The sequence below is a fragment of the Semicossyphus pulcher genome, unplaced genomic scaffold, assembly GCF_022749685.1.
Source record: "Semicossyphus pulcher isolate SPU_LCO1_2020_fin unplaced genomic scaffold, fSemPul1.0.p SCAF_5, whole genome shotgun sequence".
NCBI classification, from domain to species: domain Eukaryota; kingdom Metazoa; phylum Chordata; class Actinopteri; order Labriformes; family Labridae; genus Semicossyphus; species Semicossyphus pulcher.
The window spans coordinates 32,932,718-33,004,806 of record NW_027211726.1 but is presented as its reverse complement, the minus strand read 5'-3'; the positions used below and the strand labels follow the sequence as shown (position 1 = coordinate 33,004,806).

At 42.4% G+C, this 72,089-nt stretch overlaps 3 protein-coding genes and 1 pseudogene across 3 annotated transcripts in view; 1 reads left to right on the top strand and 3 right to left on the bottom strand.

Annotated features, from left to right (window-relative positions):
- LOC138609483 (protein NLRC3-like) overlaps window positions 1-13,360 on the bottom strand; it is a 14,397-nt gene extending 1,037 nt beyond the window's left edge. The window contains exons 1-4 of the mRNA XM_069682115.1: window positions 13,251-13,360; window positions 12,592-12,702; window positions 11,275-11,354; window positions 8,947-10,649 (exon numbers count right to left, since the gene is read on the bottom strand). Coding sequence (XP_069538216.1) covers window positions 8,947-10,649; window positions 11,275-11,354; window positions 12,592-12,702; window positions 13,251-13,360 — 2,004 coding nt within the window. The remainder of the gene's footprint in view (window positions 1-8,946; window positions 10,650-11,274; window positions 11,355-12,591; window positions 12,703-13,250) is intronic.
- Window positions 13,361-28,427: 15,067 nt separating this feature from the next.
- On the top strand, window positions 28,428-30,260 carry LOC138609482 (piggyBac transposable element-derived protein 4-like). The gene is made up of 2 exons (XM_069682114.1): window positions 28,428-29,693; window positions 29,793-30,260. The coding sequence occupies exons 1-2, from the start codon at window positions 28,428-28,430 to the stop codon at window positions 30,258-30,260; spliced, it is 1,734 nt and encodes a 577-aa protein (XP_069538215.1).
- Window positions 30,261-32,429: 2,169 nt separating this feature from the next.
- Window positions 32,430-32,968, bottom strand: LOC138609481 (scinderin-like; the record flags this gene model as incomplete). Its single annotated transcript, XM_069682113.1, has 3 exons — window positions 32,430-32,507; window positions 32,581-32,658; window positions 32,840-32,968. Coding segments are annotated over 3 exons (285 nt in total), but the record flags the coding sequence as incomplete, so codon positions are not given.
- Window positions 32,969-34,985: 2,017 nt separating this feature from the next.
- Window positions 34,986-52,017, bottom strand: LOC138609479 (NLR family CARD domain-containing protein 3-like; annotated as a pseudogene).
- Window positions 52,018-72,089: the final 20,072 nt, after the last annotated feature.

Here is a 72,089-nt window from a genome sequence, read left to right as displayed (position 1 = left end):
GGATCCTGCTGTTCACTTTGTTCACTTCGTACATCTTTACAGCCACACTGACAAAAACAGAAAGTCAATCCTGATTGAAATTCATCTTCAGTCAAGACAATTACAAAAAGTGGAGCCCAACATGAGCAGCTGTGTTCTCATGAATCAAAGTTCAAACACACTCACACTTCCTCTCATCAGGTTTCAGTCTGTGCCGTCCACCATGGTCCAACCTGGAGGAAGAAACCAGATCAGAATCGACTTCATACAGCTTCACTCACATCCTCCATCAGACAGCAAGGTCACCAGTTAGAGACAGAGAGACAGCTTCTGTCTGTCTGTCTGTGTGTGATTGATTGTGTTATTACTGTCAGACATAAACAACATGTCCGGCCCATAAAAAGGCAGAGAGACAGCAGAAACCAGAAGTCGACACGTAACAGAAATAATATTAAAGAAATAAACCATCCTGACGTTTCTTCCAGGATCTACAAACAAAAATGGCCGACTTATAAACATTAAAGCCAAACAAACGTTCCATCCTGTCGTCGTCAGAGCACCAAAACATTTGAGGATTTTCAGCATACATTTCATTCATCAAGGATGCTCTGATCTCATCATAAAAAGGACAATACAAAAGAAAATGTGATTCATTCTCACAAAGCTCACACAGCCTGTGTTCCTCCTGGATGTGTTTAAATGTGCCCACTTCAAGAGCCAGAGGAAGGATTCCTGTTCTCACCTGTGCACCTAAACACCTCTGACTCCTGGTTCAGTTTGCTGTAACGTAAGCTTCAGCACCATAACTGTGCTTGATTTGGATATATGTTCCTAATTTAGGTTTTAACAAGATATCATTGAACCATTTTTATTCTAATCTAGCAAATCACTTTTTCTACTTGTGTTCAGGCTGCATGATAAATGATTCCTGTATATATACTGTAAGCCAGCTTCCTCACAAACAGCATGAAGCTCTGCAGCCCATGGAGACTTGTACATTTGAGTCCACAGAAAAACCTTCCTATTGATCCGATGTTCTGACATGTTCAGTAAACGAGTCGTATCATTTCACATTTTCTCTGTATAGATCCAGGAAACCAACACGTCGCCCTGAGCAGCCAAAGTAGGAGCACATTTATGAACGCCTCAAAAACAGCGTTCAGCTCTGTTTAGTATAACGTCTGAAGTTTTACTGTCTTTGAATCCCCATATCCCTGAGGCATCATTCAGTGTGGGGGAAACACATGCATCATAGAGCTGAGAGGAAGTGGAACACCCAACATCTTTACATATCTGCAGCTTGGTAACAACAGACCCCAGTGCTCTGCCAGCCCAACCAGCCAATCATTTAACTCCAGCTTCATGAGTCCTAAACTCATCAAGAGAAGATCCCAGATATTTATATTCAGGTGTGTATTCCAATGTAACCGTCCCAAGAGTCAACATTTTCCTCCTGCTTGGAACACCCTTTGTTCTGAAGTGAATTATCTGTGTTTTACTCTGATGAATCAACAACCTCCACCTGTAACAGCAGGTCTTTAACAAATGTTGTCAATCATCTTCTGATTCAGCCAGTAGAGCAACATCGTCTGCAGACAACAAAATACCCACAATTCAATTCTTCAAATGTACACCTACATTAGATTTCTTCATTTAAGATCCAAATCATTTATACAGATGGAAAACAAGCTGAGGGACAAAACATGTCTGTCTGTCTGTCTGTCTGTCTGTCTGTCTGTCTGTACCTTAGTGTCTCCAGTCTGCAGTGTGGATCCTCCAGTCCAGCAGACAGCAGCTTCTCTCCTGGTTCTCCTGGATGATTGTAGCTCAGGTCCAGCTCTCTCAGGTGGGAGGAGCTCAGAGCCGAGGCCAGAGAAGCACAGCCTTCCTGTGTGATCAGACAGCCTGACAGACTACACGCGCACGCACACACGCACGCGCGCGCACACACACACACACACACACACACACACACACACACACACACACACACACACACACAATCAGCTCCTCCTCTTGGCTAGAAGGGGTTACTACTAACTCTATAACTTGTATCTTTGCCTTCACTCCTGTAATCATGCTCATCCCAGTCAGGATCACTAAGCAGCACTCACGCCCTCGTCATAGTCAGCATCACCAAGGTGGGCGAGTGATCCTTTAACCTGCATGCCCCCCCGAAGGCCCCGTTCCTCTATTAAAATGTGTCTGATTAATGCAGATCTGTGGGTAACAAGGCTCACATATTAAATGACTTATTTTAAGGGACAGTCTGTCTCTTCTCTTCTACACTGAAACCTGACAAAAAGAATGTGTTCATTTAAATGAACTGTGCCCCATGGACTGTTCAGTTATTGGGACTCCACGTCGCTCAGGCCGCGGTGGAGGTCTCACTGTGGTGTTCTCATTGATCGACCTCCTGGTCCAGCTGCTCACTTTTTACCTGAGTTCACTTTCTGACTTCTCTCATGAAGCTGGACAGAGCACTTTTAGCTGCTGATTTTAACCTGCACATTGATGATGTCACAAATTGTGTAGCCACTGAATTTCTTAATATCACTGAATCTTTGAACTTCAAGCAACATGTTTAAAGCCCCACTCACAGGAGGGGTCACACCTGGGACCTTCATCTCTGGGACTATATATTAATGATATCTGCTGTGAAGACCAACTGATCAGTGATCATCCATGTATTTCCTTTGATCTCTGTGTAATTGATGACCTTTCCTGTCCTAAAAGAACATTGCATGCCGGCATCATGACAGGAAATACAGCCGACCAGTTCTCAGCACACTCCTGCTGTGATTTTAATATAAATCCTCACAATGTTGAGTTTTTAACGCAGTCTTTTAATGGTCATTGCTCCACGTTACTGGACAAAGAGGCACCTTTAAAGGTTAGGACTCGGGCTACCTGCAACAGTTGTCAGTGGATAACAGAGGCTGTCTGCTGCCTGAGACCACACTGTCACAGGTCTGAACGTCTGTGGAAGTGCATCGCCTACATCTTAAAGATCTCCGGCGTTCTTTTAAAGAAGCAGTACAGGAAGCCTGGACGGCTTATTTTGCTGACCTGATTTCTTCATCAAAAAGAAATCCCAACGTTTCATAACTATTTAAAACATTGTTTCACCAGCGCTCTCCACATTACCATGTTTCACTGTTGATGACTGCAATACCTTCCTTTCCTTCTGTGTTGATAAAGTAATGACTATTAGGTCCAATATGCATCATAACTCTCATCCACTTCATGCTAGCTCCTCTCTTATTCCTACCGTCTTGAGCTCTTTCCATCCAATCAGCTCACAGGATCACAACATTGGGCCCCTTTCCTCTGCTGTTGGCTTTAGCCCACGTCATTTAGGAGTAATAGTTGATAAATCATCATCTTTTGACAGCCATGTTAAGCAGGTAACCAGATCATGTTACGTCCACCTAAGAAATATAAGTAAACTGAGAACTTTAGTTTCAACTGTAGTTTCACCTCGACGACTGCCACACACTCCTCTCGTCACTCAGCAAGTCTGCGCTTAATCGCCTGCAGTCAACACAGAATGCTGCTGCAAGACTCCTCACCAGGTCTCACATTACCCCCATCCTCAGATCTCTTCACTGGCTTCAACTTCAACTTTTACTTTATTGTCCCCGAGGGGAAATTTGTTTTGCATCCAAGTAAGACAAAAACATTTAGAAAACACAAACACATAGACTCGGTTACAAAGAACATTAAAACACATAAGAGTTCATTAAGAATACATCAAGTGAAAATGAAACATGTAAAACTCCAAACCATCACTAACACCACCATTAAAACAAAAATTAGAAGACCATCAATAGTTCCTGGAAGTGAACAGGAAAATACTTCATCTACAGGTTCCACTTTTGAATTTAGTATTTCTTGGCCTGAGTGATAAAAGAATTTCTCATCCTGTTGGACTTTGCCACTGGTAGTCCAAATCTCCTGCTGGAGGGCAGGAACTCAAATTCACCATGGAGAGGATGTCGAGGACACTGTAAGATGTCTCCAGCCTGAGATGTTGCTCTCTTGGAGAAGGTGTAAGACAGATCAGGTAATCTTATGCCAATGATCTTACTGGCAACTCTTATGATCCATTGTAACCTGTTTCTGTCCCCTAATGACAGGTTACCAAACCAGGAGATTATGGCAAAGGTGAGGACAGACTCTACCATGGAGGAGTAGAACAGATTCATCAGTCTGCTGCACACCCCAAACCAGTTAAGTTGACGGAGAAAGTGCAGTCTCTGCTGTGGCTTTTTGCAGACTGCGTCTGTGTTTTCTTTAAATGTTAGCTTGTTGTCGATAACAACACCCAGGGACTTGTAACACTGGACTTGGTCAACCATCTCACCCTTAATTGCTGTTTCAATTGGTGTATTAGGCTGCCTTCTCAAATCAATGCACGTCTTTAGTTTTACGTACATTTAATTTTAAAAAAGAGTTATCACGCCACTCTATAAAATCGTCCACCATTGGGCCACGTGCTATTTCCCTTCCTTGTAACAGGCTCACTATGACTGTATCATCTGCAAACTTCAGAATGTGTCTTCCTGGCTGGGAACTTCTGCAGCTGTCAGTGTAAAAAATGTACCAGATTGGTGAAAGGACACAGCCCTGTGACGAACCAGTGGAGGAGAACAATGTGTCCGACAAAGAGCCATTAATCCTGACACACTGGGATCTGTCCACAAGAAAGTCTAAAATCCATCCAACAATGCCAGGACACAGATTCAAATCATTTAGCAGTTTGTTGGCTAAAATGTGGGGCTGACTTGTGTTAAAAGCAGAAGATAAATCTAAAAATAACAGGTGTGCATGTGTCCCTGGACCTTCAAGGTGTTTAAAAAGTAAATGAAGAAGGGTAAGAACAGCATCATCAACCCCTTTTTTACTCCTATAGGCAAACTGTAGAGGATCCAATGAGTCCTCCACAACTCCAACTAGCTCTCTCTTGATGAGCTTTTCAAATACCTTCATAACTAGCGAAGTCAGGGCCACAGGTCTAAAATCACTAATGCCCTTAGGGGACTTTTTCTTAGCCACTGGTACTATTGTGGACTTCTTCCACAGAGTAGGAACCTTTTGTTGCTCTAAGCAACACTTTAATATGGGGTGAAAAATAGGGGGTAATTGATCTGCGCAGTGTTTGAGAAGATGACCAGATATATTGTCAGGGCCGGGGCTCTTGTTGGTCTTGGTTTTACGGAGTATGTTCCTGACATCTTGTACACCCAATTCAAGCTGTGGAGTGGAGGAGGTTTCTAATTCTATCTGATCAGCTTGTTCTTTAAAATCTTTTGTATCAAACCTGAGATAAAAACGATTAAAATGAGCAGCTAGCCCCTTGTCTGATTTAAAACCATCCATTTTAATATTCATATTACCTTTTTTTGTGCCTGTCATGACTGACATGCCATTCCAGAAACTTTTTAGATCATTACCTTTAAATTTGTCCTCAATTTTATCCATATAACTGAATTGAGCTTTTTGAATCTCTGCCCTAACCAGTCTTTTTACCTCCCTGTTCTCTTCAACACTGCTATTTTTAAAGAGGTTATGTTTCTTCATTGTTGTTTCTTTCAAGGACTTAGTGATCCATGGCTTATTGTTTGGATAAAGTTTCACCTGACGTGTGGGAATACAAGACTCTTCACAGAACCAAATGTAGCTACACACATTCAAAGTAAGTTCACTTATGTCCAGAGTATTTACTGGCTCACGGTGAGGAAACTAAGTCACCCTTACCCGTCAACTCGCTCAGGTCAAAAAATCTTAACCTTTAGTTGCCTTCATTGGACAGGACAGTGGATAGAGTCGGGAATGATGGAAGAGAGACCGGGGAGGACATGCAGCAAAGGGCCGAAGGTCGGAGTCGAACCCAGGGCCTCTGCGTCGAGTAGTGTGCCTCTATACATGGGCCACGTCTTAATGGCGGAGCTACACCGGCGCCACATACGGTTGTCACCTTGTGAAAGATTATTTTCTGACTTTCATTAACAGGATATGAAGACAAAGCATGGGTAGAGAGGGTCCGTCATGATGGCCTCTGCTGTGGATAACGTTCTGCTGACTTAGTTTCTCTGTGACCTCCAGAGAACATTGGGGCAGTTTGCAGAGTATGAAGCTGTGGGATAAAGGGTCAGCACCTTCAAGTCTGTGGGCAAAGTACTCGGGGAGGAGTGAAGGTAAGAAGGAGCCAGAGATCAACACAGATTGCTTTGTCATCAGCAGTGATGCAGCTACTGTACTGGACTGTTCAGTCTGAAGGAAAGGCTCTTTAGAAGTTTATAAATGTTCCAATCATCATCTCTGCTTTATTACAGTCGTCGTTGGGATTCTTCTCTTTGGACCACACATGATGGAGTCCAGATGAACATAACTCAGACTGTCTTAGACCAGCATTTATATGTAGCAGGATGAGATGCATCATCCCTGCTCTGAATGTAACTGTGCTGCCCAGCGCTCTCTTGTTAGCCAATCAGCTCATGAGGCCACTCTATATAGGCAAGCACTGTGCATCTTCTCGCCCTCTTGCTCTTTGGCTCCGAGGTTCCGCCCCCTCCCTGGTTGCCCCACTTCCAGTCTCCACTGCAGCACCGGTGCAGTTTGGCGTTGTCCGCCTCAGCAGCTCGCGGGGAATCCCCGTCCTGACGCTCTGTGCCGGCCGTGGTTTGCCACTGCAGCCAGGCAAGCATGAAGCTCGCCCCTCCTCCTCTCTCCCATGTGTGTGATCTTGTGCGCTGATCGAGATTGACTGGGTCGTGTGACGCGACAGAGAAACACTGCTGCTTTGCCTGGCGCTGTTTTGCTTCTCTTTGCCTGGCGCTGTTTTGCTTCTCTTTGCCTGGCGCTGTTCTGCTTCTCTTTGCCTGGCGCTGTTTTGCTTCTCTTTGCCTGGCGCTGTTTTGCTTCTCTTTGCCGGGCGCTGTTTTGCTTCTCTTTGCCTGGCGCTGTTTTGCTTCTCTTTGCCGGGCGCTGTTTTGCTTCTCTTTGCCTGCCGCTGTTCTGCTTCTCTTTGCCTGCCGCTGTTCTGCTTCTCTTTGCCTGGCGCTGTTTTGCTTCTCTTTGCCTGCCGCTGTTTTGCTTCTCTTTGCCGGGCGCTGTTTTGCTTCTCTTTGCCTGCCGCTGTTTTGCTTCTCTTTGCCGGGCGCTGTTTTGCTTCTCTTTGCCTGCCGCTGTTTTGCTTCTCTTTGCCTGCCGCTGTTTTGCTTCTCTTTGCCTGCCGCTGTTTTGCTTCTCTTTGCCTGCCGCTGTTCTGCTTCTCTTTGCCTGCCGCTGTTCTGCTTCTCTTTGCCTGGCGCTGTTCTGCTTCTCTTTGCCTGCCGCTGTTCTGCTTCTCTTTGCCTGGCGCTGTTCTGCTTCTCTTTGCCTGCCGCTGTTTTGCTTCTCTTTGCCTGCCGCTGTTCTGCTTCTCTTTGCCTGCCGCTGTTCTGCTTCTCTTTGCTGGCTTTATTGTAGCACGCTTCACAGCTGCCTTGCTTCGCCTTGCGTTGCTTTGCTCCTGGCATATGTGTGTCCTGACTGTATCGGGCCTATATTTATTTTAATGAGTGATAGTGGCGGGTTGGCTCACTTAATTTTAGTTATTTTCTGAATTTGGTTTAACCACCGATTTAAATGTCTTGTATGTGTTTGTTTAATTTTGCTTGTTTGTGTGAAACCAACTTTGGAAAGTACTACAGCTGAAGTTCTTTTGTTGTGTCATACATTAGAATTTTGCGTACATTTGCTTTTGGTAGATTGTTTCTTTGAGTTGTTATTTTCAACTGCTTAATTTTGGTAAATTCTCTTTCTTTGTTGTTGTTCTTGGAAGCTTAATTTTGGTAAATTGTTCTTTGAGAAGTTGTGTTTTGATGTACGGTGTCCAGCCTCACTAATTTCCCTTCTCCTTTCAGGACTGGAAGCTTACGGTGGTGGTCCTGGTGTCCTGGTGGTGGTATCCCCCTCCTGTGTGCTGCGTAACCCGTGGTTTTGCTTTTTCACCATTGTGTGTGCGTGTGTGTGCGCGAGTGTCACAAACCCTCGGGTGCTCCTCTCCTGGGATTCCTCTCCCCCTCATGGTCCCACTTCCTCCCACTGGTAAGCTCCAGCCCTGCTAGGGTCCCTTCCCTCACATCCTTGTGTATATGGTGTTATTTTAAAATAAGTCAATTTTACCCCTTTTTGAAAATAAAGTATATTTGTATTTTTTTGTACCTGAACCACGTCTCATGCTCCATTTGTAAAACGAACCTGAGTGCCTTATTAACTTGTGATTTAAATATCTCCCTGGGCGAAATTCCCAGGGTGGCGTTGTCAGGCTTTCCCGTAGTTAAATAAAATTAATAAATTGTAACCAACCTCACCCTTGAGTGAGGGCGTGTCTGCCGCCCGTCACATATATATCAAAGTCAAGTTACTGAGCCGTGAACATGAACACAATACTGGTGATAAGATCCTTTGTCAGCTGACCCCTTCAGTGTGATATTAAAGCCATTTTAATTACAGGGTTATTCAGACTCACAGGACTGAGAGCTGAGAACTGAGCAAATATACAGAACATGTGAGCTCAGAGGGTTATCATTTTCACACAGCTGCACACTAACCTGAGAGTTTCCAGTCTGCAGTGTGGAGTTTTTAGACCGGCAGACAGAAGAGTCACTCCTGAATCCTGCAGGTTGTTGTTACTCAGGTCCAGCTCTCTCAGAGAAGAGGACTGGGAGCTGAGGACTGAGGACAGAGCCTCACAGCTTCTCTCTGACAGGTTACAGCCACTCAGCCTGAAGAGGAATCAACAGTACATAAAAGGAAACAATTACAAGAGATAGTTGTTTTTTCTGAATAAAGTAAAACTACATTTAACATGGAGAATGATGTGTTCACGTACAGAGCTTTGTTGGAGGCTTTGACCACTGGCAGCAGCCTCAGAAGAGCCTCCTCTGAAGCAGAGTACTTCTTCAGGTCAAACACGTCCAGATCTTTTTCTGATGACAGTAAGATGAAGACCAGAGCTGACCACTGAGCAGGAGACAGTTTCTCTGTGGAGAGACGTCCTGATCTCAGGGACTGTTGGATCTGCTCCACTAGAGAACTATCCTTCAGTTCATTCAGACAGTGGAACAGATTGATGCTTTTCTCTGCAGACAGATTCTCACTGATCTTTGTCCCAATGTACTCGACTGTTTTCTTTTTGTTGTGTGAACCACTTCCTGTCTGTGTCAGCAGACCTCTAAGGAGACTCTGATTGGTTTCTAGTGAAAGACCGAGGAGGAAGCGGAGGAACAAGTCCAAGTGTCCGTTTGGACTCTGTAAGGCCTGGTCCACAGCACTCTGATAGAAACGTTTTGTTTCTCTGAACACTTTAGGCCGCCAGGTTGTTTGTTCTCCTGACAGCAGATTGACACCAGAGTTGATGAACTTCAGATGGACATGAAGAGCAGCCAGAAACTCCTGAACGCTCAGATGGATGAAGCAGAACACCGTGTCCTGGTACAGTCCTCTCTCCTCTTTAAAGACCTGTGTGAACACTCCTGAGTACACTGAGGCTGCTCTGATATCGATGCCACACTCTGTCAGGTCTGACTCATAGAAGATCAGGTTTCCTTTCTGCAGCTGCTCAAAAGACAGTTTTCCCAGAGACTCAATCATCTTCCTGCTCTCTGGACTCCAGTGTTGATCTGTCTCAGCTCCTCCATCATACTTGATGTTCTTCAGTTTGGTCTGAACCACCAGGAAGTGGATGTACATCTCAGTCAGGGTCTTGGGCAGCTCTCCTCCCTCTCTGGTCTTCAACACGTCCTCCAGAACTGTAGCAGTGATCCAGCAGAAGACTGGGATGTGGCACATGATGTGGAGGCTTCGGGATGTCTTGATGTGGGCGATGATTCTGCTGGCCTGCTCCTCATCTCTGAATCTCTTCCTGAAGTACTCCTCCTTCCGAGGGTCAGTGAACCCTCTGACCTCTGTCACCATGTCAACACACTCAGGAGGGATCTGATTGGCTGCTGCAGGTCGTGTGGTTATCCAGAGGCGAGCAGAGGGAAGGAGTTTCCCTCTGATGAGGTTTGTCAGCAGCACATCCACTGAGCTGGACTCTGTGACATCAGTCAGGATCTCATTGTTGTGGAAGTCCAGAGGAAGTCGACACTCATCCAGACCGTCAAAGATGAACACAACCTGGAACTCTTCAAACCTGCAGATTCCTGCTTCTTTGGTTTCAGTGAAGAAGTGATGAACAAGTTCCACCAAGCTGAACTTCTTCTCTTTCAGCACATTCAGCTCTCTGAAGGTGAAGGGAAACATGAACTGTATGTCCTGGTTGGCTTTGTCTTCAGCCCAGTCCAGAGTGAACTTCTGTGTTAAGACAGTTTTCCCAATGCCAGCCACTCCCTTTGTCATCACTGTTCTGATTGGTCCATCTCTTCCAGGTGAGGCTTTAAAGATGTCTTCTTGTCTGATGGTTGTTTCTGGTCTGTCTGGTTTCCTGGATGCTGATTCGATCTGTCTGACCTCATGTTCATCATTGACCTCTCCAGTCCCTCCCTCTGTGATGTAGAGCTCTGTGTAGATCTGATTCAGAAGGGTTGGGTTTCCTGCTTTAGCGATCCCCTCAAACACACACTGGAACTTCTCCTTCAGGTTAGACTTCAGTTTCTGTCGGCACTCTGCAGCAGCAGCTCCTGAATAATCAAACAACAAATGATATCAAAGAGTGGATCCTGAAGAAAATCTCAACATTCAAGTGTGGCTTTAGAGTTTTTCCTTCTGCATCAGTTTTATTAAAGCATTTAGTGGATGACAAACAAGCTCTGATCTGATATAGATGTGTGTATCATATTTACTAAGTTTAGAAATGTAAACCTGCATTTCCTCTTTCCATCATGTTAAACCTGATTAAATCCTCTTACTGCTCTGCAGACAGTCAGCCAGCTCCTCCTGATTTATTCTCCTCAGGAAGTGCAGAGTGATCTTCAGAAATGCATCTCTGCTGCTCCTCTGATCTTCATCATCACCATCCAACACCTCCTCCTCCTCCCTCTGACTCTCTAAGCATGCTGGGTAATCTGAACTCAGAACCCTCTGGACTCTCTTCAGCTCGTTCTTCACAAATGTGACGATGTTCTCCTCCAGCAGCTGGAACAGAATCAGACTCTGAACATGAATATAAAGTGGTAGAACACAACATGTGATCCATCAGTCAGTCTGAAGGCCTGCTGCTCAAACAGAACAGCATGGAGACTGAATGATGGTTTGGCATTTAGCCTGTAGTTAATGTAGTTCATTGTAAACAGTGTGTTGTACACACCTTAAATGTGGAGTCCAGGTCTGTCTGATGCTGCTGGGCTGACTGATCACTGTGAACCTCTGAGCTCTGCTGAACTCTGTGGAGAAAACATCAAGTTTAAGGACAATTAATGACACAGCTGACTGATAGAGGGAGTGAGCTGTGGGGTCTGATCATGAGGGCTGGGTCAGTGGGAGGAGGGTGTCCAATGTTGAAAGATGGAAAGATGGCTCAAGAACAAACCACTGATTATGATCACTAATGGTTATATCCCGAAACTGCCAAGACACGTTTTGCCAGTGATGCAGAGGACAGAATGAAGGCAACCAAGAACTGTCAGGGTTGGGAGTACAGAAACCCACCCCTCAAGGGATGGATTTCAGACGTGCTGATAGGCTAGACAAATTAGGTCAGGTGGAGAGGGTGTGGAGTCAAGAGGAGCAAGTGGTCTTGGAGAAATAAAGCTGTGGATCTTAATGAACAGCCTGGAGGATGGACAGAAGGGCAGAACAGGAGCCCTCAATCGGAGCACCTGGGGGCTGGGCAGGGGCTAAGCAAAGGCCTTGAGGTGAATGGATAGGAGGTTAACCCCCAAGCTTAGCCGCTGTAGATTTCGGGAAGGATGATAACAAGGTAGTCAAGGTAGAGCAGTTGCTGAGGTCAACCTGGAGGCCAGAAACAAAGAGGGATACCGTTCTGCAGGCCAGCAATGAGGCTGAATAACTCAAAGTTCTGTACGACGATCAGACTTTCACACTAAAGAGAAGATCTTTCTTAATGTGCAAAAGACAGTTTAAAAACTCGAGGAGGTACAAACTGAGTCATGAGAAGAGCCTCTTGTCTCTCGTGTTGGTCCACTTCCTGCCTTTGTGTGTTCCCCGCTTGTTTGATTATGTGCCCCGCCCTTATTGTTTTCACCTGCCCCTTGATTGTCTCACCTGTGTCTGATCGGCCTCACCTCCTAGTTTATTTAGTCTTTGTGCTCCCCTGTCTCGGTGCTGGTTTATTGTCTTTGTCTTTGTGTACATCTACCATCATAATACCTGCTCCTAGTGTCCTCGTGGCTCCTCTTGTTACTGTTGTATTTTTCCTGTGGATTATCTGTTACCTGGATTTGTTTGAAGTAAGTTTTTGCTCTGCCTAGTGGTTTTCCTTTTTTGTCTTTAGTTGGATTTAAGATTTTGTTTTTGCATTTGCCTCAGTTAATTAAACTCTTTTCTGAGTCTGCATCTGGGTCCTCAACCTTTTTGAGTCATACAACACACTATGAAGCTCTGGACCAGGACATGAGTCTTTTCTCAGCAGAGTCAGAACATTAATTTTTTGATTCTTACCTTCCATCAGCAGGATGTCCAACTTTAAAGGCAATAAGGCGACCGTAAGACCGGTCACTCTTCATGGACACACAGCTGGGTCCAGGAGAGTCTGGTCTCTGCTGCTGCATCCTGATACAAACAAACAACATGATTAGTTACAGTGAGCTGTTGTTCACCTGTTCAGCAGCAGGTGTGACCAAGGTAGGCAGAGCAGTTGTTGAGGTCAACCTGGAGGCAAGAAACAAAGAGGGATACCGTTCTGCAGGCCAGCTATGAGGCTGAATAACTCAAAGTTCTGTACGACAATCACACTTTCACACTTTATGTGCAAAAGACAGTTTAAAAACAGGCTTGCTTTGCCTAACTGGTTACCATATTTGTGACTTTAGGGAAAATTCTGAACTAAAAAAACTCTGGAGCAAGAATTCAGAGGAGTGTGAGCAGGGCGGTGGTGTAGCTCAGGTGCTGGAGTGTGTGCTCCATGTGCAGAGGCTACAGTCCTCACTGCAGCGGCCCAGGGTTCAACTCCACCTCAGCCCTTTGCTGCATGTCATCCCCACTCTCTCTTCACAATATTTCCCGTCTCTCTAAAGCTGTTCTATAAATAATGGCAACATGGTCATAAAATAATCTAAAGAATAATATTTTATATTCATATTGATTTGATAAATTCTTACCTTCCATCAGCAGGATGTCCAACTTTAAAGTCAATAAGGCGATCATTAGAACGGTCACTCTTCATGGACACACAGCTGGGTCCAGGAGAGTCTGGTCTCTGCTGCTGCATCCTGATACAAACAAACAACATGATTAGTTACAGTGAGCTGTTGTTCACCTGTTCAGCAGCAGGTGTGACAGTGAGTGTGAGTGATGATGGTGCAGTGATGTGAGTGCTGAGCTGTGACATGGAGGAGAGTCATGGACAGTTAGAGATCCTCATCTCACCTCAGAGCTTCATGTTCCCCACACAGAGAGCTTTTAGAGGGAGGGGCTCCCTCCTCTGTGTCCTCACACTGATCCATAGCAGAGCGCCCCCTGCTGGCAGAGCTGCACTCTGAGCAGAAGCAGCACATTGATCAATAAAGAATGATTACAGCTTCATATGAAACTGTTCACAATGAGCTTCACAGTAAAACACGTGGTACACCTGAACGCATCACTGAGAATGATGTCATCATATCACATGTTACAGCACACTCACACTGTGTACTTTTACTGCTCATACTTTAAGTCCATGTAGCTGATAATACTTTGAGCTTTTACTGCAGCACAGACTGTGAAGACTTCCTGAACATCACACTGATTCTGTCATGATTTGTATGTTTGACACGTTAATAATAATCGATGACGTTCCCTCAGTTTCACTCACTGCTGTCTCTAACTGTCCTGTTAGCATGGTTAGCATAGCCTGCATGGTAACCTTAGAGTCATTGTGCTGTCTGCACTTCTACAGTAGTCAGAGCAACTAATGCACCTGGTGGCTAACTGTTAGCTTACAGTTTTTTACACTTAAATTAAACTGAGAGTCTTTAAAACAGTGAAAAGTGTCACTAACCAAAGCTTCAACACGGAGAACAGATCTGCGTCACAACGAGAGAAAGTGAAAGTAAAAACTCAGGAAACGCAGGAAATACCAGTCTGTTGATCTGCATAGCAACAAGGATTCAAAAGTCACAGCCTCCATTTGACTGAAGGAAGTTTGGTTTCACAAAATTGTGAATCAAGTTGTGTGAATCAAATGTCAAACTCCAAATCAGAAGCGTTTCAGTCCCAAACTCCCTCTAAGTTTTAACAACGCGGCGATTTTTATCAGTAAGTACACGGAGCCGGTGGGTAGTTCAGGGAGCCTGGGAGAGTGGAGTGTTCCCGGTAATTATACACAATACACTAGCTTGAGATTTTACCAACATACTGATGTGTTTTCTGCCAAAGCCGAAATATGTGGTTAAAGTGTTTCTGTAGTTTTTACTGAATGCTTTATTCTCACATTTAGCCACAAGCTAACCCCAGAGACGACTGTCAGACAGACCGCTGTTATCAGAATACACATCCTGCAAACATTGTTTCACATTATGAACACAAACAGGCCTTAATCTATTTACAAATACAGGTTTTGGTCGTTTCTTTGTGAATATTTAATTATTCTTTTTAGAAATATAAACTGCTGAATGAATCAAAAGATATGAACAAAGGATGACTCTAAAGATGGCTCTAATCTAAATTTTAAATAGACATATTTAAAAACAGAGCAAGTATTTTCTCTTTAATAAACACCATGTTTTTCTGCTAACAAAGAAAAAGTAATTACAGTTATTACGCAGCAAATAACATCCACATGTTTGTGTTGTTCCCATGAAACATTTCACGTGTCAAACAGCGACCCCATGTGGCAGCGAGTGGTAATGACAGTTAAATAATCTGACATCAGTCAAAGGGCTGAGTGTCTGAACATGGACAGATTACAGTTACTGTATCGACAGATTTGATTAAACTTTATGTCCCCACAGTAAGTACAGCAGCTGCGTTTACAAAGTACTTACGTTTCTCAGGAAGTATGAATACAAGTGGGACATACACCTTGAACTTTGACCCTTGTGCTCATTCAATAGTTAGAGTTTGTGGTGCAAGTGTTGCCTTCAAGGTACAACAAGCCACTTCCTGAGCTCAACAGATGATGTCTCCTTCGGCCAAATAAAAAGCCTGCTGGCGTGAGAAAATGAGACGAGATGTAGCAGGAAACCATTTTGCATAAAAGTTACATGATGTGGAGATGTTTTTATGACGTAATAAATACTCCTGTCACCTGTCAATCACAGGGCTGACACACAGAGACAGAAAACCTTTCACGCTCACATTCACACCTACGGACAATTTAGAGTCACCACTGAACCTAACGAGCATGTCTTTGGACTGTGGGCTGTGTTTCAGCAGGATGTCCCTCCTGATTTTCACTTCACATTGTCTATCCAGTCGCTGATTCATCGGGAACCAGTGAAACGATTTGTCAGATTCACTGTTTGTATGTTTTGCAACATAAAATACCTCAGTACAACATTATAACAACACTCGAGCTTCCCACCCTGAGCATGATGTCACAGTAAAATGGCGACTGTGTGAATATGGTCAGTTAAGTGCTCTGAAATGCTAACTAGATATATAAGGGGATGTGTTACCCTAACAGGAACATAGAGCAGTCTTTCACTTGCTTTTAATGAGTTAACATTATGAAATTATATTAAATATTTTCTCCAGAGAGAACCAGCTGTTTGGAAGAATATCTCAGCATCTCAGGAAATATCAATCTTTATTTATTTTGCATGCAAACAACAGAAAAGTAATTTTACAAGAACGATTGCAAAGGAGACAAAATATCTGAGAGAGCAAATCAAAGACCAGTGGTTCTTCAACGTTTCCTTGTGTGCCCCCATTCAGCATCACATCCTGACAGTTTGAGAACCTCTGTGAAAGACGTCAGAGGAAGTGTGAGTGCCACGTAAAGAAAAGCACACGCAGACATTTATCAAAGACACTGAATGGATTAACTGATCATATAAAGAGCTTTATTCCAGCTGTCCTGTGTGATCTGAGTCTACAGACGCATGGCCTGCATGCTCCTGGTGACAGAGTCCCAGTGGGAGGGGTCCCAGCCCAGGAACCAGCCGGTGAAGGTGGGGGGCTCATGGCCTTGTTTCACCACCACCAGAGGGGTCTGCTTGTCCCGCCCGCTCGGGTCAGACTCCACGTACTGTTTGGCTGCAAGCGAAACAAAGGAGTGACAGTTACAACACACTGGTAAGTCTGTGTGGTTTCAAATGTCTGTAGTGACCTCTTGTGGTGAAAAGAGGAAATACATGTGAAATTTAAGGCAGAGAACTTGTTTGCTGATGTTTTGTGATGTTCAAATAAAGCAGGGGTGTCAAACTCATTTTCACCGAGGGCCACATCAGCATAATGGTTGCCCTCAAAGGGCCAGATGTAACTGTAAGACAGTATAAATGTAACCAAATGTAATGTAAAATAAATGTAACTACTCCTCAATTTTAAATAACTCTGAATTTATTACTTATTCAAGTTACAAATATTACATATGCATTTGCATAGATGTAAAAATATATATATTATATATATATATAGTTATTATAACATAAATGCTTTTAATTTGTCAGGTTAAGAAACCCACATTACTCCATCAATCAACGATCAAACTATCCAAGTGAATAAAGAAAAATATCATCAAACACAAGTTATGACATTAACTTTGTTCAAAACTTTTTTGTCACAATTGAGAGGGGCAGAATAACGGTACAACCAACAACTGTGAGCTGCTAAGAACACGTGTGACAGGTGTAGCATGTTACAAAAACAAATGGCTGCACACAGCCTGGCAGGGGGCGTACATCCAACTAATGAGAGATGGTTTGATGACAGTAAACATTTGTCTGCATAAACACATACACCTGTAAACACTGAATACATTGCTACACATATAAAGTAGTATATGTAATGAACTCAAAATAACAAAATAAGGGTTGTCTCAGTTCACAACTATATTGGTCAAGTGTTTAGGTGAAGTTGATGAGGAGATGCTGCCTGTCCTTGAACACACCAAGTGGATCCCCTCTGCAGCATCCTCATCCATTGATCATGTTCTGAAAATAACAAACACAAAACAAAATGCAAGCACAATCATTAAATTGCACACAGTTTAACTATTCTTCTTGGTTGAAATACATTGTATTATATTTTACTTAGGTTTTTAAAAATGCTTACCTATGTGTTTTCTGGCCGGATGTCTGACACCGTTTTTCCGTGGCCAGTTTTAGGTCTTGTGCTGAGGCAATCCGTAGAACAGCGTGGAGGTTGTCATCAGTGATGCGTGATCTGTGCTTGTTTTTGTTTAGATTCATTATTGAAAACATCTGTTCGCACAGATAGGTGCTCCCAAACATAGACAGAACACGGGCAGCAGGAAGTCGAAGCTGTGGCATCAAACCAGGGGGCAGTAGACGGTAAAAGTCCTGGATTGCAGCATCCTGGAACTTTGCTCTCAGGCCACTATCGCTTTGAAGCTCTATTAACTCCATCTGAAGGTGTTGGGGTGCAGTGCAGACGTCGGTGGTGAAAGGATTGACAAAGATGGCAAAGCCTGAGTGCTGTGCTCTAAAGTCAGAGAAGCGCCGATCAAACTCATTCATTAACCGGCTCAGTTTGGTAGCCAACTGAGCACATGAAAAAGTTCCGGGAAATGAGGCTGAGATACTCTGACAAACAGGAAAGTGGGCAAGATTGTCCTGTTTCACTTGGCACATCCATAGGTCAAGTTTACGCTGGAAAGCAGTGATCATGTCGGACATCTAGCTTTCACTGCCGCATTGTTTTTGGTTGTGGCTCCCGTGAACACATTCTGCTGCGATCGCAGTTTGCCTTTTAATTCTTGGACAATTTGTTGTTTTTCTTGAAGGCTAACTTTGGCATACTGGCATACTGTACAGACCAGGACTCATAAAAACCAATGTGACTGTCAGCCGATTGATTGATTGATTAATTGATTCATTTTGTTTGACAATTAAAGGAAAAAATAAAATAAAGGAAATTGTCAGGTGTAACACAAACAGCAGAAAGCATGCTAGTGCAATGGTATTTTGGCTGCAGCAGCCAAAATAACTGGTAGGTTCCCCTTTGCACATATGGACAGCATTGAATGTGCATTCACAGTGTGAAATGAGCATTTAATGGTTATTTACTGAAGCTTCATTCAGTTTTTACACATTTTATTTGACATCTTGGCACAGAAATCCACAGGAAGTGATGTCAGAGGGCGAACAGCTCACTCAGCCAATAGATGGCTTTATTGAAGCATTCGTCCCAGTTGCTCATAGTGGATGTGTGATGTGTGACGCAGGAAAAAAAGGCCTTGAAACACGGCAACTTGCATTGCAACTTTTTGAAAAAGCTACTGTGAAATCAGGCGTGTTAGGTCGCAAAGATCACAGAACATGCTGCAAAATCCTGGAGGGACTGATCAATGAACTTTACCAAATCTGTTCAGGAGGGAACACAACTGCAGTTAGAAGACATTTTTCCCAGTCCAGGGAGTGTGACGTTGTTAGGCTTCACAGTATAGGACTTCATGAGCCGACCCAGAACTACAAAGTACAGGTTCGGGTCCACTTTTTATTCTGGTCTAATTCTTTTACCACACAGGTCCTGGGTCAGTTCCTGGACTTCAGCCAGCCTGTAACTCCCTCTACTGAGCTCTACTGAGAATAAGCTGTTTCTGTGTCTGTAGCTTTATATGATAATGAGCTGTGCCTGTCCACGCCCCTCCCGCTCCGGTACCATGCGCCTTATTCGGTTGCTATTGGCCGGCTCTGCCTTCAGTCAAAGAGGGACAGGCACCTTCCTTCAACACCGACTCTGGTTGGCTATTGTAGGCTGAGAATCAGTAATGGATGCTCCTATTGGTTCAAATGAGACCTCTATAGAAAGCTAAGAAGCTCGCCGCCACTGTGATAGTGGAACGGAGCGGCACTTCAAAGGGAATATGAAGTTATTATATTAAATACACGGGGAAATGTGACATTTCTGACGGCCGATTAGTAACGACGAACGGCGATCCATGGATACTTATTGATGGAATAATGCTTTTGGACTAAATACATTACCTGATTATATCATCTGTGGTGATTGGATCTTTTAATAGTTAATATCAATCGAATCTTGAACTTGATCGTAGCTTTCCAACGATGTGACACATGAGTGGCAACATAAAGTTATCATCGTAGCTGCAGGGCAAATGTTGTAGTAATCGAGGTGACGGCCCGCCGGCGGGCCGTAGAGTGGGAACGGGTTTTAACGTAGTATAAGGAAACTATGTTACCAACAGTAACCTACGTTAGCTGCTATGCTAAAACCACATTCAACAGGCTATCACGCTCGGTAGGCCTATACAGTAAAGCAACATAACCTCAGACGAAGGAGGTAAAAATAGACTCCTGTGCTCGTTGTGCAGCCAACAACAGAGCACCTGCCGTGCTTTGCCCGTACCTTCGCCATGTTTATTTTACCAGAGCAGCGTTTGCGAGAGGAAAGAAATAGCACCCGCGAGGAAGTTTCAGGGGGCAGACCAAACATTTATCTGGGGCGGGGTCACCAACCTGGAGGAGGTGTTATTGCCCTTTATGACGTCATGTAGGGAAAAGCTGCAATCGGGCTGTTTCAGCACACATTTTCTGAAAAGTGGAGCAAGCAAGAGAGGAGAGGATAGACTTTTCTCATTTTGGGGGGGTTTGTAGACAGGCAGGGGGCGCATATTATTGTTAGGAAACCATTCCAAAGTGAATTTTGCATAATATGGGACCTTTAATAGTTTCTGTACATCTTTCAATCTGGGAATTATATTGAAGTCAGTTCTCATGGACGTATTTTTTGTTATTATTAATCCAAGATATTTGACTTCTTCTTTAACTGGGATATTGGCTATACTGCGTACATCACTGCTGTGAGCAGCTAGGAGCTCACATTCTTTAAGGTTTCATGTCAGACCAGATGCTTTTGAGAAAAGATCAATTTCATCAATTGCTTTTGAAACCATATTTTGTCCTTTTAAAAAAAGTGTTTATATATATGTATCATCAGCAAATTGGCTGATTATGAATTGTTTGCCCAGTATTTCAATTCCCTGATATCTTTACAGTTTTTTAGGTGTATTGCCATCGACTCTGCAGTTAGAGTGAATAATAAAGGACTAATCGGGCAGCCCTGGCGTATACGCCGTTTAACTGGGAACCTCCTGGAAGAGCCATGGCTGAGGGACACACTACTGTTTATATCATTATACAGCATTTGAATTACATGACAAAATCTTGGTCCAAAACCAAACATTTCCAGGGCTTTAAACAAAAAGGGTGCTCCAAGGTATCAAAGGCTTTAAAGAAATCGAAGAAAAAGATGAAGCTATCCTGAGAGATCAGAGAGTTATAATCAAGTATATCTAATACTAGCCGAGTATGATTATGAATATGCCTCCCTTTAATAAATGCAGATTGTGTTTCATCAACTATCTTTCCCAAACCTCCCTTTAGTCTGTTAGCATAGACATGAGCCAAAAGCTTCTAGTCACCACAGAGAAGTGTTGTAGGCCTCCAGTTGTTAAGGATAGTTTGTCTTTGTTAGGCTTTGGTCAAAGCGTGATTATACCTTGTTTATAGTTGCTGATGTAACCCAGCTGAAAAAGATAGTTTAAAATAAAAATGAATAAAGTATTAAACTGTTACATTTAGTTTAAGTTAATGATTTTTACAGTTATCAGATACTACAGTTTTGATAACTTTGACAAATATTTTGTTTTATCCATTTTTACCTTAATTAATTTAACTGAAGTTTTGCAGTGCACAAAGTTTTTGCAGTATAGTTTACATGCAGAGGTTTTGCAGTGCAGTCACGTGCAGTCAGACGTGTGTGATACAGAGAGAGACCCGAGTCGCCATGTTGGGCTGAAGTAGTTCTCCGTGTTACAACTTTAAGCTTCACTAAAGTTGAGAAACAGTGAGAACTGAGTTAAAACAGTTATTGAACTGGAGAATTTGTTTGATAAAGTTGATGTTAGTTTCCCAACGGAGCCACGAGACGACCGGAAGTGCCGGTTTCATCGTAATTCGCGCACATTTCAAGCCTCGGTAAGCTAGCTCTCAGTCACGTCTTGCTAATTTCTCAGTGTTAGCAACAAAGTTTAATTCAATTTAAGCCAAATATAACATGTTACTGTGGTTATATGTGAGTAAGTGTTTAAAGGAAAATGTAATTGATGTTTAAAGTGTAATTTTCATAGTAATATTGACCAATTTACTGTCACTGCAGAAACGGGAATTTCTTCCAATGTTAATGTTAAGTAGAGATGTTTCGGTCCTGAACGATTCGTTCAAAAAGAACGAATCTTTTCAGTGAACGGAATGATCCGTTCACTTTCATGCATCAAAGTCGTTCCTTTCGTTCACTTGGCTCCGCTCGCGGCTCCCCACTTCTTGTTTTAGGAAACCAGACTGATTGATGTTAGATGGCTGTTTGTATCACATCTAATGTATCAAATCACCATCATTGGTTAGGAGAACGACTGAACGTATCGCTTGACCGATCGTCTCTCTCTCTCTCTCTCTGTCTCTCCCTCGCTCTCGTTCACTGAACGAAGCGAGCGACCCGATTAGGTGCATCTGTGTATACAGGTCAATTCACAGATGTGTAAACCACTGACAGATGAACACAAACTAAACTTATTTTTCGTGAACGAGTGCAAGTGAGTGAGTTACGGGTAAACCGGAAATGTCACTGAACGACCTGGTGAACGAATGTAATGAACGAATCGTTCAGCTGAACGAGATCCGAAGATCCGGGTCACTCAAGTGAACGAGAGTTGACATCTCTAATGTTAAGGTCTTAATCACTTAGCCTATTTTGCTAACAATGATGAAGTGATTTGCCAAGCAGTATTTTCATAAAAAATAGTGAAATACAAAACGTAGTTTGACTGTTACTGCTAAGAACATTTGGAGAAATGTGTTGTGGTTAATCACTTGGTGAAACAGGTACTGTTTCTACTAAAAATGCACTTTTCTTTCACTGAGGAGGTAAGGTTTGTGATGCTTAATATGTAAAATATATGTGGTTTATTGCTTACTCAAGCATTGGTTAAGCTGACAAACAGTTAATTTCTCATTTCATGTTTGATATTTGTCCTGTTTTAATTTATACTTTGTATATTTTATTAGAACAAAATAATTCTAATATCATTTGATAACTTGAAGCTGAACCAGAGAGTAACTAATCATTTTCAACATGTGAAGTATTTACATTCAGTTAGTGCTTACTTAGATATTGTTCTGATCTGGCATAGTGTTGTACAACACAAGAACTTATGAACATAAGAGAACATAAGGTGAAATATAAAGAGAGCAGAACAAAAACTATAATCCTGTTTGTAACAATGCAGGTCAGGTCTTATAGCGAGAGTGAGAAGATCCAGTGATGATTCAGCGATTCCAGTTGATAGCGAGCCACCCAGCTTGATTTCCGTGATCCAGAATCTGCATTGCCACTGAAACAGCCGGATGAACAATCTGCCTTGTGGTAGGATTGTATCAGTCACCTGGATTGGTACCAACTTGAACACACATTTGACTTAGAGCAGTGATTCTCAAACTGTGGGGCGCGCCCCCACTGTGGGGCGCGGTGGAATGACAGGGGGGGCGCGCCAACGTTTGGAAAATGTAGCAGGCGGAACTATGTTTTGACGTCGGACAACCCGGACTCATTTTCAGTTGGCACAGTACACAAACGCGTTGTCCTCGCATATGTCAATGATTTCTGTGAGAAGCACATCACATGTAGACTTCCACACTCTAATTGTTCTCTTTTCTTCACTGTATTAAGTTTTAATTCACAATCTACTTTAATCTGATCACTTTGCTTTCCTTCATTCCCCCCAACACACCTGTACCTCTGCTCTCTGCACAGCTGCTGGCCCCGCCCCCCTCTATCTTTCTGTCTCTCTGTCTGCTTTGTTGACTACCCTCATCAGCCGTCTGTTTAAGTTACAAAAGTTAAATATTTTCTCTCGCAATTCAAAACAGCACGTGAGCCGCGTGTGCACGAGGGACGTTATTAATGACGTAGCGATCAAAACGAGCGATCGATTGTTACCAAATGACATGTGCACCTTTTTACAAGCTTTATAAACAGCGACAATCAATGCATTTACAGTAGGGACATACGGAGATATACAATAGGATTGTTTAGATTAGATTGCGTAACAGAACTGCATATGATTGTGTGCGGACAGACAGCGTCCGATGTCGGACCCTCTTTTACCCGTTAGAACCAACACTGTGAGGAGTAAACTGGCCCCGCTGTTGTTTATTTGGTTGTCATGAGTTCACGTGTGATTGATGTCCTGTGACTCCTGTCACTGTTTCAGGGCCGCCACAGCAAAATGTATGTAGCGGAAACACTGTTTTTTTTTAAGCACTGGTTGAACTTTATTGTTATTGTTCTGAAAAAGTTATTGCACATTTTATTATATTTCTATTTGGAAAAAGTCTGATGGAGCAATTGAAATAGTTGGGTTTTTTGCACAGCAAATTACTCAGAGAAAAGTGAAAAGAACGGTCACGATCTTGACTTTCTGTCAATAAAAGTTTAACTTCACCCATTTGTGACATTTTTTGGGGGGGGGGTCAAGGGGGGGCCTGGACATTTTTTTTTCTCCAAGGGGGGGCTTGACAGAAAAAGTTTGAGAACCACTGACTTAGAGTGCACTCTGACTAACTTGACGATCACAGATCAATCCTCCATCTGATCTCAACGCCTACAAAGTTGACTTTGACTGAAATGACCTCTGTGGTCACCAGACGTTGACTTTGAAAATACTTGAAACAGAGGAGAAACTAAATATAGACAATTGATACAACTAAAGACATTTGTCTTTTGTTGACAGGGCCCATTTGTTATTTTTCATATAAATGTAATGTTCATGTCATTTGTATTGTTTTGCTACTTAAAGCTGACTAAAAGTTGAATGTAACTGAATCTACTTGTGTCGTGGTAATGGTGATTGCACTCTTTACTTAGCTCCTTTCACACCTAGCGTGAGGTGTACTCACTCAGGAGTGGGTTACACTGACATACTAGAGTTATTGGTACATTCTTTGAAGGCATCATAAATCAGCTCTTTTATTTCAGCCCAGAAGTGTTTGTAAAAGTCTGCGGTGACACCATCTGAGCCTGGTGACTTTCCATTTGGCATTTTTGAGATAGCAGAGTCCAGTTCTTCTCTGGATATTTCAGCTTCAGTGAGAAGTTTAAAGTCCTCATCTCTTTTTGGGATCCAGTCCTTTACAATTCCCAAGAACATTTCTGCATCTTGATCTGAATATTTGGAGCTGTAGAGAGTCTTATCAAATTTAAATGTGTGATTATTAATTGTATCCTGATCTTCACTCAGACAGTTATTAACATATAGTTTATTTCATTTCAACAGAGAGTTTTTTTCACCTTCTTCGATCCATCGAGCCCTTGAGCGGACAAATGCACCTTTTGCCTTTTCTGTGTAAAGGTCATCTAACTTGGACTGCAGTAGATGTAGTTCACCATTATTTTCCTCATTCAAATGAGTTTGGTTGCATGATGTATTAATTTTAGATATCATTTCTAATTGATTTCTCCTTCTTAAATAGGCCTTTTTTTTGCCTTCCTCAACACCAACTTTTCTAACATTGTACTTAAACCACTCCCGTTTATTCACAGGGGATAAATCACTTTCTGTTTTGACCTCACTTATCGTGGAGCGGATCCTTTTGCTTTTCAATAGATTACTATTGGATTTCCAGTAGGAGGCCGTTGATGGCAATGAATTGTTATTGTCTGAAATGGAGAGAGTAACTGCACAGTGATCTGTCAGAGGAGAAGGACAAATATCACAGTCAGAGGACAGATCGACTAGATTGCTCGTTATCAGCCAGAAATCTAATCTAGAACACTGAGTTCGTCTTATATTATTACTCCAGGTGTATTGTTTTTTATCTGGCTTGTTTTTACGCCATATATCAACAAGATCTAGTGACTTGGAAAAATCAGATACCAAAGGGTTAAATGAAGGAGCGTTACATTGGGTAGGAGTTCTGTCCTGCCATTCATCTGGGACCACGTTAAAGTCTCCAGCAACAATGACTTTGTCTGTTGAGTATATATTCTTCCACTCATCAATCATAGATCAATCTTTGATTTCTGGCCCCATTATTAAACCGTAAACATTAACGAGAATATAGTTGAAGTCATTAAGATCAATGATAACCATGAGCCAATGCCCCTCTATGTCACTGTTGTGGTCAGTAACCCTACCATCCACTTTGTTAAACATAATTGCCACACCTGCTGAGTGTGAAGTGCCATGGGATAAAAAAAAGTCGCCTCTACCCCGTTGACATTTCCAAAAACTAACATCAGTTTTAATTGAGTGCGTCTCTTGTAGAACAAAACAATTAACCCTCGGCTGCTCCTCGCAAAAAAGAAATGTGGCCTCGCGCTTTGTGCTGTTTGTTAAACTTCTAACATTTAAAGATAACAAAGAAAACACCATGTAGAATACCTTGTGTGCGTATACGAACTCAACGCAGGATCAGTGCAAATATGAACCTTTTAGAGTCAAAGTGGTGACAGTCAAACATTATTGAGAGGCAAAAGTTGGTCTTAAAGAACATTGTTTTTAACAAGCATACAGCTTTGCTAGAACAGAGTCGTGTATTGAATATTCAAAGTGCAGCACGACTCTTTCTAGTCTTTCCTGTCATGTAGGCTTAGCTGCAGAGCTTAACAGAAATAATATTTTAACTATCAAGGTGTGTGCCTCGAACAGTAGGTGGCGAGGAATAATGACGATGTTATACTTCCTCCGGCCACACGGCGGCCGTCAATGACCGTGTATCCATCCTGCAGGTAGGCTTTGAGTCCCCTTTTCCTCGCCTCTTCCACCTTTGGCCAAGGACGGCCCTGAGCTTCTCGCTCCTCTTTACAGAAGTCTTCCCTGAAGCGTATTTTCATCTCGTTGCAAATCATTTTTTGACATCTTCCAGACTTGATCGCGGACAGTTCTCAAGGAGACCTGTAAGATAATCTGCCGTGGCCGGTCTGCTTTCTTCAACTGTCCCAGTCTGTGTACAGTATCCACCGTGTTTTGCAGTTGCTCCATTGAGAGGGGGACAACTTTGGTTAGGATCTTTATCACATCGTCTCTGATGTTTTCCCCCTCTTTCTCATGCACGCCATTTAGTTGTAGCGCCCATCTCCGCTTGTACCTTGCTTGCTCCAAACACATTTCACAAAGTGTTGCATGTTCCTTCTCTAGGGTAGCCATCTTTTGCTTTGCCTTGTTCACATCTTCTTTTATCTCTTTCAAGGCTGACGTGTTAGCGTCAACTGACTCTTGTATTTTAATAACCGCTGCAGTATTTTCCTTCAGTTGCCATTCAAGAGCTTTAAAGTGTTCGCCTTGATCATCACATTTGCGAGCTAGGCTGTGAATGGCGTTCAAAATGACACTACTGGATAATTCTTCCTCCTCTGCAGTAGCCGTCTTCAACGGGGAATGCTGTCTGACTGGACGTAAGTCGGAAGACATTTCTTCTTCTTCTTGTTCCATCAAAGCGATGTCCTCATCGTCACATGCTTGTTGAAGAGCGGCTAACGAGTAGCCATGATCTTTGCTAGCTCCAGCCATCTGGTTGTCACAGTTCACAGAAAACACACAAAGGGAGAGGACCCAGGTGCAGACTTGATATTTATGGAAACAAAAAAGGCAACAAACAAAAGCTGACTTATAGAGAGTCCCGGTAACATAAATCCAACAAAGAGGTCCAACCAATAATCCAAACTGGGAAAAGGAAAACACAGGAGACTTAACCCTCTGAGGCTCTAAGGACATTATTGTCCATTTTTTGCAAGTTTTTTTTTGTCGTCTGGCCACCATTTTGCCTGTGTTAATGCATATGGCACAATTTTTTTGTAACAACATTTTGGAAGTATGGAATTTTGGAATTCAAATATACATTTTTCTATAGACCAATAGAACACTGTGATATGAATTTACTACCCTATTTAGACGTTATGGACAAAAATGTCCACTTACAAGAACTGCTATAAAAATAGTACAGATTAATATTTTTTTTCCGCTTTTTGGGTTAAATCTTTTGATCAACTTCAGTCCTGATCAAAACTATCAAATACTGAATAATTATCAGGATTTTAACCCTGTAAATGCCAGTTTGAAAACATGAAAATCATATTTCTTGTGAAAAAACACACAAAAAATGAGCTATTTTCCATATAACAAATGTTGGGTGGCTGGGGCATTTTTTTTTATCAGTCTTGGATATGTCAAGGATTAACCAAAATATTGACTTTGATGCATTATTAGTTTTTGTGTAGCATCAGATTTAAAATTTACTACCCTATTTAGACGTTATGGACAAAAATGTCCACTTACAAGAACTGCTGTAAAAATAGTACAGATTAATATTTTTTTTCTGCTTTTTGGGTTAAATCTTTTGATCAACTTCAGTCCTGATCAAAACTATCAAATACTGAATAATTATCAGGATTTTAACCCTTTAAATGCTAGTTTGAAAAATGAAAATCATATTTCTTGTGAAATAACACACAAAAAATGAGCTATTTTCCATATAACAAATGTTGGGTGGCTGGGGCATTTTTGTTTAATCAGTCTTGGATATGTAAAGGATTAACCAAAATATTGACTTTGATGCATTATTAGTTTTTGTGTAGCATCAGATTTAAAATTTACTACCCTATTTAAAAGTTAAGGACAAAAATGTCCCATTAACTCCCATTCAAACCACATTTTTTTATCTCAAAGCCATTACTGATTATAATCATGCATTCTGTAATGTTAGGGTTTCATTTTTGAGAAAAATAGTAAAATCTGTCATTTTTACTGTTCACCTCTAAAATCAGCCATTTACTCATTATAGGCCTATAGAGAACGTGTGTGGTTTGTGTGTGTGTGTGTGTGTGTGTGTGTGTGTGTATGTGTATGTGTGTGTGTGCTGTTGCATGTGTCTTTGAAGTAGACAGATTGACCTTAATTTGACCTTATTGTAGAACTTGTCATACACAGTCATACATGCTCTCTTTCAAGTAAATAAAAACATGGGCCCCCTTCTCTTACACTTCAAAGAGGTCACTGTGGAGAAAACAAAAACAATGGTCCAGTGAATTTCTGCACCTGTTACAAACTGGGTGTAGCTCGCATCTGTGCTCATTTCATTACTGGACAACGAAGGAGCAGGATGAAGAGGCACTTCTCAGTGAGCGAGGCTCTGGATCGAATTATGCGGCCTGTATCTCCAGGCGAGATGCAGGAGAGCGAGTTATCTACATCTGACACGTCAGGACAGTCTGACGTGGATTTTGTGGTGGAGTCAGATGGTGCTTCCTCTTCTTCTTCTCCTGACCTTTCCACTGAGAGTGAAGAGGAGAATTCTGCATCTGAGTGGACCTCGAAAAGTGGTCAAATCTGGCTGCCGACTAATGAGGAGACCACCCACTATGTGCCAGCTGCTGGAGGTTTAATTCCTGGACCGACACGGTACGCAGTCAGCAGGATTTCCAGCCTGGAATCTTCTTTTGAATTATTTTTTACTGCAGAGGTCATCAACACAATTGTCAGCATGACAAACCTCAATGGACAACGCACAGCTCAGAACTGGATTGATGTTGACAGTACAGAGGTGAGGGCCTATATTGGTGTCCTGATTCTGGCTGGGGTGTTCAAGTCTAAGGGGGAATCCACTGCCAGCATGTGGGATTGCCACCATGGTCGTGCAATCTTCCGGGCCACCATGAGCCACAGTAAGTTCAAGCTTATCAACTCAGTGCTCCGGTTTGATGACAAGCTTAACCGACCTGCCCGTCTGAGGGAAGACAAACTTGCCCCCATCCGTGCCATCTGGGAGATGTGGACACATCGCCTCCCCATGCTGTTCAACCCTGGGAGAGATGTGTGTGTCGACGAGCAACTTGTCCCATTCAAAGGCAGATGCAGGTTTAGGCAGTACATGCCAAGCAAGCCGGCAAAATATGGCCTAAAGATTTGGGTGACTGCTGATGTTGCCACTTCATATGCTTGGAAGTGCCAACTATACACAGGGAAAGCTGCTGGTGCCGCTGCGGAGGTCGGCCAGGGTAAAAGAGTTGTCCTGGAGATGACCGAAAATCTCCCCGGGGTCACAGTCACCTGTGACAATTTTTTTACTACATATTCACTGGTGCAGGAACTGTTGAAAAGGAAAGTGGCCCTGGTTGGCACCATCAGGAAGAACAAGCCTGAGCTTCCACCCAAACTACTGCAGCTGAGAGGGAGACCTGTCCTCTCCTCGACATTTGCATTCACCACAACGACGACTGCAGTGAGCTATGTTCCCAAACGGAGGAGAAATGTCCTTCTCCTAAGCAGCAAGCATCGTGACGCAGCTGTCAACGATGACGAGAAGAAAAAACCTGTGATCATCACAGATTATAATCACTGCAAGGGAGCAGTTGACAACCTAGACAAGGTAAGAGCATTTTACACATTTATTACTGCGTGCATCTATTCCAAACTTTTTATTATTTTTTTAATTAATTTTTTTTCTTGTTATTTTGGTCCTTTGTAGGTTGTTGGCACCTATAGCTGCCGAAGAAAGACCAGTCGGTGGCCACAGGTCCTCTTTTTCAATGTGGTTGATGTGTCAGCTTTCAACGCCTTCGTCCTGTTCACGGCCGTGGATCCCTCCTGGGAGAGTAGAAAGAGCCACAAGAGGAGGCTCTTCTTGGAGGCGTTGGGGAAAAGCCTGGTTGCTCCGCAAATGGCGAGGAGAGTTTGCCTCCCCCGCACACTGCCTGCTGCTGCTCTGGTGCAGGAGGCACAGGCCACAGCAGCTGCTCCCAGAGAGGCCCCTGACACCGACAGCACCGTCAGCAGCTCCAGCAGCTCCAGCAGCTCCAGCAGCTCCAAAAAGAGGGGGCTGTGCTCAATTTGCACAGGAAAAAAAAAAAAAGTCTACACCTGTTGCATCAGGTGTGACAACTTTGTGTGCAAAGAGCACACAGTCTCATGCTGCAAGTTCTGCTGGGAGGACTAATCTTGCCTCCACACACACGCGCACACAGACACACACACACGCACACACACACACGCACACACACACACTTTTTGTTCTATAAATTGTTCTAAAAGTTAAAATGTATATAGTTTGTTTACATAATTTGCACATCCATGTTTTTTCTGCACACACGCACACACACAGTTTATTTTCATCATTTGTACATCCATTTTATTTTTTGTAACATATTGTCTGTTTTGAATGTTCAATTTGAATGTTCAAATATGTAAAATAAATAAGAATTGAAAGATCTGATGCTGATTTAAAAATGATTTCATTGGAAACGTGGAAAAAAAGTGGAAATAGTATTACTGCAGTATTTTACATATGATTTATCACCAAGAAATAACAAGAATTGTATGCATAGGCCTATAATGAGTAAATGGCTGATTTTAGAGGTGAACAGTAAAAATGACAGATTTTACTATTTTTCTCAAAAATGAAACCCTAACATTACAGAATGCATGATTATAATCAGTAATGGCTGTGAGATAAAAAAATGTGGTTTGAATGGGAGTTAATGGGACATTTTTGTCCTTAACTTTTAAATAGGGTAGTAAATTTTAAATCTGATGCTACACAAAAACTAATAATGCATCAAAGTCAATATTTTGGTTAATCCTTTACATATCCAAGACTGATTAAACAAAAATGCCCCAGCCACCCAACATTTGTTATATGGAAAATAGCTCATTTTTTGTGTGTTATTTCACAAGAAATATGATTTTCATGTTTTCAAACTGGCATTTACAGGGTTAAAATCCTGATAATTATTCAGTATTTGATAGTTTTGATCAGGACTGAAGTTGATCAAAAGATTTAACCCAAAAAGCAGAAAAAAAATATTAATCTGTACTATTTTTACAGCAGTTCTTGTAAGTGGACATTTTTGTCCATAACGTCTAAATAGGGTAGTAAATTTTAAATCTGATGCTACACAAAAACTAATAATGCATCAAAGTCAATATTTTGGTTAATCCTTGACATATCCAAGACTGATAAAAAAAATGCCCCAGCCACCCAACATTTGTTATATGGAAAATAGCTAATTTGTTTGCTTTTTTTCATAAATAATAACAGTGATATCGAGTAATCAAACAGGCATTTAAAGGGTTAAAAACTTCTCAAAATTATTGAATGTTTAGTTTTGAGAAGGACTGAAGTTGTTTGAGAGATTTATGCAGAAAAAAGTAGAAAAATATATTAATCTGTATTTTTTATGTAGTTTTATGGGAGGTGGACATTTTTGTCCTTAACAACCAATTAGGATGGGAATTAAGACGAAATCGGAGGGTTAAAGAGGGATTCACCACAGGTATCACGTAGAAGCACGGCATATGACAAACGACGCACTGACAAAGAGACGGGAGCACAGAGACTAAATAAGCTTAGGAGGTGAGGCTAATCAGACACAGGTGAGACAATCAAGGGGCAGGTGAAAACAATAATGGCAGGGCACATAATCAAACAGGCGGGAAACACACACAGGCAGGAAGTGGATCAACACGAGAGACAAGGTGACAAAGTAAAACAGGAAATGATCTAACCAATGAAACACAAATGAAAAACAGAACTAAACAAGACTAAATGACACGAACACAGATTCAATGAAATACTAAACTAAAAAACAAGAACTAATGACAACAGGAGACAAAGTGACAGAGCAAAACAGGAAACAACATCTGATCACCGAAACACAAATCTGACACTCAACTCAACTAGAATAACTCATGACACTCGTACTTTGTCCGCGTAAAGCGAGGGAACTTTGGAAGAAAAAAAAAGATCATTTGTGTGTGTTGTAAAGACAACGTTGGAGATAATAACTTTTCTGTTATCGCTTAACTGTCGATTTTTGTTTTAAAGGTCTTTTAAAGTCGGGTATCAGAGCCTGCAAAAAGTTCCACCGCTCACTCCGCCATCTTCCCGGAAGTCTAATTATCAGCATTATTGTTTGGTTCCTGTGGACTTGTTCTGTTCTTGTTAAGTGGGTTAGTTTTTATGATCCATATTCAAAATGTGTTCTATTTATTCGCAGGGTTTCTCTGCCTGGAGCAAATTCTGTATTTCAAATTCACACAACAATCCCTGGCTTCAACAGGGACTAAAACAGCAACACTGCAAACAGAGTACACCTGTGGACATGAGTCAAATAGAGAGCTCACCAGATTGGACAGATTGAGTCCTCTCCACCTCGTTGGCGTCCTTTCCGATCCAGACAAACACCTGAAACAGAGGATTGTGTTTATTAGAGTGACATCAGAGAGATGATCTAACACCTGATGAAGCTGCAGTGTACCTGATCCCAAACATCCAGCAGCATCACGTCGTCTTCAGCCAGGTCGTCCTGAGTGAACTCTCCTGGAACCTCCTCGATCTGCACAACAAGAGAACACGGGTTACTAAAGTGACTGCTGCAACACAAAGCAGTGAATGCACTGAAGAGGACTCATTCAGCCTCATGAGGAAGATAACAGCTTACTGAAGTGTTTGAAGGAATGTGTTGAAAATGATTCTTGTTACTGAGGAGGTTTTAATCATCTGGACCAGATACTTACGATGAACCTGCCCGTCTTGTTGGAGCATCCAAACAGACGAGGAGGGTGAGTCAGGGTCTGACTCTCCAGTCTCTCTGAGGTCTGGTACTCTGTCCTCCCGCCTAACGCTGCCCACAAGTCAGCTGCAACACAAACACACACACACACACACACACACACACACACACACACACACACACACACACATACACACACACACACACACACACACACTCAGGTGGACCTGTGCACAAGAGTTCAGTGGAAACAGAGCTGCACCTTACATTATAATTGTGTTGATTCTGACATTAAATTTTCTGGCAAACAGCAGAAATATAAAAATCTCATGTCAAATCTAAAGAGACACAAAGTTGAGGCAAAAGTTTGCTTGAGTGTCACATAACTGCGACTCTTCTCCTCCAATCCGCTCCCAGGTTGTTCAAAAGGTTTCATTTCATTTGGAAATCCTCTTTTCATCATCATGGATCAGGTAATCCATCTTACTTTTATCCCGGTTGTTCAAAGAAAACTGGTTTGGATCAACCTGATCCAGATACTGACTTGTAAGGATTACCTGTGCTCTAAATGGGACTTCATACTAGGATTCATACCTGATTAAAGGAGCTGAATGCTAAATTGCATGTAGCCCATCATGTGATCCATCATGAGGAACACACTGCAAGCTCTATCTCTATAACTCCCTCTGTGGTAAAGAGCGTTTCAATATGACTGTTAAAAAGTGAAACTATATGATCCTTAAATTAGACCTCTTTATAAAAACTCATCAAAACTAAATTGATGCACAAATAAAATGTCATTTGTTCTAAGTTATATCTACCTTTCCAATATAATATCTGTCTGCTGCTATTTTTGAGCTGTGCTTTAAAAATCTTCTTCATTGTCACTAAAGGCTTTATGATCAGAGGTATCCCCTGAGATTAAAAACAAGTTGTTGTGGGTCAATTTATTCTGGTTTTTGTGCTCAGGGTTTGAAAACTATATTTCTAGAAGGAGCTCAAGTGGGCGCAAAACATTTAGGTGAGCATATTCCCACCTTTGATCTTCTCTGGTGTCAGATATTCTACTTAAGGACTCTTTCTAAACTCTTTAATCCAGTTGTTAGTCACAGTTTAATTCCATATACAGCCTAATCTATTTAGTCCTGACCTAAATGCACTCTGTGGCTTCCTGACTTGTTGAACACTTTTATTTTGAAGTTGTGCTGATGAGTCTTCCGGTCTCATTCTATCCAACATGTATCTTCACGCAGCTCCTCTTCACGGTCTGATTGGCGGTGAACAACGCCTGTTGCTGTCACGAGCAAACATGGACGCGCAGTAACAACAGTTCTCCCTGCGGTCCATACAAAAGAAAACAAGACAAAACATTCAAGATGACACAACAGACGACCTTCGACATGAGAAACAAAGCACCAGAAATAAAACACAAGTAAAACAGAAGAGAAACTCTTTCACATTCATCGTGTCACCACAACAGTAGATGGTTATTTTAGCTTCAGTTGATGTAAATTAGTCTGAGTTTTATCCACGTTCACATACAAAATGTCACATTGAGGCTGAACTGATTTCTTTTAGAATAATTGTGTTTCTTAATCTCTTTTTAAAACTGATCTTATGAGTGTTTATTCAGGTCAACATGGCCCTATACGTGACAGTCCTCTTTGAAGCATTAGATTCAGGCAGAGGTAACGTGAAGCGCCCCATAAAGGCACGTCTGCTGTCATAATCATGTCTGTTATTAGTGTGTGTCAGCTGTGAGTAGAGGTCTGCAGGTTTTCTTGAGCTACTAATGTTTCTTATGAACTGGACCAGGCTACATGCATGTGCAGCAGCACAACATGCTAACAGTATCTGAGCCTCTCACCCTGAACTTAACGTCAGAAGAAAATGGCCGCTGTGTTAATATGGTGAATGTGAGCTTTATGAAAGTGTTCCAACATCTCTGTCCATGTGGTCTCACACAAAGGGTCACCTGTTACAAGACAAACGTCACATGTGTTCAAAGTGATGACAGACGAGATGAAATGATTTCCTTCAGGATCAAAGGTCAAGATTTTATTCAAATAAACGACGACATCGTTCAAAATAGAACAGAAACACAAATGAATCAAAATCATGAGTTCTTTTTTACAAGTAAATATCTTTGAGTTTTTAACCTGATAAAATGATTCAAATCAAAGTGATGAAATCAGACTCATGAAAGAGTTTGAGTCAGTGAACAGAGTCAGTGATGTTCAGTCAGCAGAGTTTCTCTGACCTACAGAGAACACAGAGACAACGAGGAACCTACTGACCACAACCTGAACCCAGGATAAAGAGGTTCAGTGAAGGTGGTGCTGAAGGTGTGGAGGTGGATCAGTGTGTCAGAGGAGACTCTGTAGAAGGACAGAGTGCCAGCAGGACAGTCCACATACACTGCTACTCTACCAGAGGAGGAGGAGGAGGAGGAGGTCTTTGTGCTTCTCTTATTGTGCCAGACAGAGTAACCTTCATCAGAGCAGCTCAGACTCCAGGACTGATCATTTCTTCCAAACAAACATTCTTCACTGCCTCCTCTCCTACTGATTCCTCTGTAACTCACTGATACATGAACACTTCCTCCCCACTCGACCTCCCAGTAACAGCGACCAGTCAGACCAGTCCTACACAGCAGCTGAGGCCAATAATCAAATCTGTCTGGATGATCAGGATATGACTGATCCTCCTCCCTCACACGTGTCACCTTCCTGTTGTTGTCAGACAGTTTGAGTTTTCTGCTCACTGTGTTTGTGTCCACTTCCAGCTCACAGGCGTCTGATGGAGAGAAGGAGACACAACACAGCTGCAGGTTATCATCTGTTCATTCAAAAACAACTTTACTGACAGTTTCTGAAAGTCAGTCAAACTTAGATTTCATGTTTAACTGTGAATATTTGGCAGCACTGAAACTCAACACTGCAGCTGTAATGAAATGAACAGTTAGTGAACATGGCAGTCAGGATGTGTGGAGCCCAGGATAAGAGCACAATCAAGTGTCAGTAATAAAAGTGCAGCACAAAGAAGCTGTGAACCATCTGCTGTCTCAAACTGTTATTAGGTCAGAGGTCACATGAAGCAGAAAGATCAGAGCTGGAAGAAACACAGTGAATCTTCTCTTCACTGATCATCAAATGTATTGATTCTTTTGATTGGATCCTGCTGTTCACTTTGTTCACTTCGTACATCTTTACAGCCACACTGACAAAAACAGAAAGTCAATCCTGATTGAAATTCATCTTCAGTCAAGACAATTACAAAAAGTGGAGCCCAACATGAGCAGCTGTGTTCTCATGAATCAAAGTTCAAACACACTCACACTTCCTCTCATCAGGTTTCAGTCTGTGCCGTCCACCATGGTCCAACCTGGAGGAAGAAACCAGATCAGAATCGACTTCATACAGCTTCACTCACATCCTCCATCAGACAGCAAGGTCACCAGTTAGAGACAGAGAGACAGCTTCTGTCTGTCTGTCTGTGTGTGACTGATTGTGTTATTACTGTCAGACATAAACAACATGTCCGGCCCATAAAAAGGCAGAGAGACAGCAGAAACCAGAAGTCGACACGTAACAGAAATAATATTAAAGAAATAAACCATCCTGACGTTTCTTCCAGGATCTACAAACAAAAATGGCCGACTTATAAACATTAAAGCCAAACAAACGTTCCATCCTGTCGTCGTCAGAGCACCAAAACATTTGAGGATTTTCAGCATACATTTCATTCATCAAGGATGCTCTGATCTCATCATAAAAAGGACAATACAAAAGAAAATGTGATTCATTCTCACAAAGCTCACACAGCCTGTGTTCCTCCTGGATGTGTTTAAATGTGCCCACTTCAAGAGCCAGAGGAAGGATTCCTGTTCTCACCTGTGCACCTAAACACCTCTGACTCCTGGTTCAGTTTGCTGTAACGTAAGCTTCAGCACCATAACTGTGCTTGATTTGGATATATGTTCCTAATTTAGGTTTTAACAAGATATCATTGAACCATTTTTATTCTAATCTAGCAAATCACTTTTTCTACTTGTGTTCAGGCTGCATGATAAATGATTCCTGTATATATACTGTAAGCCAGCTTCCTCACAAACAGCATGAAGCTCTGCAGCCCATGGAGACTTGTACATTTGAGTCCACAGAAAAACCTTCCTATTGATCCGATGTTCTGACATGTTCAGTAAACGATTCCACAGTCGTATCATTTCACATTTTCTCTGTATAGATCCAGGAAACCAACACGTCGCCCTGAGCAGCCAAAGTAGGAGCACATTTATGAACGCCTCAAAAACAGCGTTCAGCTCTGTTTAGTATAACGTCTGAAGTTTTACTGTCTTTGAATCCCCATATCCCTGAGGCATCATTCAGTGTGGGGGAAACACATGCAGCATAGAGCTGAGAGGAAGTGGAACACCCAACATCTTTACATATCTGCAGCTTGGTAACAACAGACCCCAGTGCTCTGCCAGCCCAACCAGCCAATCATTTAACTCCAGCTTCATGAGTCCTAAACTCATCAAGAGAAGATCCCAGATATTTATATTCAGGTGTGTATTCCAATGTAACCGTCCCAAGAGTCAACATTTTCCTCCTGCTTGGAACACCCTTTGTTCTGAAGTGAATTATCTGTGTTTTATTCTGATGAATCAACAACCTCCACCTGTAACAGCAGGTCTTTAACAAATGTTGTCAATCATCTTCTGATTCAGCCAGTAGAGCAACATCGTCTGCAGACAACAAAATACCCACAATTCAATTCTTCAAATGTACACCTACATTAGATTTCTTCTTTAAGATCCAAATCATTTATACAGATGGAAACAAGCTGAGGGACAAAACATGTCTGTCTGTCTGTCTGTCTGTCTGTCTGCCTGTCTGCCTGTACCTCAGTGTCTCCAGTCTGCAGTGTGGATCCTCCAGTCCAGCAGACAGCAGCTTCTCTCCTGGTTCTCCTGGATGATTGTAGCTCAGGTCCAGCTCTCTCAGGTGGGAGGAGCTCAGAGCCAAGGCCAGAGAGGCACAGCCTTCCTGTGTGATCAGACAGCCTGACAGACTACACGCACACACACACACACACACACACACACACGCACACACACACACACACGCACACACCCCATCAGCTCCCCCTCTTGGCTAGGAGGGGTCACTACTAACTCTGTAACTTGTATCTCTGCCTTCACTCCTGTAATCATGCTCATCCCAGTCAGGATCACTAAGCAGCACTCACGCCCTCGTCATAGTCAGCATCACCCTGGTGGGCGAGTGATCCTTTAACCTGCATGCCCCCCCGAAGGCCCCGTTCCTCTATTAAAATGTGTCTGATTAATGCAGATCTGTGGGTAACAAGGCTCACATATTAAATGACTTATTTTAAGGGACAGTCTGTCTCTTCTCTTCTACACTGAAACCTGACAAAAAGAATGTGTTCATTTAAATGAACTGTGCCCCATGGACTGTTCAGTTATTGGGACTCCACGTCGCTCAGGCCGCGGTGGAGGTCTCACTGTGGTGTTCTCATTGATCGACCTCCTGGTCCAGCTGCTCACTTTTTACCTGAGTTCACTTTCTGACTTCTCTCATGAAGCTGGACAGAGCACTTTTAGCTGCTGATTTTAACCTGCACATTGATGATGTCACAAACTGTGGAGCCACTGAATTTCTTAATATCACTGAATCTTTGAACTTCAAGCAACATGTTTAAAGCCCCACTCACAGGAGGGGTCACACCTGGGACCTTCATCTCTGGGACTAGATATTAATGATATCTGCTGTGAAGACCAACTGATCAGTGATCATTCATGTATTTCCTTTGATCTCTGTGTAATTGATGACCTTTCCTGTCCTAAAAGAACATTGCATGCCGGCATCATGACAGGAAATACAGCCGACCAGTTCTCAGCACACTCCTGCTGTGATTTTAATATAAATCCTCACAATGTTGAGTTTTTAACGCAGTCTTTTAATGGTCATTGCTCCATGTTACTGGACAAAGAGGCACCTTTAAAGGTTAGGACTCGGGCTACCTGCAACAGTTGTCAGTGGATAACAGAGGCTGTCTGCTGCCTGAGACCACACTGTCACAGGTCTGAACGTCTGTGGAAGTGCATCGCCTACATCTTAAAGATCTCCGGCGTTCTTTTAAAGAAGCAGTACAGGAAGCCTGGACGGCTTATTTTGCTGACCTGATTTCTTCATCAAAAAGAAATCCCAACGTTTCATAACTATTTAAAACATTGTTTCACCAGCGCTCTCCACATTACCATGTTTCACTGTTGATGACTGCAATACCTTCCTTTCCTTCTGTGTTGATAAAGTAATGACTATTAGGTCCAATATGCATCATAACTCTCATCCACTTCATGCTAGCTCCTCTCTTATTCCTACCGTCTTGAGCTCTTTCCATCCAATCAGCTCACAGGATCACAACATTGGGCCCCTTTCCTCTGCTGTTGGCTTTAGCCCACGTCATTTAGGAGTAATAGTTGATAAATCATCATCTTTTGACAGCCATGTTAAGCAGGTAACCAGATCATGTTATGTCCACCTAAGAAATATAAGTAAACTGAGAACTTTAGTTTCAACTGTAGTTTCACCTCGACGACTGCCACACACTCCTCTCGTCACTCAGCAAGTCTGCGCTTAATCGCCTGCAGTCAACACAGAATGCTGCTGCAAGACTCCTCACCAGGTCTCACATTACCCCCATCCTCAGATCTCTTCACTGGCTCCCCGTTGTGTAAAGGATCAAGTTCAAAATTCTCACCCTCACTTACAGAGCCCGACACGGTGAGGAAACTAAGGTCACCCTTACCTGTCAACTGGCTCAGGTCAAAAAATCTTAACCTTTAGTTGCCTTCATTGGACAGGACAGTGGATAAATTTGGGAATGATAGAAGAGAGACCGGGGAGGACATGAAGCAAAGGGCCGAAGGTCGGAGTCGAACCCAGGGCCTCTGCGTCGAGTAGTGTGCCTCTATACATGGGGCGCGTCTTAATGGCTGAGCTACACCGGCGCCACATACGGTTGTCACCTTGTAAAAGATTATTTTCTGACTTTCATAAACAGGATATGAAGACAAAGCATGGGTAGAGAGGGTCCGTCATGATGGCCTCTGCTGTGGATAACGTTCTGCTGACTTAGTTTCTCTGTGACCTCCAGAGAACATTGGGGCAGTTTGCAGAGTATGAAGCTGTGGGATAGAGGGTCAGCACCTTCAAGTCTGTGGGCAAAGTACTCGGGGAGGAGTGAAGGTAAGAAGGAGCCAGAGATCAACACAGATTGCTTTGTCATCAGCAGTGATGCAGCTACTGTACTGGACTGTTCAGTCTGAAGGAAAGGCTCTTTAGAAGTTTATAAATGTTCCAATCATCATCTCTGCTTTATTACAGTCGTCGTTGGGATTCTTCTCTTTGGACCACACATGATGGAGTCCAGATGAACATAACTCAGACTGTCTTAGACCAGCATTTATATATCCAAGTCAAGTTACTGAGCCGTGAACATGAACACAATACTGGTGACAAGATCCTTTGTCAGCTGACCCCTTCAGTGTGATATTAAAGCCATTTTAATTACAGGGTTATTCAGACTCACAGGACTGAGAGCTGAGAACTGAGCAAATATACAGAACATGTGAGCTCAGAGGGTTATCATTTTCACACAGCTGCACACTAACCTGAGAGTTTCCAGTCTGCAGTGTGGAGTTTTTAGACCGGCAGACAGAAGAGTCACTCCTGGATCCTGCAGGTTGTTGTTACTCAGGTCCAGCTCTCTCAGAGAAGAGGACTGGGAGCTGAGGACTGAGGACAGAGCCTCACAGCTTCTCTCTGACAGGTTACAGCCACTCAGCCTGGAAAGGATCTTCACTCAGTTAATTACAAATCAAATATAGAAAGTCAATGAAATCTTTTTGGATAAACTTGTTAAATCTGTTTAATCCTGACCTGAGAGTTTCCAGTGTACGGTTTGGCCCAGCAGAAAGCAGCTTAACTCCTGAATCCGGCAGGTTGTTGTGACTCAGGTCCAGCTCTCTCAGAGAAGAGGACTGGGAGCTGAGGACTGAGGACAGAGCCCCACAGCTTCTCTTTGACAGTTTACAGCCACTCAGCCTGAAGAGGAATCAACAGCACATAAAAGGAAACAATGACAAGAGATAGTTGTTTTTTCTCAATAAAGCAAAACTACATTTAACATGGAGAATGATGTGTTCACGTACAGAGCTTTGTTGGAGGCTTTGACCACTGGCAGCAGCCTCAGAAGAGCCTCCTCATTACAGGAAATACAGCCGACCAGTTCTCAGCACACTCCTGCTGTGATTTTAATATAAATCCTCACAATGTTGAGTTTTTAACGCAGTCTTTTAATGGTCATTGCTCCACGTTACTGGACAAAGAGGCACCTTTAAAGGTTAGGACTCGGGCTACCTGCAACAGTTGTCAGTGGATAACAGAGGCTGTCTGCTGCCTGAGACCACACTGTCACAGGTCTGAACGTCTGTGGAAGTGCATCGCCTACATCTTAAAGATCTCCGGCGTTCTTTTAAAGAAGCAGTACAGGAAGCCTGGACGGCTTATTTTGCTGACCTGATTTCTTCATCAAAAAGAAATCCCAACGTTTCATAACTATTTAAAACATTGTTTCACCAGCGCTCTCCACATTACCATGTTTCACTGTTGATGACTGCAATACCTTCCTTTCCTTCTGTGTTGATAAAGTAATGACTATTAGGTCCAATATGCATCATAACTCTCATCCACTTCATGCTAGCTCCTCTCTTATTCCTACCGCCTTGAGCTCTTTCCATCCAATCAGCTCACAGGATCACAACATTGGGCCCCTTTCCTCTGCTGTTGGCTTTAGCCCACGTCATTTAGGAGTAATAGTTGATAAATCATCATCTTTTGACAGCCATGTTAAGCAGGTAACCAGATCATGTTATGTCCACCTAAGAAATATAAGTAAACTGAGAACTTTAGTTTCAACTGTAGTTTCACCTCGACGACTGCCACACACTCCTCTCGTCACTCAGCAAGTCTGCGCTTAATCGCCTGCAGTCAACACAGAATGCTGCTGCAAGACTCCTCACCAGGTCTCACATTACCCCCATCCTCAGATCTCTTCACTGGCTTCAACTTCAACTTTTACTGTATTGTCCCCGAGGGGAAATTTGTTTTGCAGCCAAGTAAGACAAAAACATTTAGAAAACACAAACACATAGACTCGGTTACAAAGAACATTAAAATGCATAAGAGTTCATTAAGAATACATCAAGTGAAAATGAAACATGTCAAACTCCAAACCATCACTAACACCACCATTAAAACAAAAATTAGAAGACCATCAATAGTTCCTGGAAGTGAACAGGAAAATACTTCATCTACAGGTTCCACTTTTGAATTTAGTATTTCTTGGCCTGAGTGATAAAAGAATTTCTCATCCTGTTGGACTTTGCCACTGGTAGTCCAAATCTCCTGCTGGAGGGCAGGAACTCAAATTCACCATGGAGAGGATGTCGAGGACACTGTAAGATGTCTCCAGCCTGAGATGTTGCTCTCTTGGAGAAGGTGTAAGACAGATCAGGTAATCTTATGCCAATGATCTTACTGGCAACTCTTATGATCCATTGTAACCTGTTTCTGTCCCCTAATGACAGGTTACCAAACCAGGAGATTATGGCAAAGGTGAGGACAGACTCTACCGTGGAGGAGTAGAACAGATTCATCAGTCTGCTGCACACCCCAAACCAGTTAAGTTTACGGAGAAAGTGCAGTCTCTGCTGTGGCTTTTTGCAGACTGCGTCTGTGTTTTCTTTAAATGTTAGCTTGTTGTCGATAACAACACCCAGGGACTTGTAACACTGGACTTGGTCAACCATCTCACCCTTAATTGCTGTTTTAATTGGTGTATTAGGCTGCCTTCTCAAATCAATGCACGTCTTTAGTTTTACGTACATTTAATTTTAAAAAAGAGTTATCACGCCACTCTATAAAATCGTCCACCACTGGGCCACGTGCTATTTCCCTTCCTTGTAACAGGCTCACTATGACTGTATCATCTGCAAACTTCAGAATGTGTCTTCCTGGCTGGGAACTTCTGCAGCTGTCAGTGTAAAAAATGTACCAGATTGGTGAAAGGACACAGCCCTGTGGCGAACCAGTGGAGGAGAACAATGTGTCCGACAAAGAGCCATTAATCCTGACACACTGGGATCTGGCCACAAGAAAGTCTAAAATCCATCCAACAATGCCAGGACACAGATTCAAATCATTAAGCAGTTTGTTGGCTAAAATGTGGGGCTGACTTGTGTTAAAAGCAGAAGATAAATCTAAAAATAACAGGTGTGCATGTGTCCCTGGACCTTCAAGGTGTTTAAAAAGTAAATGAAGAAGGGTAAGAACAGCATCATCAACCCCTTTTTTACTCCTACAGGCAAACTGTAGAGGATCCAATGAGTCCTCCACAACTCCAACTAGCTCTCTCTTGATGAGCTTTTCAAAAACCTTCATAACTAGCGAAGTCAGGGCCACAGGTCTAAAATCACTAATGCCCTTAGGGGACTTTTTCTTAGCCACTGGTACTATTGTGGACTTCTTCCACAGAGTAGGAACCTTTTGTTGCTCTAAGCAACACTTTAATATGTGGTGAAAAATAGGGGGTAATTGATCTGCGCAGTGTTTGAGAAGATGACCAGATATATTGTCAGGGCCGGGGCTCTTGTTGGTCTTGGTTTTACGGAGTATGTTCCTGACATCTTGTACACCCAATTCAAGCTGTGGAGTGGAGGAGGTTTCTAATTCTATCTGATCAGCTTGTTCTTTAAAATCTTTTGTATCAAACCTGAGATAAAAACGATTAAAATGAGCAGCTAGCCCCTTGTCTGATTTAAAACCATCCATTTTAATATTCATATTACCTTTTTGTGTGCCTGTCATGACTGACATGCCATTCCAGAAACTTTTTAGATCATTACCTTTAAATTTGTCCTCAATTTTATCCATATAACTGAATTGAGCTTTTTGAATCTCTGCCCTAACCAGTCTTTTTACCTCCCTGTTCTCTTCAACACTGCTATTTTTAAAGAGGTTATGTTTCTTCATTGTTATTTCTTTCAAGGACTTAGTGATCCATGGCTTATTGTTTGGATAAAGTTTAACCTGACGTGTGGGAATACAAGACTCTTCACAGAACCAAATGTAGCTACACACATTCAAAGTAAGTTCACTTATGTCCAGAGAATTTACTGGATCACAGTGAGGAAACTAAGTCACCCTTACCTGTCAACTCGCTCAGGTCAAAAAATCTAAACCTTTAGTTGCCTTCATTGGACAGGACAGTGGATAGAGTCGGGAATGATGGAGGAGAGACCGGGGAGGACATGCAGCAAAGGGCCGAAGGTCGGAGTCGAACCCAGGGCCTCTGCGTCGAGTAGTGTGCCTCTATACATGGGGCGCGTCTTAATGGCGGAGCTACACCGGCGCCACATACGGTTGTCACCTTGTGAAAGATTATTTTCTGACTTTCATAAACAGGATATGAAGACAAAGCATGGGTAGAGAGGGTCCGTCATGATGGCCTCTGCTGTGGATAACGTTCTGCTGACTTAGTTTCTCTGTGACCTCCAGAGAACATTGGGGCAGTTTGCAGAGTATGAAGCTGTGGGATAGAGGGTCAGCACCTTCAAGTCTGTGGGCAAAGTACTCGGGGAGGAGTGAAGGTAAGAAGGAGCCAGAGATCAACACAGATTGCTTTGTCATCAGCAGTGATGCAGCTACTGTACTGGACTGTTCAGTCTGAAGGAAAGGCTCTTTAGAAGTTTATAAATGTTCCAATCATCATCTCTGCTTTATTACAGTCGTCGTTGGGATTCTTCTCTTTGGACCACACATGATGGAGTCCAGATGAACATAACTCAGACTGTCTTAGACCAGCATTTATATATCCAAGTCAAGTTACCGAGCCGTGAACATGAACACAATACTGGTGAAAAGATCCTTTGTCAGCTGACCCCTTCAGTGTGATATTAAAGCCATTTTAATTACAGGGTTATTCAGACTCACAGGACTGAGAGCTGAGAACTGAGCAAATATACAGAACATGTGAGCTCAGAGGGTTATCATTTTCACACAGCTGCACACTAACCTGAGAGTTTCCAGTCTGCAGTGTGGAGTTTTTAGACCGGCAGACAGAAGAGTCACTCCTGAATCCTGCAGGTTGTTGTGACTCAGGTCCAGCTCTCTCAGAGAAGAGGACTGGGAGCTGAGGACTGAGGACAGAGCCTCACAGCTTCTCTCTGACAGTTTACAGCCACTCAGCCTGAAGAGGAATCAACAGTACATAAAAGGAAACAATGACAAGAGATAGTTGTTTTTTCTGAATAAAGTAAAACTACATTTAACATGGAGAATTATGTGTTCACGTACAGAGCTTTGTTGGAGGCTTTGACCACTGGCAGCAGCCTCAGAAGAGCCTCCTCTGAAGCAGAGTACTTCTTCAGGTCAAACACGTCCAGATCTTTTTCTGATGACAGTAAGATGAAGACCAGAGCTGACCACTGAGCAGGAGACAGTTTCTCTGTGGAGAGACGTCCTGATCTCAGGGACTGTTGGATCTGCTCCACTAGAGAACTATCATTCAGTTCATTCAGACAGTGGAACAGATTGATGCTTTTCTCTGCAGACAGATTCTCACTGATCTTTGTCCCAATGTACTCGACTGTTTCCTCTTTGGTGTGTGAACCACTTCCTGTCTGTGTCAGCAGACCTCTCAGGAGACTCTGATTGGTTTCTAGTGAAAGACCGAGGAGGAAGCGGAGGAACAAGTCCAAGTGTCCGTTTGGACTCTGTAAGGCCTGGTCCACAGCACTCTGATAGAAACCTGTTGGTTCAGGTTTTTCTCTGAACACTTTAGACCACCAGGTTGTTTGTTCTCCTGACAGCAGATTGACCCTGGAGTTGATGAACTTCAGATGGACATGAAGAGCAGCCAGAAACTCCTGAACACTCAGATGGATGAAGCAGAACACCGTGTCCTGGTACAGTCCTCTCTCCTCTTTAAAGACCTGTGTGAACACTCCTGAGTACACTGAGGCTGCTCTGATATCGATGCCACACTCTGTCAGGTCTGACTCATAGAAGATCAGGTTTCCTTTCTGCAGCTGCTCAAAAGACAGTTTTCCCAGAGACTCAATCATCTTCTTGCTCTTTGGACTCCAGTGTTGATCTGTCTCAGCTCCTCCATCATACTTGATGTTCTTCAGTTTGGTCTGAACCACCAGGAAGTGGATGTACATCTCAGTCAGGGTCTTGGGCAGCTCTCCTCCCTCTCTGGTCTTCAACACGTCCTCCAGAACTGTAGCAGTGATCCAGCAGAAGACTGGGATGTGGCACATGATGTGGAGGCTTCGGGATGTCTTGATGTGGGACATGATTCTGTTGGCCTGCTTCTTCTTTCTGAATCTCTTCCTGAAGTACTCCTCCTTCTGAGGGTCAGTGAACCCTCTGACCTCTGTCACCACGTCAACACACTCAGGAGGGATCTGATTGGCTGCTGCAGGTCGTGTGGTTATCCAGAGGCGAGCAGAGGGAAGCAGTTTCCCTCTGATAAGGTTTGTCAGCAGCACATCCACTGAGCTGGACTCTGTGACATCAGTCAGGATCTCATTGTTGTGGAAGTCCAGAGGAAGTCGACACTCATCCAGACCGTCAAAGATGAACACAACCTGGAACTCTTCAAAGCTGCAGATTCCTGCTTCTTTGGTTTCAGTGAAGAAGTGATGAACAAGTTCCACCAAGCTGAACTTCTTCTCTTTCAGCACATTCAGCTCTCTGAAGGTGAAGGGAAACATGAACTGTATGTCCTGGTTGGCTTTGTCTTCAGCCCAGTCCAGAGTGAACTTCTGTGTTAAGACTGTTTTCCCAATGCCAGCCACTCCCTTTGTCATCACTGTTCTGATTGGTCCATCTCTTCCAGGTGAGGCTTTAAAGATGTCTTCTTGTCTGATGGTTGTTTCTGGTCTGTCTGGTTTCCTGGATGCTGATTCGATCTGTCTGACCTCATGTTCATCATTGACCTCTCCAGTCCCTCCCTCTGTGATGTAGAGCTCTGTGTAGATCTGATTCAGAAGGGTTGGGTTTCCTGCTTTAGCGATCCCCTCAAACACACACTGGAACTTCTCCTTCAGGTTAGACTTCAGTTTCTGTCGGCACTCTGCAGCAGCAGCTCCTGAATAAACAAACAACAAATGATATCAAAGAGTGGATCCTGAAGAAAATCTCAACATTCAAGTGTGGCTTTAGAGTTTTTCCTTCTGCATCAGTTTTATTAAAGCATTTAGTGGATGACAAACAAGCTCTGATCTGATATAGATGTGTGTATCATATTTACTAAGTTTAGAAATGTAAACCTGCATTTCCTCTTTCCATCATGTTAAACCTGATTAAATCCTCTTACTGCTCTGCAGACAGTCAGCCAGCTCCTCCTGATTTATTCTCCTCAGGAAGTGCAGAGTGATCTTCAGAAATGCATCTCTGCTGCTCCTCTGATCTTCATCATCACCATCCAACACCTCCTCCTCCTCCCTCTGACTCTCTAAGCATGCTGGGTAATCTGAACTCAGAACCCTCTGGACTCTCTTCAGCTCGTTCTTCACAAATGTGACGATGTTCTCCTCCAGCAGCTGGAACAGAATCAGACTCTGAACATGAATATAAACTGGTAGAACACAACATGTGATCCATCAGTCAGTCTGAAGGCCTGCTGCTCAAACAGAACAGCATGGAGACTGAATGATGGTTTGGCATTTAGCCTGTAGTTAATGTAGTTCATTGTAAACAGTGTGTTGTACACACCTTAAATGTGGAGTCCAGGTCTGTCTGATGCTGCTGGGCTGACTGATCACTGTGAACCTCTGAGCTCTGCTGAACTCTGTGGAGAAAACATCAAGTTTAAGGACAATTAATGACACAGCTGACTGATAGAGGGAGTGAGCTGTGGGGTCTGACCATGAGGGCTGGGTCAGTGGGAGGAGGGTGTCCAATGTTAAAGGATGGAAAGATAGCATGAGAACAAACCACTGATTATGATCACTATTGGTTTTATTTCAAAACTGCCAAGACATGTTTTGCCAGTGATGCAGAGGACAGAATGAAGGCAACCAAGAACTGTCAGGGTTGGGAGTACAGAAACCCACCCCTCAAGGGATGGATTTCAGACGTGCTGATAGGCTAGACAAATGTGGTGAGTTGGAGAGGGTGTGGAGTCGAGAGGAGCAAGTGGTCTTGGAGAAATAAAGCTGTGGATCCTAATGAACAGCCTGGAGGATGGACAAGGGCAGAACAGGAGCCCTCAATCGGAGCACCTGGGGGCTGGGCAGAGGCCTTGAGGTGAATGGATAGGAGGTTAACCCACAAGCTTAGGCGTTGTAGATCCAACAACCTGGGTGCGCATGTTTTAACTGACATACACTACATCTTTTACTGTGTTACTAACACACCACTCTCTGTCTTACTGAGACCTAGTTGAGACCTGGTGATCAGGCCCAGCTGCTAGAACTCTGTCCCCCCCCAGCAATTTTTTGTACTGGTTGTAAAAGAACTACTCGTGGTCGTGGTTGAGGACTTGCTGTCATTTTCAAAAACACCTTTAAATGTCACCAAATTGTTTTTAAAAATGTGTCGTCTTTTGAGACTCTTTTGTTCTTAATTTGCTGCTCAGAGCCAGTTTTATGTGTTATTATTTACTGTCCCCCTCGCCCAAATGCTGGTGTCCTGCCTGAACGTTCTGATCTTTTGTCCTTTACTGTGTGAATTATGACAAAGTAATTATAGCTGGTGATTTTAATATCCGTGTGGACGATTCATCAAACAGATCTGCAATTGAGTTTTTAAACCTTACAGAGTCTTTTCATCTTATCCAACGTGTCTGGGCCGACTCATAAACACGGACACACCTTAGATTCAGTTTTTACTCTTGGTCTTTATTTCAACTCCTTTACCTGTGCTCCGGAGCAGGTTAGGTGTTCAGCCTAAGTTACCATGGTGATATACCCCGGTAAGAAGGGAACCACCTTCGTAGTTCTGAAAACTCGGAGTTAACCCTGAAGTTACCTCCATAAATCCTGCTACGTAGCGTACCCCCCTAGAGAGCTCAGTGCAACCCTCAACCGTGGCTAAACCAAAGAACCCGCGCTCTTCGATATAGTTGCAGAAAGGCAGAACGGAAATGGAAAAAAGACAAACTCTAAATCTCCTATGACTCGCTCAGAAACTCCCTGAATCACTACCAACACTCAGTAAAAGAAAACGTCTCTAACCTCATTTCAAAAAACTGCATCAGGCCCAAAGTTCTTTTTAGCACCATAAACTCTGTTATTATTCCAAATGAAAAGACTTTCCCAGACTTCTCCTCAGTAACTTATATATATTATATATCTATACAGTAGAAAATCAAACCTTCTCCTTTGGTGTCTCATGACCCTCCTTCAGCCGTGCCTGTTTGACCGAGTGTGTCCTCCCTCTCTGTGGGACATAGTCAACCATCTGAAGCCCACAACATGCCCATCTGACTGCATTCCCTCACACCTGCTTAAAGAGGCGTTTGTTGGCTCCAGCATCCTTTCAATCTTAAATTGTTGCCTCTCCACAGGTTGTTTTCCTTCTTTTAAACACCGATGGTTCAGCCACAAACCTTGATGCTAACGTTTATCAAATTTCAGACCAAGCTTCCGTTTGATGGTTGTTTACCAACAAAATAACTTAAGAAGACCTGTGCACACCTGAATTGATACAGGTGCGTCGGAGGGAGGTGCAGTCTTGAAACAATAGATGAAGAAACTCCTGCACACTGTCTCCTTGTTGTTATTAATATTTATTTAATATCATCAACGTTTGGGTCGTACCGACCTTCATCAGGTTGTAATTCTTTCATTGCGTTTGACACGGTCGATCACAGCCTGCTTATCACCAGGCTTTGAAGATTGGGTTGGGATCCAGGGACAAGCCCTAAATCTGTTCAAGTCATATCTGGTGAACAGAACCTTTAATGTGAGCTGGAGAAATGCCTCCTCATTGACCCCCCTCACCTGTGGGGTTCCCCGAGCTCGGTTTTGGCACGTCTTCTGTTCTCTCTCTACATGCTCCCTCTGGGTCCCCTCATAAAGAAGCATAGCATCTCATTCCACTGTTTCACGAACGATACTTAAATATACCTCCCGCTTAAATGCCATAGCCCTCAGTCTCTACAACCGCTGCTCGACTGCTTCCAGGACATTAAAGACTGAATGTACACAAAAGCGTGATCATATCTCCCCCGTACTCGCCTCCCTCCACTGGCTCCCTGTTAGTTTTAGAATGAATTTTAAAATGTTATTACTTGTTTTTAAGTTGCTCCATGGACTGTCTCCGTCTTCCCTATCAGACCTTTTAACCCCCTGTAGACCACCACCAGCGCTCAGATCTTCTGAGCAGTCCCTGCTGGTCGTCCCTCGGGCTAAGTGGAAACTACGGGGTGACCGCACCTTTTCTGTTGTTGGCACCAACCTGTGGAACTCATTGCCTCCTCTTATTAGAAGTGCAGACTCAATAAATCCATTCAAAGCACAGCTCAGAGCCCACCTCTTTCCCTTGGCCTTGGTCAGCTCACGTTGTTTTAAATGTGCTATACAAATACATTTGACTTGACTAGATGTTGGGAAGGATGATAACAAGGTAGGCAGAGCAGTTGTTGAGGTCAACCTGGAGGCCAGAAACAAAGAGGGATACCGTTCTGCAGGCCAGCTATGAGGCTGCTCTGGAGGCCAGCCAGGGAGGCAGAAGTGATCAAGAGGTCTGCAACAAACCCTGCTGTGAACTGCTCAACTGGTGTATATATGTATGTGTGTGTTTATATCTGTATATCATTGTTTATTGGTGTTTCAGATGTCTATTTTCTTTGTATTGTCTCCTGTTGTCACTGATTCTGTTGTTGTGACGTTGTTGTGATCAGCGCTGATCAAGCAAACGGTGGTGATGTAATGGGACCCTACTTAGACCCATGCTCATGACGTTCCATGTTTGAAGTCAGCTGCTGCTCTGTTACAGGATGTGAGGTTTCAAACACACAAACACACTTGACATGGTTTCATCATGTTGAGCCTAATCACTGGATTCTTTGACAGGTGACTGTTGTACAGGTGAACAAGTCTGAAGAAGAGCACGTTGGCTCGAAACGTCACTTTGTGCTAAATAAAACCCTTTATGGGAGCTTCCTGGTGTGCGGATCTGGTTATATTTATTTGGAACACTGTGATGTCACCACTAAAATACTAATGAGTCATACAACACACTATGAAGCTCTGGACCATGACATGAGTCTTTCTCTCAGCAGAGACAGAAAATTACCTTTTTGATTCTTACCTTCCATCAGCAGGATGTCCAACTTTAAATTCAATAAGGCGACCCATAGACTCGTCACTCTTCATGGACACATAGCTGGGTCCAGGAGAGTCTGGTCTCTGCTGCTGCATCCTGATACAAACAAACAACATGATTAGTTACAGTGAGCTGTTGTTCACCTGTTCAGCAGCAGGTGTGACCAAGGTAGTCAGAGCAGTTGTTGAGGTCAACCTGGAGGCCAGAAACAAAGAGGGATACCGTTCTGCAGGCCAGCTATGAGGCTGAATAACTCAAAGTTCTGTACGACAATCACACTTTCACACTTTATGTGCAAAAGACAGTTTAAAAACAGGCTTGCTTTGCCTAACTGGTTACCATATTTGTGACTTTAGGGAAAATTCTGAACTAAAAAAACTCTGGAGCAAGAATTCAGAGGAGTGTGAGCAGGGCGGTGGTGTAGCTCAGGTGCTGGAGTGTGTGCTCCATGTGCAGAGGCTACAGTCCTCACTGCAGCGGCCCAGGGTTCAACTCCACCTCAGCCCTTTGCTGCATGTCATCCCCACTCTCTCTTCACAATATTTCCCATCTCTCTAAAGCTGTTCTACAAATAATGGCAACATGGTCATAAAATAATCTAAAGAATAATATTTTATATTCATATTTATTTGATAAATTCTTACCTTCCATCAGCAGGATGTCCAACTTTAAAGTCAATAAGGAGATCATTAGACCGGTCACTCTTCATGGACACACAGCTGGGTCCAGGAGAGTCTGGTCTCTGCTGCTGCATCCTGATACAAACAAACAACATGATTAGTTACAGTGAGCTGTTGTTCACCTGTTCAGCAGCAGGTGTGACAGTGAGTGTGAGTGATGATGGTGCAGTGATGTGAGTGCTGAGCTGTGACATGGAGGAGAGTCATGGACAGTTAGAGATCCTCATCTCACCTCAGAGCTTCATGTTCCCCACACAGAGAGCTTTTAGAGGGAGGGGCTCCCTCCTCTGTGTCCTCACACTGATCCATAGCAGAGCGCCCCCTGCTGGCAGAGCTGCACTCTGAGCAGAAGCAGCACATTGATCAATAAAGAATGATTACAGCTTCATATGAAACTGTTCACAATGAGCTTCACAGTAAAACATGTGGTACACCTGAACGCATCACTGACAATGATGTCATCATATCACATGTTACAGCACACTCACACTGTGTACTTTTACTGCTCATACTTTAAGTCCATGTAGCTGATAATACTTTGAGCTTTTACTGCAGCACAGACTGTGAAGACTTCCTGAACATCACACTGATTCTGTCATGATTTGTATGTTTGACACTTTAATAATAATCGATGACGTTCCCTCAGTTTCACTCGTGTTTCAGCTCCTCTCATGTGTCAGAGCTGCAGGTCAACATCTCACTGTTTGATTTCTTCATCAGCTCAGACTGAGCTCAGAGACAGGCCCTCACTGCTGTCTCTAACTGTCCTGTTAGCATGGTTAGCATAGCCTGCATGGTAACTGAGAGTCATTGTGCTGTCTGCACTTCTACAGTAGTCAGAGCAGCTAACACACCTGGTGGCTAACTGTTAGCTTACAGCTCTTTTTACACTTAAATTAAACTGAGAGTCTTTAAAACAGTGAAAAGTGTCACTTACCAAAGCTTCAACACGGAGAACAGATCTGCGTCACAACGAGGAGGTCAAAGTAAAAACTCAAAACTGGAAAAACTACATTCTTTTAACCTGCATAGCAACAAGGATTCAAAGGTCACAGCCTCCATTTGACTGAAGGAAGTTTGATGTTTTATGATTTCTGAGGAGAAATAAAAGTGTTTGTGTCATCAGAAGCAGCAGAGATCGTCGTCATGTCGACACCTCAGCTGTCAATCAACAGAAGACATTCAGACATTAAACATGAAGACAAAAGCACTTTTATTGTGGAACATCCAGCTTTTTGAATCTCACTTCCTGTGTGAGGAAAACAGTCAGAGATGTGGAGAATAAAGTGTTCATGTGATGAGAATAAAGACTCTGACAGGTGAGAGCAGTCTGTCTTTATGTGTCAGAGTGCTGAGCAGCTCAGGTTTCACACACAAACCTGTCTGTCAGAGGAAATGAGAGCAGTCACATGACGCTACAGCAGCCAATAGACCAATGAACACAAAGACACACCTCCATGCAGCTCAGTCTGTTCCTGAATATTGACCTCTGAACTGCACTGAAGTCCTGAAAGTGAGTAAATGTACTGAGTTACTTTCACCACTGGTACATTGAAGTGAAAGTGCTTCATTGTTTACATGAACAGTTCAGACCAAAGCAGGGATGGTGATGATGTAGACCCAACTCTTTGTTCTATTAACATCATTTTACTCACATGAATGAAAGCAGAGACGTCTTTACTCAGCTTCAGACTGCTTCTCTTTACTGTCTCAACTTGTTTGATGTCTTTTCTTTTTGCTATTTGTTCTCACTGTTTAACCTGAGCACTGAAAAAACACCTGTGTTCCCCTGTATACTGAGTGTTGTTTATGAGAGAGTGACGATGAATTCTGCCTCTTACCTGGTTTGAAGTGGATCAGGTGATCAGTCAGTACGGCTGCAACATAAATCTGCTCTTCATCGTCATCGGGATGTGAACATGCGTCATAAACACAGCGCAAAAGACTTCCTGAATGCATAAAAATCTTTATATGTTCACAAGACATTCGCTCACACTGAGCATGTGCAGATTGGACCAATCAGATGAAGCCTCAGCTAGCCGTTAGCTTCCCTCAGATTGATTGTTGACTGAGAGGTGAGCTAGCACGAGGCTGAGGAAGGAGAGAAGAGCGAGGAAGATGTGAAGGCTGAAAAAGAGCAGTGTACAAAAGAGTGCTCAGCTACCTGCGACCACCAGAGGGCGCTACAGCCATGGTGATGATCCTTCTTTAACACAGTGAGACATTGAAGAGCCTGTTATTCCTGCTGATTCACCAGCGGTGTTATTATATTGTTCCTCTGGATGTAAAGACATTATATCCTTCCTGCTGTGTTATCCTCGTCAGTAGTGTTATTTTATTGTATTATAATTATAACCAGTGTTTGCTAGAGGCCTTATGACTGTGGAGATTCAGCGTTTGAGCTCTTATTTTATTCTGCGATGACGTGAACACACACAGGTGTGAAACATGCAGAGCAGCAGGGACACACAGCAGCTGTAAATGTAGCTGTAGAAATATAGCAGGCCTTATCATTAGCTTAAACACTTGTTGTTATTGTGAGGAACACACGTTGATGAAAGCATCAGGCAGGATTAATTAGGGCCTGAACACTGTAATGAACACATTATGAAGGTAGCATTAGCATCACCATCAACGAGCTAGCTTCAGTAGCTGACTGCAGCTACACAATAAAAGGTTATTCTTTACCAAGGTACAATTAAAGATGGAGTTTGTACTTTGAAAGGACGACAGCAGGGCGACCTCCATGTTTACCACCTACAACTGATCCCACTAATAATCTCTAGAAACACACTTCTGCTTATTGTGTCACTTATATATTTCATACATGTGTCATTTACTGCTTCAGTTAAACACCTGGACGTACCTGCAGAATATATGACGTCATAACTAGCTAGGAGCCAATCAGGGTCCACTATGTAACTTACAGTGTGATGCAGCAACAAACACGCCACAGCTAAACTTTAGAAATGAGAAATATTTACATATGAAGAGATTCTGGGTTTTTACATGAGGGAGAAGGAAATGTCATTTTAACAGTTTTAACTCGGTCATTTCACTTTTTAAAAAGAAAACATGTCAGACACAAATTATCAGTCAGAGCATTTTAAACGTCTTTAACTCGTCCTCAGCCTGCAGATGTTACCAAGTTATCATCTTTATGAATATTTACAGAATATCTCCACTAATCAAGTGTTAGGTCGGTCCGTTTACACCCCTCTGACTCAGGGGACTCCAGCTAGCATAAAGTAGCTACAGTTAGCACAGGTCTAACTCATGGAGAAGAGGAAACTGCGGGGTGTTTGAGAACTATTGTTTTACACTCTGTGGCCGTTTGGATAAATCTCAGGTCACTTACCTGTGCAGTGAATCAAATGTCAAACTCCACATCAGAAGCTTTTCACTCCCAAACTCCCTCTAAGTTTTAACAACGCTGCGATTTTTAACCAGCAAGTACACGGAGCCGGCGGGTAGTTCAGGGAGCCTGGGAGAGTGGAGTGTTACAGGTAATTATACGCAATACATTAACCTGAGATTTTACCAACATACTGATGTGTTTTCTGCCAAAGCCGAAATATGTGGTTAAAGTGTTTCTGTAATTTTTACTGAATGCTTTATTCTCACATTTAGCCACAAGCTAACCCCAGAGACGACTGTCAGACAGACCGCTGTTATCAGAATACACATCCTGCAAACATTCTTTCACATCATGAACACAAACAGGCCTTAATCTATTTACAAATACAGGTTTTGGTCGTTTCTTTGTGAATATTTAATTATTCTTTTTAGAAATATAAACTGCTGAATGAATCAAAAGATATGAACACAGGATGACTCTAAAGATGGCTCTCATCTAAATTTTAAATAGACATATTTAAAAACAGAGCAAGTATTTTCTCTTTAATAAACACCATGTTTTTCTGCTATGAAAGAAAAAGTAATTTAAAGTTATTACGCAGCAAATAACATCCACATGTTTGTGTTGTTCCCATGAAACATTTCACGTGTCAAACAGCGACCCCATGTGGCAGCGAGTGGTAATGACAGTTAAATAATCTGACATCAGTCAAAGGGCTGAGTGTCTGAACATGGACAGATTACAGTTACTGTATCGACAGATTTGATTAAACTTTATGTCCCCACAGTAAGTACAGCAGCTGCGTTTACAAAGTACTTACGTTTCTCAGGAAGTATGAATACAAGTGGGACATACACCTTGAACTTTGACCCTTGTGCTCATTCATTAGTTAGAGTTTGTGGTGCAAGTGTTGCCTTCAAGGTACAACAAGCCATTTCCTGAGCTCAACAGATGATGTCTCCTTCGGCCAAATAAAAAGCCTGCTGGCGTGAGAAAATGAGACGAGATGTAGCAGGAAACCCTTTTGCATAAAAGTGACATGATGTGGAGATGTTTTTATGACGTAATAAATACTCCTGTCACCTGTCAATCACAGGGCTGACACACAGAGACAGAAAACCTTTCACGCTCACATTCACACCTACGGACAATTTAGAGTCACCACTGAACCTAACGAGCATGTCTTTGGACTGTGGGAGGAAGCCGGAGTACCCGGAGGGAACCCACGCATGCACGGGGAGAACATGCAAACAAAGGAGTCACAGTTACAACACACTGGTAAGTCTGTGTGGTTTCAAATGTCTGTAGTGACCTCTTGTGGTGAAAAGAGGAAATACATGTGAAATTTAAGGCAGAGAACTTGTTTGCTGATGTTTTGTGATGTTCAAATAAAGGGATAAAATAGACGAGAGAGGAGAAGATCAAACAATAGTTATTTAAGCTGTAAGAAGATAAAAGGACTGCAGACATCTGTACAGACCAGGACTCATACAAACCAATGTGACTGGCAGCTGATTGATTGATTGATTGATTGATTGATTGATTGATTGATTTTATTTGACAATTGAAGGAGAAAATAAATTAAAGGAAATTGTCAGGTGTAACACAAACAGCAGAAAGCATGCTAGTGCAATGGTTGTCAGTGTTGCCCTGTTCCCCTCTAAACATACAGTCTGTGCTTCCAAACCCATTTATATAATATTAATCAGTCCCTCCAGGAAGTTGTGATGTCTCGTTCCTGCGAATTCACGCAAATTCAAACAACCTCCTGTTTCCCTGCGTGCGTGAAGTCATTTATGTCACCAAAGCACTTCTTTAATATTCAAATATTGATCCCCTGAGGTCTTCAGTGTTGTATAAATATAGGAGGGAAGCTTGTACTGTACTTTTATATCTCTGGAACGCTGCACGCTACAGCTGACTTTATGTTTAGCTGTGAAGCAGGAAAGCTGCAGCGTTCTAACGAGGCTCCGGTGTGATCATCTCTCCTACATGAGCGACCTCATCTTGCCTCTAACTACAGAGTCTTTAAAGAGACTCTAGAAAGTGAATCCATCACAATGAATCTTATTTATCCATGTTTCTGTGCTCAAAACTGTTAGCCGTCCACTTAGCAACTTCTAAACTTCTAAACCAATCAGAGGCTGTGCTGCTAACTTTCCACCAACCAGAGGCTCTGTTACTGATGTTTGTGTCAGCGCTGAGTTCAAGTCGTGTTCTGTTATCATTTCTTTTATACTGCTGCAGCAGCCCAAATAACTGGTAGGTTCCCCTTTGCACATATGGACAGCATTGAATGTGCATTCACAGTGTGAAATGAGCATTTAATGGTTATTTTCTGAAGCTTCATTCAGTTTTTACACATTTTATTTGACATCTTGGCACGAAAATCCACAGGAAGTGATGTCAGAGGGCGAACAGCTCACTCAGCCAATAGATGGCTTTATTGAAGCATTCGTCCCAGTTGCTCACAGTGGATGTGTGATGTGTGACGCAGGAAAAAAAGGCCTTGAAACACGGCAACTTGCATTGCAACTTTTTTAAAAGCTACTGTGAAATCAGGCGTGTTAGGTCGCAAAGAGGGCAAGATAAGAGACATTAAAACAGCAAGGATTTAGCTATAGATGAAGAGAGTTTTTCAGGCATTTCATTGACTTATATTAGTTGGCAAAATAATTCAAGAACATTGAAAAAGATCAGAAATGTTTGTATCCAAATGATCCTGTAGCATCTGACTTGAGATGTGAGTTACTTACGCACGTGTCTTTGGAATGTGTTAAGTAGGCAGAAGTAAAACAATGGTATATGTCCTGTTTTTAAAGATGTATCAGCGCTTTTTAACCTGAAGGACAAGGTGTCCCCGCCTAGTCTAAACAATAGGATGAGAGAAACATGCTCTCACTTCCATCATATATAAGTGCATGTTGGACTGTGTTTCGGGGAGACACTATTTGGCTGAGGTGTTCTCCCAGGTATTCATGAAGCCTGACTGATGCTGATTCTTTGTAATAAACCTATGCTTATACAAACAAGTCGGTGTCAACGGAAGCTCCTTTCTTCATCTGCGCATCATCGATGTTTGAGAAACAAGAAATTTGGCGTCACGAACAGGATCCAGATGTAGGCTTCTCCAGCTGCCGACGGCCTTGACTCACCTATTCCCACAATATATAAACCGGTTAGGTGAGTATTTTCTCACTTATATTGGGGCGTTGGTTTGATGAGGCTGTTGGCTTTTAGCTGGTTAGATGCACTGTAAAAAGAATCATTGATGCGGACATGCTGCGATGCGTTGATGTTTGAAGTGATATTCCGTCTAAATTGGGGTTTATTGCGTTGTTAAGGACGCAAAATAGGGAAGTGCAAAGAAATAAAAGTTGAAGTTACAGAAACAAAAGTTAAAAAAATAAAAGTTGAAGTTAAAGAAATAAAAGTTGAAGTTAAAGAAGTTGAAGAATTGAAGAATTAGTGTCGAGATAAAGTGTAGAATAGCAGAACCAGTAACAGTAAGTGAGCTGAATAACCATGCAAGATTAATGAAGCCAGGGCCCACATCTTCTTAACGATAAGACGTGTAAATTAGGCACTGAGTGAAAGTTGGCTTTAAGAGAGAAAAAAAACAGGGAAAGAAGGGCCCTGGGTTAAGATAAGAGAATAAAGAGAAGAGAAAGAGATAAATAAAGAGAAGATAAAGAATAAAGAGAAGAGAAAGAGATAAAGAGAAGAGAAAGAGAAGAGAAAGAAAAGAGAAGAGAAAGGCCTAAAAAAGTTGAGACAAGAGAAGAAAGGAAAGGCTGAGCGGGCCGAGCGTGCAGTGAGCACACATTGTGAAGTAATGAGTTAAATGACGTCTAGAGGAAATTTGTGAAAGAGTCGACTATACATTTTAGGATTAAGTGCTTTTGGTGTTTTTGGAAGACAGTTTGAGGGTTTTTTGTTTTGCCGGCTGTCTTGAGTCTATGTGTGTGTGTGTGTGTGTGTGTGTGTGTGTGTGTGTGTGTGTGTGTGTGTGTGCTTCACAGTGTTTTTAGTCTGTGTATGCTGCCTATGTGTGTGTGTGAGCTGTGGCATGTCATTGTTTAAGTTGGGAGAAGAAGGCTGTGTAATGTATTTGCTTATGTGTAATTGATAAATAGAATAGATTGCTTCTCATATCAAGTAGTCATATATAAGTTATTGATGGGTTAAAGGAGATGAAGTAACTAATAAGGAGAGACATTTTTTGCCTCTTCAGTGATAAAAACCTTTGAGCCTAATAGAGGACGTTTATACATCTGATAAAATATATGAGCCTTTGCTGAGTCGAAGGAGGAGTGGAGGACCAGCGAGGACATTCTGTTCACACAAGCATGTGTAAAAAGTGAAAAGACAAAGAAAAAGGGAAAAGAAAATCTCCTGATAAAGTCCATCACAGCTGGGAAACAAATCCTGATAGGATTAGCAGATTGATTGATTGGTCACTCTCTCTCTCTCCCTCTCTCTCTTTCTTTCTTTCTGCCTGTGTGTGTGTGTGTGTGTGTGTGTGTGTGTGTGTGTGTGTGTGTGTGTGTGACTGCATTTTCAGAAGAATGTGTCTGTTTGAAGAGCATAGAGCCTTATTCAAAATGAAGGAGAAGACAGGTTTAGTTTACAAGAGGATAAACTTGTTTTGCTTGTTGATTTGAGAGGATACTGCGTGGGCCTTTGTGTGCGTGCTTTATCTTTGACTCTGTTTGATTTGACTCTGAGGGGAGTCTGGGCTGGATGTTCACCCTCCGATGGTCAGTATAAACTGGAAGTCCTTGCTAACATTTTGAGAGGCGGAGCAAGGGGTGATACGTCATTTAAAACACCAATAAGCGTGCTTTTTCTGAGACGGAGAGTGTGAGCTCCCCCTCCCCTTCTCTCTTTGGGAGATAGCGAAAAGGAGGAACAGGAATAAGATTTAAGGCGTTATTAGATTTGAAAACCGACTAAAATATTTGCTTTTTGGATTCATAAATTGGCAATCCTTTGTATAATAAAATAAGTTTGATAGATTTAGAAGACATGCAAGTGAAAAGTAAGGAATTTGGTTTTGAGAAAAGTAAGATAAATGTATGCCTGTTAGAAGTTGCTGTTTAAAGAGTAACTCTTGTGGGAGGACACCCGTTGTGATAAATTTGACCAACTTAAATGTTGGCAGAAAATGTGTGTAAACTACACTGAATCCATGATTGCATTGTTTTTAAGAATCTAGATGGATCATAAACACTAAACTCTTGTTTTGTTTTCTCTTGTTCTTCCTCTGTTTAATTATGACGAATGAGAGCTGAGGATGGAACGTGTCTGAATTTGGATCCTCCAAAGGGCAGACGAGAGCACAGCTGATCGAGCTTGTGGATGATAGCGCGCGCGGATCCTGCATCCAGCTTGATCAAGGCTCGTGCGATTTTATCCACAAGCTCTTTTAACAAGAGTCTGCAGTTATCTATATGCGTATATACTCATTTATAGTCAATATAGTTGATACATATTTAGCGTGTGTTTGCATATAGGCCCATTGTGTTTTCTTTTTAATTTGATGTTAATGCAGAAAAGATCATTTCTCAGCCTGAGGTCACACATGGGAATATTACACATTGCAATTATCTAGAGGGGAAACTTGGCAACGAACTGATCAACTACAACATTAATTAATTAAAGGAAGTTTCATTGATTTAATTGATTATTTGTGGAAAGGCGGATTTGGTCTAAATACTGTTGAGAGTTGCGGATGTTGGTTTCATTGTCTGAGCATGATTTAGTTTGACCTGAGCTATTTCGAGTTTGAACATTGAAATGATTTGATCATTTTGAGATGAATGAGTGCGATTAGAGCATTGGGTGATAAACAAGTGATCAATAAGTCTTTGGTCTTCTTTGAGGTTTACAAATTTATCTTGATTTATTTTGCATTTCTTGATTGATTGTGAAAATTCGGTGCTTCATAAATAGCCTTTTAACTGATTTGTTTTGATTTACAATAAGAGGATATAAGGGAGTCGCTACAATGTCAAAGATGGACATTAAAGCTTCTAAAGCAATTACCCCCGTTGATGTAGTGCAGAAGAATAATCCCCTTGTTAAAGGTATCGCAGAGATGTCGAAAAAATGGAAGAAGCGTTGGCCTGACGTCGATCAACCTTGGCCAGTGGAAGGGACTCTTAACCCAGATGTAATTAAAACAATGCAGGTGCTTGTGTCCACATATAAGGCAGGACAAAAGAAAGGTAAAAAGGGACAGAGACGTAAGGAAAAGAGACGGATAGAGCTTGGCATTCTGAAGTTGTTTGAAAATGAGGGACAGAAAATGTTAGAAGCTGCAAAAGAAAGGAGGGAAAGAAGTGCAAAAGAAATAGAAAAGAGTGTAAAGGAAACAGAAAAGCTAATGGCGAAGGTTAATGCACCCTTCTCACATACAGCCCCAGTAAAGAAGCCTCCACCTTATGAGGAGGAGGTGAAGTTTACTGATGTTTATCCCCAGCTCCCAGTGATTAGCCATAAGGGCAATTATTACATCCAAGATGATGAGGAGCGAATAATAGAGACGGGAAAGGCTAAAACAACCATAAAAATGTACCCTAGCTCCAAAAGTAAGAGAGAAAAGAGAAGTTTGGGCAGCTCGGGTGGTCAGAGAGATAGATGGATGCAAGTGGGAGGCGACAGTCAGAGTGACTCAGAAGGGGCCGCTGGTGGATATGACCCAGTGGTCAGACGGATGTTAGCTAAAGCGGAGAGGAGAGGAGAGAAATCATTGAGGAAATTGAGTCCAGAAAGAGACAGCACTGATGATAGTGAAAACGGAGATAGTGATGGAGATTTGGAGCTCGAGTGTCTTTCAAGTTCTTTTCCATTAGCATCTAGTGCCCGGGGAGAAGAGGAAAGGCGGAGCTTAAGGGAGATTGAGAAAGCAAAAGAATCTGGAGTACAAGCCATGGCAGATTGATATGTCAAACATCCTTGAAAAGTTACCTATTCTTCAAGATGGAGCACATCCTTGGATTGCAAAGTTGGAAGAGGTTTTGGTGGGACGCAGCCTGCCACGGGAGATATCAAGAGACTTTTGGCTGATCTCCTTGGGGTCCCAGCTATGCACGAAATCCTGCAGAAAGCAGGACTAAATCGATACGTGGCGACGGCAGTAAATGATCCAGAGTTGTTTTCTGTAAGTAGAGGTCGAATGTGGGGAGCACTTAAAGATACATTCCCAACAAATGTACACCCTGATAATATTGTCATTGAGCCATTGGGACTACAGGAAAATCCAAGGGCTTATGTGTGGAGGGTTCATCAGGTGTGGAGAAATGTCACAGGAAATGACCCAGATCTAAACTGAAGGGAGCAATCCATTTTGCGAGTTAAGTTACAGAAAGGGCTGCCCCTGCCAGTGAGGAGTAAACTGGCAGAGGTGGTTGGCCTGGGAAACATGACAAAAGGTGTTTACACAGACCATATAGCTCATCAAGCTGAGCTATATCGGAAAAAGGAGCAGGTTCAGAGAGAGCAGGACCAGGAGACACTTAGAAAACTTAATCAAATACAGTTGGTGGAAAAATCAAGGGTTTAAGAAAACGGATGGTTCTCCTATACAGCATCATGCTCACAGACTGAAATTGTTGCATGCAATGATGAAACCTAAAGAAATAGCAATAGCTAAGTGCGCGGCACAGAAAATGGACACGTCAAGGGTCAAACAAGGTAACAAAGCAGCTGACGAGGCTGCAAAAACAGTTACAGGAGCAGACAGAGTGGGCAAGGTTCTTCTGGTCACCCATGAGGTGGACTTGGAAGATAAAATTACATTCAGAGATGTGGTCTCAATGCAAGAAGCTGCTTCTGCGATGGACAAACAGTTATGGCGAGACCAAGGTGCCACTCAAGATTCTACCGGTCTGTGGCGGAATCATGAGGGACTGATGGTGGCACCCCCAGACCTGCTAGGTCTGATGGTTCAAGAAGCACATGGGTTAGCTCATGTTGCGAGGGGGGAAGTTAGGAGAAAGATCACGAAGGAGTATGGTTTTTGGGCACCGTACTTGCTTGAACAAATTGATCATGTCATAGGCAGGTGTACAATCTGTCTAAAAAATAATGTTCGGAGGGGTGTGACAGTTCCTCCTGGTTACATTCCAACTCCGACAGGTCCCGTGCGTGAATTGGTCATGGATTTTGTTGACATGATAAAACCAGTTGGAGGCAAAAGATACATGCTAGTTGTAGTGGACAGATTTTCACGATGGCCTGAAGCATGTCCAACCAGGAGGAAAGACGCTCAGTCTGTTGCCAAGTTTTTGTGTCGTGAGGTTATAAGCAGATGGGGACTCCCAGATCGTAGATCCTCAGATAATGGAAAAGAGTTTGGATAAAACGGTGAAATTGATTTTACAAAAATTGGGAATTAAACAGCGACTAGGAGCCGTTTACCATCCGCTAAGCCAAGGTGTTTGTGAAAAAATGAATGGTGTGTTGAAAAACCGCATTGTTAAAATCTGCCAACACACAGGTCTAAATGGGGTATAGGCAGTGTTGGGCAGTAACGTCGCTACAAGTAGCGGCGTTACTAGTTTAACTACATTTCTCAGTAGCGTGGTGGAAGCGTCGCTGTTTTCTGAATCAAATAGCTTTTCAGTAGCTTAGCTCTTTTATTAACCAAGTAGTGCGGTAGCGTCCACACAAGCTACATTTTTACAAACATCTCTGAAGCTCAGCGCAGCGGAGCTTTCTGCTGCGGTCTGAAATAAAAGGATCAGTCAGTGACGCCGCCGCCATACACGGCCGTGTATGTGGAGCCGACAGAAGCACTTCCGTATGACGGTGACATCACCGACCAATCCTTGGGCTGGCTACAACGTCTCTGCTGCAGGGGAATACAGACAAGTCAGCTTGCTTGAGTGAGTTACGTTACTTGATGGAAAGATGGCAGAGGGTGAGGAGGACGGAGACGAATTGATCCCGAGGGAGTCGCCGTGGCCGTACCTCGAGAAATACATGAGTTTGAATGAAACAACAGAGAAAAATGATGTGTTCAGGTGCTTGCTGTGCAACCCCAAGAAGAAGCTGCTCTCAACGTCCAAGACTTCTAACACAAATTTAAGAACACACATTCAGGTGATTCCAGAATAAGCTAACACAACCATCGCCAACCAAGCTAATTATCCCAAGTCAGTGCAGTCTGCAAACACCAGCTAACAACTTGCAAAAGACAAACTTAAATAATAAACAAATACAGTAACGTTACATATAGGAGGTAAGAGGTGGGGAAATGAGGGAACAGAGAAACACAAAATCAAAGTATGGTGGTTAGTCAAAATTATTAGCTTAAAATGTATGTAGATATAGCTACTAGTACAGAGTGGGCCTAATACAAATACCACTTTTGAAACTGCCAGTTATATGTGATACTGGTAGATGGATAGAGTACTTTATTAATCCCAAAGGGAAATCAAAGTGTTACAGCCACTTGACATGAATCAAAATACAAAAACAATGAGGTAGGTAAAAGAAACAAATACAATTAAAAGGCTGAATTATATAAATAACTAAATAGACTAACTCAAATATAAAATATAAATATAAAAGCTGAAACTAGAATACAGCCTAGAGAACCCTAACGAAAACTATAACTATAATATACTGTTTGCTGAGTATACACTGTTTAATTGTGTTAATGTGCTACAGTGTAGGACACTGTACATTAGTGCAAGTCAGGTGGATATTGCTATGGTAGTAAGGTGCATGATTGTCCATGGATGTTAGAATTAAGTGTGCATTGATAGTTGAATAATACAATATACAAAATTATAGAATTTTATTTCTTTTGTAGAGGGTCCACCCAACTAAAATGGCCTCCATGGAAATGGAACGTGAGCACGCCAGGAAAAGGAGCGCGACCCGGAGTGAGGAGGAACACCCTGTTCCCCTCATACAAGGCAGTGTAGCACAGTATTTCAGGGGTAGTACCCCCACCATAACCCAAGAGCGATTTGACAAGTTGATCCTTAACTTCATCATTCAAGGACTGCATCCACTTCACACTGTGGAGAGACCAGAGTACAGGGATTTATTCAGAGAGATTTTACCCTCCAGGCATTTGATTTCAAAGAGAACATTGGGAAGAATGCTTGAGGATGAGCATTTATCAATGAAAAGCAAACTGACTAAGACTTTGTCCAAACAGAACCATGTATGTACCACAACAGATGCATGGTCATCAAACAACAAAAGCTTCCTTGGGGTGACTATCCACTGGATAAACCAAGAAACCTTAAGCATCTGCTCTGGGGCATTAGCCTGTCGCAGGATCATAGGGCGCCACACATATGATGTTTTGGCTGAGATGTTGGAAGACGTGCACAGAGATTTCAACATAAAAGACAAGGTGACCGTTACAACCACAGATAATGGTTCAAATTTTGTGAAGGCTTTCAGTGTCTTTGCAGAAGTTCAAAGAACCATTCAAGACAGAGAAGAAGAGTATGAGGAAGAAGAGGAGGGACACCCTGTCTTCATAAATGTCACAGATATCTTACATGAAGAAGAAGAAGACTACAGTCTCCCACCTCATCAGCGATGTGCCTGCCACACCCTCAACTTGGTTGCCACAAGAGACATTGAGGATGCTTTGACCCAGTCAGAGCCCTTTAAAAAAATATCAAGATCAACAATGGGCAAATGCCAGGCACTATGGAACAAGCAACACAGGAGCACACAAGCTTCAGATATCATCAAAGACAAGTTAGGGTGCCAGCTGACAGTTCCCAGTCCAACAAGGTGGAACTCCACTTACCACGCCATGGAGCGCTTGAGTATCTGTATCCTGACAAAAGAACAAGACCTCCAGGAAACCTGTGAGAAGCTTCAGGTGACTCGCTTCAAAGCAGCAGAACTCACCTTCATACAGGAGTATGTTCAGGTAAATATTACCTTTATGTTGATGTTCTTAAGTTAATTAGGTGTTCAGGTGCTGTAATCCATGTATCTGTCTGAACATAAAGAACATAAACTACACACCTCTCAGTGAGCTTACTAGTGTAATGAATTTTTCTCCCAGGTTGTTAACTGAATGTTAAACTACTACTACTATTAGGATGATGATTATGAATAACAATAATAATAATAATAATTATACTTTTATTGATTATTATTACTATTACGTTTGAGTAATTGTAATTTTTTTCCTTGTCTTTTTTCTGTGAATCTTTTCGGTTATTGCACCCCTGGCCAAGGCCCTTGACGTACTACAGTCCGACAGAATGGCTTACACAGGAGTGTTGGTGCCAACAATCTCGATTCTTGTCGAGAAGATGGAGCGGATGAAGCATGAGACCAACCTACATCACTGTTACCCACTGGTAGATGCCATCATCAATGGGGTGAAGCAGAGGTTTGGATACATTTTTCAAGACGCAAGGTTGCTCATAGCCTCTGCAGTTCTTCCTATGTTCAGATTGGCCTACATCCCCAGTGGAAAGAAGGCTGATGTTGTGTCAAACCTGAAAGCAGAAGTAAACCAGCTTCAAACGCAATCTCCAGATGATCACATGCAGACAGATGGCGAGGACCCAACTGTTGACAGTGATGAAGTAACTGGATACTTCCCATCACTGAAAACAACAGTTCTGAATGAAGTGGACAGCTACTTGCAGTCAACCGAAACCAAACTTGTCAATGCATTCCAAAACCTGCCGACGATGAAGATGATCTTCCTGAAGTACAACACAGGAGTCCCTGCTAGTGCAGCTTGTGAACGACTCTTTAGTGTAGGAAAAGACATTTTCCGACCAAAGAGAAACCGTCTTTCCGATGCAAATTTTGAAAAGCTTCTTTTGTGTCGTGTGAACAAACACCTCTTGTGAGAAAGATCAGCCTGGCCACCTCATCCTCTAGTGAGGAGGAAACTTTGATATGCAGTGGCAGAAACTTGTTTACATTGAGAGATAGATCTCTTCCACACTCACACACACACACACACACACACTGCTGTGGCTTTTAACTGAGAATGAACACACAAACAAAATGTTTCTCATGCTGCAGGATTTTCAGGAAGTGAATTTGAACCCTTTACTTCAGCAGCAGCTGTTACATGACATCAGTGATCATTGATGCATTTGTTATCATTCTTACTGTATACTGATGACAGATCCAACACACAACTCTTCCTGATATTTCACTACAACAGTGGACATGGAAACATTACTTTTTGAATCAGCTTCATGGTAATTGCCTATGAAAGCACAAAGTTAAATGACATGAGAAAGGCTATAATAGCCAGATATAAACTTTGAACTTGATTCCCAAAAGCCTTACATAAACTGTAAGTGTATAAATATGTCATGTGTTTAATTAAGTTGATAAGAGTTGACCCAGTGTCCTGGACAGAGTTAGTTGCACATTATCTTTAATGGCATAGTTCAAAATAAACGTAATAGAGCAGTTTGGAGCAGGTCTTTATTCTTTTACTACTGTGGTTTGAGTTAAGTTATTGAGTTTAGAGTTAACTTGCAGTTTGTCCTGCAAATGTGCCCAAGTTATTGAGCATACCCATGCAAACTCAGGTATGTGCGCGCGCACACACACACACACACACAAACACACAAACAAACAAACATAGATGAACATACACACACTCTCAAAACCTGCTTTTTGTTACTATGTGGAGCACATGTTTTTTTTTTGTTTGGTTTTTGTTGCCAAATTTTTGTGTTCTGGTTTTGGAGCAGTGAGAGCACAGCTTATTGTTTAATAAACAATTGAATGTAACATTTTTGCCTGCTTATTTGTCTGATTGACAGTTTTATTGATCACTGAGATAGCTTTGCCTTGGAATGAAGTTGTTCCAATATTAAAAAAAATAATAGCTTCGATGTAGTTAAACTACTTTTGCCATGTTGCTGTAGCTTAGCTTGCTACATTTCTCTGGGGGGTAGCTTCGGTGTAGTGAAGCTTAATTTAATGTAGAGTAACTGGTAGCTTAGCTCACTACACTTTCCAAGTAGCTTGCCCAATACTGGGTATAGGATTGTTTCCGTGGTATGGTGTAACATTCTTGGCGGATCATATTGATAATATTACTTACACCCTACAGGGTTTTGCAAATGAGACTATAAGAGGTTTTGAATATTTGTCAAATACACAGAAGAGTCACAGATTGACGTTGCTGAAACATGACATGGCTCTTGATTATATTTTGGCCAAACAAGGTGGCCTATGTGTAGCTTTAAACCTGACTGGAGATGCCTGTTACACTTTGATTCCTGATCGCTCTGACAACATAACTAGCGTCATCGATGCGTTGCGCCTCATTAGGGATGCGTTTGGCCCATCGGAAGGAGCTGGATGGTCCGCTAATGCTTGGTTGCAAGACAAATTAGGACCAATGGGAGCTATATTGGTTCAGATTATGGTGGCAGTAATTCTATCACTGTGTGTGATGTTTTGTTTTTGTACGCTGATGTTGACTTTTGCAAAGGCTGTGATACTGATGAGGTTGTGTTGTGATGCCAGGAGATAACGCTCAGATGCCGCTACTACGTAGGGATGAGCCGAGTGAAGATGAGGAGGAAGCGGCGATAGAAGGCGAGATGGTTGAGAAATATCCATTTTGAATATCTGACTTTATTATAATCTCGACATTTATTTTTGATGTTATCTTATAACGTTTTGTTGTTGAGTGTTTGATGTATGGGGATCAGTGTGGGTAAAGGGGGGAAATGGAATCATGTGAAAATGAATTACAATATACTGCATTTGATGTTTTTGCAAGATACTGGCTGGTATTTTCTTTCTTCCCAGGACAACATGTGGGAGATCAATGTGAGGGTGACTGCTTGTCCAGAGATCCTCACAGCCTGAATGGACTCAAACATTCAAACATGGACAGTAAAAATGGACAGAGGACCCTGAACAAGGACTACAACAACAACACACCCTGATTTAAATATGACATTGAGAGTACATTACACGAGAAGCTGATGTTGCTGAGGAGCAACAGTCTGATATGTTAACATGTTTTTCTCCACATTTTTACAGTATTGGATGTTTTATTATATTGTAATCTGTGATATTGATGGATACTTTGTACTTTTTATTATACACTAGTGCACGCGAAATGAAAATCGGACATTTATGTTAGTGACAATCCGAGTAACATATAATGCTTGGGTTTAGTTTTTGAGTTGGCTATAACTGCATGAGTAACATTTAAGGGTTTATAACAGGGGCGTATGAGGAGTGAAAGGTATGGGGTTTCTTTACTTTGATTGCTTTGAGAATCATGTTTTCTATTATAATGCAAATACATTGGGACCTCAGGTGTTCTCTTTTTGTTCTCCAGTGTTTAGGGATAGAGGTGTTAGGTAGGGAAAGGTCCACAGGAAGGTGCGATGGGTCGACCAGCCGCACTCTGGACAGTTTCTCCTTTTTATTTCTGAGGTTCCCACAAACATTTGCATACAATTTGTTAATATACAAAGTTTTAGAACTCTCCGTTTCAAGTGACTTGAAGTACTATATGTGGTTGCCTGGGGCAGAGGGACCGTGGGAGAATCTTCCTGTCTGGATTGTTTGATGGATACGACAGAAGAGATGGCTGCCAGACAGGTTTTACGCTCTCACACTTCAAAGTTATTGCTAAAGTTATGCTGTAGCAAGCATGGACGGGAGGAATGTCATAAACATTCTGAGTGCGTCATTTTCTCTTTTTCGAGACTGTGTCGTCTCGAAGGGGGGAAATATGTAGTACCTGACCTGAGATGTGAGTTGCTTACAAGTGACTCTGGAAAGTTGTTGTGCAGGAGTAGTCAAACTAATGCCATATGCCCTGTCTAAAACGAGCTATAGGATACTATGAAAACCTGTCACTGAGAAGAGGACCCCGTCTAATGTTGATGAAATAGGAGCCTTTTGGGGGAAAGAAAAGGGGTTTCGTCCTCATGTGAAACACATGGTAAGAGACACATAAACACACCTGGAACATATATAAGTGCATGTTGGACTGTGTTTCGGGGAGACACTATTTGGCCGAGGTGATCTCCCAGGTATTCATGAAGCCTGACTGATGCTGATTCTTTGTAATGAATCTGTGCTTATATACAAACAAGTCGGTGTCAACGGAAGTTCTTTTCATCATCTGCGCATCATCGATGTCTGAGAAACAACACACTGAAGAGGACTCATTCAGCCTCATGAGGAAGATAACAGCTTACTGAAGTGTTTGAAGGAATGTGTTTAAAATGATTCTTGTTACTGAGGAGGTTTTAATCATCTGGACCAGATACTTACGATGAACCTGCCCGTCTTGTTGGAGCATCCAAACAGACGAGGAGGGTGAGTCAGGGTCTGACTCTCCAGTCTCTCTGAGGTCTGGTACCCTGTCCTCCCGCCTAACGCTGCCAACAAGGCAGCTGTAACACAAACACAAACACACACACACACACACACACACACACTCAGGTGGACCTGTGCAGCTACACAAGAGTTCAGTGGAAACAGAGCTGCACCTTACATTATAATTGTGTTGATTCTGACATTAAATTTTCTGGCAAACAGCAGAAATCTAAAAATCTCATGTCAAATCTAAAGAGACACAAAGTTGAGGCAAAAGTTTGATTGAGTGTCACATAACTGCGACTCTTCTCCTCCAATCCGCTCCCAGGTTGTTCAAAAGGTTTCATTTCATTTGGAAATCCTCTTTTCATCATCATGGATCAGGTAATCCATCTTACTTTTATCCCGGTTGTTCAAAGAAAACTGGTTTGGATCAACCTGATCCAGATACTGACTTGTAAGGATTACCTGTGCTCTAAATGGGACTTCATACTAGGATTCATACCTGATTAAAGGAGCTGAATGCTAAATTGCATGTAGCCCATCATGTGATCCATCATGAGGAACACACTGCAAGCTCTATCTCTATAACTCCCTCTGTGGTAAAGAGCGTTTCAATATGACTGTTAAAAAGTGAAACTATATGATCCTTAAATTAGACCTCTTTATAAAAACTCATCAAAACTAAATTGATGCACAAATAAAATGTCATTTGTTCTAAGTTATATCTACCTTTCCAATATAATATCTGTCTGCTGCTATTTTTGAGCTGTGCTTTAAAAATCTTCTTCATTGTCACTAAAGGCTTTATGATCAGAGGTATCCCCTGAGATTAAAAACAAGTTGTTGTGGGTCAATTTATTCTGGTTTTTGTGCTCAGGGTTTGAAAACTATATTTCTAGAAGGAGCTCAAGTGGGCGCAAAACATTTAGGTGAGCATATTCCCACCTTTGATCTTCTCTGGTGTCAGATATTCTACTTAAGGACTCTTTCTAAACTCTTTAATCCAGTTGTTAGTCACAGTTTAATTCCATATACAGCCTAATCTATTTAGTCCTGACCTAAATGCACTCTGTGGCTTCCTGACTTGTTGAACACTTTTATTTTGAAGTTGTGCTGATGAGTCTTCCGGTCTCATTCTATCCAACATGTATCTTCACGCAGCTCCTCTTCACGGTCTGATTGGCGGTGAACAACGCCTGTTGCTGTCACGAGCAAACATGGACGCGCAGTAACAACAGTTCTCCCTGCGGTCCATACAAAAGAAAACAAGACAAAACATTCAAGATGACACAACAGACGACCTTCGACATGAGAAACAAAGCACCAGAAATAAAACACAAGTAAAACAGAAGAGAAACTCTTTCACATTCATCGTGTCACCACAACAGTAGATGGTTATTTTAGCTTCAGTTGATGTAAATTAGTCTGAGTTTTATCCACGTTCACATACAAAATGTCACA

Excerpts from the sequence above, each read along its gene's own strand:
- LOC138609482 (XM_069682114.1), top strand. The coding sequence starts at position 28,428 with ATGAAGAGGCACTTCTCAGTGAGCGAGGCTCTGGATCGAATTATGCGG. Across the intron at positions 29,694-29,792 it reads CAGTTGACAACCTAGACAAG|GTTGTTGGCACCTATAGCTG; the intron begins GTAAGAGCATTT and ends GGTCCTTTGTAG.